The 72,089-nt window shown below is 39.3% G+C and overlaps 1 protein-coding gene and 1 long non-coding RNA gene across 2 annotated transcripts; both read left to right on the top strand.

Annotated features, from left to right (window-relative positions):
• Positions 1 to 17,955: 17,955 nt before the first annotated feature.
• On the top strand, positions 17,956 to 21,852 carry KPRP (keratinocyte proline rich protein). The gene is made up of 2 exons (XM_066362477.1): positions 17,956 to 18,074; positions 19,552 to 21,852. The coding sequence occupies exon 2, from the start codon at positions 19,580 to 19,582 to the stop codon at positions 21,125 to 21,127; it is 1,548 nt and encodes a 515-aa protein (XP_066218574.1). The 5' UTR covers positions 17,956 to 18,074; positions 19,552 to 19,579; the 3' UTR covers positions 21,128 to 21,852.
• A 15,592-nt stretch (positions 21,853 to 37,444) lies between these two features.
• Positions 37,445 to 39,053, top strand: LOC136393491 (uncharacterized). The gene is made up of 3 exons (XR_010749095.1): positions 37,445 to 37,477; positions 38,566 to 38,903; positions 38,940 to 39,053. It is a non-coding gene; the product is annotated as an uncharacterized lncRNA (long non-coding RNA).
• Positions 39,054 to 72,089: the final 33,036 nt, after the last annotated feature.

Here is a 72,089-nt window from a genome sequence, read left to right as displayed (position 1 = left end):
AGCAAAGTACTAGTTTTCTACATTGGGAAGATTAAGAAGGTCATTCTGGATTTTTTAAACCTTATATGCTCCCTTGATGGCCAATTAATTTGTGAGGTAGAGATGTTTTGAAAAATATCGAAGTGTTGCTTGTCAGTCCTAATGGTTTAGTCAGTACTCAGATGCTTGATCAGGGATTTTTGCCCACGAAGGGTCTAGGGAAAGAACAGTGAGGAATTCTCACCCCCATAGAAGTGGCACCCAATACCAGAAGGTGTGGATTAGGATATCAAAATTTAGCATAAGGGCCTTGGTAGCTCCTGCTACCTCAATAATGCATTGTGCAGACCCAATTACTTGGAAATCATATAATACTGTATGGGTAGACCAATGGCCCCTTTCTCAGGAGAAATTTAGGGCAGCTGCTCAATTGGTACAAGAGCAGCTACAGCTTGGGCACATTAAACCATCTAATAGCCCATGAAATACACTTCCATATTTTGATCTTGTTGCCTCCTGGATTATCAAGGGGCATAGGCAACCCTTACACTTATAGGTTTTGAGCCTCAAAATTATTGTTGCTTTTTTCAAAGGATCAACAATGGCTCTGGGAAACTTCCACTGAATGGCAAATCACTCTTGCAAATCAATGGACAACTCTATACTGAAACTGTCAACTTAAAATCAGCTCAAAGTCTAGAATTACATGCCATTATCATGGCTTTGCAGCATTTGCCATATTCCCCCTTTAATCTATATACAGACAGCAAATCTTTACTTATGGTGTTTCCACTATAAAGACTGCTGTCTTAGGGACAAATGCTGATGAACTATTTCAGCAGTTCCTCCTTCTTCAAAGACTTGTATGTCAACATAGAGCTCCATGTTTCATAGGACATACTTGAGCTCACTCCATGCTCCCTGGAGCTTTACCACAAGGGAATGCCCCCTCTTTTTTTTTTCTTTATTCTTTTTTTTTTTTTTTGTATTTTTCTGAAGTTGGAAATGGGGAGGCAGTCAGACAGACTCCCGCATGCGCCCGACTAGGATCCACCCAGCACGCCTACCAGGGGTAATGCTCTGCCCATCTGGGGTGTTGCTCTGTTGCAACCAGAGCCATTCTAGCACCTGTGGCAGAGGCCACGGGGCCATCCTTAGTGCCCGGGGTGGCTCTGCTCTGGTGGAGCCTTGGCAGCAGAAGGGGAAGAGAGAGACAGAGAGGAAGGAGAGGGGGAGGGGTGGAGAGGCAGATGGGCGCTTCTTTTGTGTGCTCTGGCCAGGAATCGAACCCGGGAATCCTGCACACCAGGCCGATGTTCTACCACTGAGTCAACAGGCCAGGGCCTAGGAATGCCTTTGTTGATCAAGCTACCCAAAAGAAAATTATTTGGAGCAACCATGGCAGATAGAGCAATTCCATCTCATACTATTCATCACCAGAATGCTGTATCCTGGTGTAAACAGTTCCAACTTTCTCGGGAAGCAGCATGGCAGATTGGGAAATTCTGTCCTAGGGGTCCTATACTACAATCTGCCCCTTCATTTGGAGTTAACCCTCAAGGACCCCTACCAGGACAACTTTGGCAAATGGATGTTACTCATATACCTTCATTTGGCAAACAGTCCTAGGTCCACGTTACAGTGGATACATATTCTGGATTTATAGTAACCTCTGTCAGAACAGGAGAGGCTGCTAAGCATGTCATAGCTCATTGTCTGTATGCATTGTTCTATTATTGGATTTCCTAAACTGGCTAAACTGAAAAGCCTCCTGCATATGGAGCAAAAGCATTCACTGTATTTTGTCATGCTTACAATCATTAAAGTTAAGGTATTATTAAAGTGTACCCAGCAAATATTTTAAGGCCAATTTAAAAAAATAATTTAAAAGGGGGTAGTCATATCCTGGAACTCCTACGGGTCTACCATATCATGCTTTTTACTTAAAAAAATTTAAATTTCTTTTGAATGCTGATGAACATGAGACGCCAAATCTTTTTCGCCTGCAAACTACTACCTTCTTTATTTGTTCCAGCTAATAACGCTGTTTTGTCTTTTTCCAAATAGCTCCAGATATATGGAAAAGATTTATATAGGCAGATGGGGATCCTCAAACCCCTCAGCGAGATCTTCTGAGCATGGCTTTTAAGATACCTAGAGGCAGAAAAAGCCCCATAGAATCAGGTGAACTACCAGCTTTTAGCATACACCCTTAAAGGCTCCAATGCCACAAAGGGGTCTCATAGGATGCCATCTGGGTCCTGCTTCAATAGTGGAAAGGAAGGTCATTGAGCTAAAGCCTGCCAGGCTTACATGCCTCTGCTGTGAGGAAACAGGGACATTGGAAGGTAGGCTTCCCCCTCGCTTCTCTAAGGGAGGGTTCAGTCTCTTCCAGCCCTGCTCCAGCCACCTATGACCTAACCTTGCCCAGAGTGCTGGGGTTTGCCACTGAAGGCTGAAGGGGCCCAGGGCCGTCTGCCCCATCTACGACACTGTGGACGAGCCTAGGGTATTTCTTCCAAGAAGCAGGTAAACTGATCTCATTTGCACAAGGGCCACTTAACTATGTCTTGCCTGAATAGTCAGGTTTTTTATTCTTCCCTCGAAGATCTCTGTTGTGGGTGTTGATAGTCCTATTTTCACTGCTTTGTTTAATATATAGTGTTTCCTTTTTTCCTCTTACCTCAATGCCCCACTCATATTTCAGGCTGGGACCTACTCCTAATTTAGAGCTCTCTTTCCCCCTTTTGCCAACTTCTATTATGAACCTACCTTTGCCACCCAGCTTAGTGTATCCCACGGTTCTCTTTACCAAGCCACAGTCACAGAGCTCCAGGGAAAAGCACCCTGGTCTCATCTCTCCAGGCAGAGGAGAACAGAAGTGCCATATCCACACATGCTGCAGATGGCTTTTCCAGTCTACCTGAATCATTACCAGCTAGAAGCAGAGATCATTGGGACTTAGATGTGAGCTGCAAAGTATAGAATTGTGACAACAATTCCAGTGCCATGCGGACTTTTCCTGGAGGTAAACTTTTCCTGGACAACTCCTAACAGACTGAATTGGGGTTGGGTTGCATTTTTTAGGGATCTGGGATGGTGTTGGGGCCAACTTGGACTTGGTGAACATGTTAAGGACACTACTCTTTTATGGATTCTTGCTGTATTGGCCAAGAGTTTGCTTAAAGGCTTTAATCACTGTAAAAAAAAATAGAAGACTAGATAAAGAAGATGTGGCACATATACACCATGGTATACTATTCAGCCATAAGAAATGATGACATCGGATCACTTACAACAAAATGGTGGGATCTTGATAACATTATACAGAGTAAAATAAGTAAATCAGAAAGAAATCAAGAACTGCAGGATTCCATACATTGGTGGGACATAAAAATGAGTCTAAGAGACATGGACTAAGACATGGGCTAAGTCTAAGAGTGTGGTGGTTACGGGGGACGGGGGGAGGGATGGAGGGAGGGGGAGAGGGGTACAAAGAAAAATAGATAGAAGGTGACGGAGGACAATCTCTGTATGGGTGATGAGTATGCAACAGAACTGAATGACAAGATAACCTGGACATGTTTTCTTTGAATATATGTACCCTGATTTATTGATGTCACCCCATTAAAATAAAAATTTATTTATAAAAAAAATATATATATATAAAGAGGACTGTAAATTTAAAGAATAAAATGGTAATAAATAAGTACCTATCAAAAATAACCTTAAATGTAAATAGATTAAATATTCCAATCAAAAGACATAGGATAACGGCATGGATAAAAAAATATAGGACTCATACATATGCTGTTTATAAGAGAGCCACCTCAGAACAAAAGATACACATAGACTGAAAGTCAGGGGATGGAAAAAATATTTCATAAAAATATAAATGAAAAAAACAACAACTGGGGTAGCAATATTTATATCTGACAAAATAGTCTTTAAAACAAAGGCTATATGGTAAGGGATAAAGAAGGTCACTACCTAATGATAAGGAAGCAATCCATCAGGAGGATATAACCATTGTAAATATTTATGCATCTAATATAGGAGCACCTAAATATATAAAGCAGAGATTGATGGACATAAAGGGCAAGATCAACAGCAATCCTATAATAGTAGGAGATTTTAATACCCCACTAACATCAATGGATAGATCCTCCAGACAGAAAATTAACAAAGAAATGGTGGCCTTAAATGACACACTAGATCAACTGGATTTAATGGATACCCTCAGAACTTTTTACCCCAAAATAGCATAACATACATTCTTTTTAAGTGCTCATGGTACATTCTCTAGGATAGACCACATGTTAGGACACAAAACAAGTCTCAATAAATTTAAGAAAACTGAAATCATATTAAGCATCTTCTCTGATCACAATGGCATGAAACTAGAAATCCACTACAATAGAAAAACTGAAAAACATTCTAACATTTAAAGGCTAAATAGCATGTTATTAAACAACAAATGGGTTAACAATGAGATCAAGGAAGAAATAAAAGATGTCCTTAAAACAAATGAAAATGAACATACAACAACTCAAAATTTATGGGACACAGCAAAAGCAGTCCTGAGAGGGAGGTTCATAGCATTACAGGTATACTTTAAGAAGCTAGAAAAACCTCAAATAAACAACTTAACCCTGCATCTAAAAGAACTAGGAAAAGAACAAATAAAGCCCAGAGGAAGTATAGGGAAGAAAATAAAAATCAGAGCAGAAATACATGACATAGAGGACTAAAAAACAATACAAAAGATCAATGAAACCAAGAACTGGGTCTTTGAAAAGATACACAAAATAATGAACCTTTAACCAGACTCACCAAGAAAAAAAGAGAGAGGACTTAAATAAATAAAATTAGAAATAAACGTGAAAAAGCAACAACTGACACAGCAGAAATACAAAGGATTGTAAGAAAATACTATGAAGATCTGTATGCCATAAAACTGGACAACCTAGGTGAAGTGGATAAATTCCTAGAAACATACAATCTTCCAAAACTCAATCTGGAAGAATCAGAAAACCTAAACAGACCAATTAAAACAATTAAAATGGAAACAGTTATTTAAAAATTCCCAGCAAATAAAAGTCCTGGACCAGATGGCTTCACAGGTAAAGTCTTGGACCAAATATTCAAAGAAGAACTAACACTTACCTTTCTGAAACTATTTCAAAAAATTCAAGAGGAGGAAAAACTTCCAAGCTGCTCTTATGAGGCAGGAATTATCCTCATTCCAAAGCCAGGTAAAGACACTATAAAAAAAGAAAACTAGGCCCTGGCCGGTTGGCTCAGCGGTAGAGCGTCGGCCTGGTGTGCGGGAGACCCAGGTTCGATTCCCGGCCAGGGCACATAGGAGAAGCGCCCATTTGCTTCTCCACCTCCCCTTCCTCTCTGTCTCTCTCTTCCCCTCCCGCAGCCAAGGCTCCATTGGAGCAAAGATGGCCCGGGCGCTGGGGATGGCTCCTTGGCCGCTGCCCCAGGTGCTAGAGTGGCTCTGGTCGCGGCAGAGTGACGCCCCGGAGGGGCAGAGCATCGCCCCCTGGTGGGCAGAGTGTCGCCCCTGATGGGCGTGCCGGGTGGATCCCGGTCGGGCGCATGCGGGAGTCTGTCTGACTGTCTTTCCCCGTTTCCAGCTTCAGAAAAATACAAAAAAAAAAAAAAAAGAAAGAAAAAAGAAAGGAAAACTATAGGCCAATATCCCTGATGAACATAGATGAAACCAGATCCAGCAATACATAAAAAAAATAATCATAATCAGGATCAAGTGGGATTTATTTTGTGGAGGCAAGGCTGGTACAATATTTGCAAATCAATAAATGTGATTCATCACATAAATAAAAAGAAAGATAAAAAATCACATGATAATATTAATAGATGCAGAAAAAGCATTTCATAAAATCCAGCACCTTTTTATGATAAAAACTCTCAGCAAAGTGGAAATACAGAGAACATGCCTCAACATAATAAAGGCCATTTATGACAAACTAATAGCCAACATCATACTCAGTGGGAAATAATTAAAAGCAATCCCCTTAAGATCAGGAACAAGAGTCAGGGGTGCCACCTTTCACCATTCTTATTGAACATAGTTCTGGAAGTCCTAGCCACAGCAATCAGACAAGAAGAAATAGAAGTCATCCAAATTGGAAAAGACCAAGTAAAACTATCATTATTTGCTGATGATATGACACTGTACATAGAAAACACTAAAGTCTCAGTAAAAAAACTACTAGACCTGATAAATAAATTTGGTAAGGTGGCAGGATATAAAATTAATATTCTGAAATCAGTGGCATTTTTATACACCAACAATAAATTGTCTGAAAGAGAAAACAAGGAAACAATCCCCTTCACTATTGCAACAACAACAAAAAAATAAAGTACCTATGAGTAAATTTAACCAAGGAGGTAAAAGACTTGTACTTGGAAAATTATAAGATATTGAAAAAAGAAATCAAGGAAGATACAAACAAGTGGAAGCATATACCCTGCTCATGGATAGGAAGGATAAACATCATTAAAATGTCTATATTATCCAAAGCAATCTATAAATTCAATGCAGTTCCTATTAAAATACCAATGACATACTTCAAAAATATAGAACAAATATTCCAAAAATTTATATGGAACCCAAAAGGAACACAAATAGCCTCAGCAATTTTGAAAATAAAGAATAAAGTGGGAGGTATCACACTTCCTGCTATCAAGTTATACTTCAAGGCCATTGTACTCAAAACAGTTTTGTACTGGCATAAAAACAGGCCAGTACAAACAGAGAACCCAGAAATAAACCCACACCTTTATAGTCAATTGATATTTGAAAAAGGAAGTAAGAGTATACAATGGAGTAAAGACAGTCTCTTTAATAAATTGTGTTGGGAAAATTGGACAGCTACCTGCAAAAAGATAAAACTAGACCACCAACTTACATCATGCACAAAAATAAACTCAAAATGGATAAAAAGACTTAAACGTAAGCAGCAAAACCATAAACTCTTGGGAGAAAACATAGGCAGTAAACTCCTCGATATCTCTCATAGCAATATGAGAGATTTGTCAATTTATCTCCATGGGCAAGTGAAATAAAGGACAAAATAAACAAATGGGACAATGTGAAATTAAAAAGCTTTTGCACAGCAAAAGACATCATCAACAAAATAAAAAGACAACCCACACAACGGGAGAATATATTCACCAATATGTCTGATAAGGGGTTAATAACCAAAATTCATAAAGAACTTCTAAAACTCAACACCAGGAAAGTAAACAATCCAATTAAAAAATGGTCAAGAACTGAATAGACACTTCTCCAAGGAGGACATACAGATAGCTAATAGGTATGTAAAAAATGTTCAACATCATTAATCATTGGAAAATGCAAATTAAAACCACAATAAAATACCACCTCACACCTGTCAGAATGACACTCATTAACAAATCAACAGACAATAAGTGCTGGCAAGAGTCTGGAGAAAAAGGAACCTTCCTGCACTGCTGGTGGAGAACTGTATGGGGTTTACTCAAAATATTAAAAATGGAACTGCCTTTAACCTAGCTATCTCACATTTATAAATATATCCTAAGAACACCAAATCACTGATTCAAAAGAAGATACGCACTCCCATGTTTATTGCAGCATTGTTTACAAACTATAGAAATGATCTCAGAAAGTACAGTCTTGCAGCATTGTTTACAATAACCAAAATCTGGAAACAGCCCAAGTATCTGTCAGTGGACAAGTGGATTAAAAGCTGTGGTACAGCCTGACCTGTGGTGGTGTAGTGGATCAAGCGTCGACCTGGAATGCTGAGGTCGCAGGTTCAAAACCCTGAGCTTGCCTGGTCAAGGCACATATGGGAGTTGATGCTTCCTGCTCCTCCCCCTTTCTCTCTCTCTCTCTCTCTCTCTCTCTCTCTCTGTCTCTATTCACTAAAATGAATAAATAAGTAAAAATATATTTTTTAAAAAGCTATGGTACATATTTATATATACAATAGAATACTATGGAGCCATGAAAAAAGAAGAAAATCTTACCTTTTGTAATGGCATAGGTGGACCTGGAGATTATTATGCTAAATGAAACAAGCCAGGCAGAGAAAAACAAATATCATACGATCCCATTTATATGTGTAATCTAATGAACAATGTGAACAGAGGAATGGAATAGCGGCAGAGGTGGGGTCACAGGGAGTAGAGGGACAGCAGTCAGAGGGAAGGAGGATGAGGGGATGGGATGGGATTCGAGGAGGTGAAGGGATTAGTGATATATTTATATATACATAACACAGATATAGATAACAGGACAGCAAATCCCAGAGGGAAGGGGGGAGGGTGTTAGGGGAAGGGGGCCAAAGGGGGTATGATGGGGGACATGGAGGTAAGGGGTGAGTGTGTTATACTGAGTATGACACTTGAATTCATGTTAATGCAATATATTTTATATTAAAATTAATAAAAAATTTTATAAACCAAAAAATATAAAAACAAACAAACAAAAAGAATGTTAGTGGACAGAAAGTGATATGTCATGGGAGTTTTGACTTTCCCTTTTAAAAACCTTTTGATTGAATTTATTGGGGAGATATTGGTTAATAAAATTATACAGTTTTCAGATGCACAATTCTACAATACATTATCTGTATATTGCACTGTGTACTCACCACCCTAAGTCAAATCTCCCTCCATTACCATCTTTCTCCCCCTCTATCCTCGTTCAAGTCCCCCAACCCTTTCCCCCCCTGCAATCCCCATGTGTCTATAACTTTTTTTTCTTTGCTTAATCCTTTCACCTTTTTCATCCATCTCCTTAATCCACAGCTGTCAGAGGGGATGTGGGTTGTGGGATCTGCCTTTTCTTAATGACTAATCATGTTGATCCTCTTTTGAACATTTGGAAAAATGTCTATTTGGATGCATTGTCTATTTTTAAATTGTGATGTCTTTTTATTATTGAGTTGTAATTATTCTTTATATATTAGATACAAGTCCCTTTTTAGATATGATTTGCAAATACATTTTTCCAATCTGTGGGTCATCTTTATACTTTCTTAATGGTACCATTTGCAGCACAGAAGTTTTTAATTTGTATGAAGCCAATTTATCTATTTTTTTCTTTTATTGCTTGAGTTTTTTGTGTTGTTTTTAAGAAGCCATTGCCTAATCCAACACAGTAATGTTTACTCCTTTTTTTTTCTCCTAAGAGTCTTATAGATTTAGCTCTTAAATTTATGTCCTGATCTATTTGAAAAAAACTGTTTTAATCTTTATCCATATTTTATGAACAATCTAAAAAGTCATATTGTACACATTTACCTTCTCATCTTTCTATATACATATCTAATGCTAACACTGTCTATTGTCATAGCTTTATATCTACTTATCTATTTCTTTCACTGTTCTTCTTCAATCTATAGTTCTATCTCTATTTTTCTAATTTTTTCTCTTTTTTTTAAATTTAATTTAGAAAATAAAATTTAACAGGGTGACATTGATCAATAAGAGTACATAGGTTTCAGGTAAACATTTCTATAGCATTTGAACTGTTGATTATGTTGTATACCTATCACCCAAAGTCAAATCACTTTCAGTCACTGTAATTTTGTCCCTCTTTATTGCGTTCCCCCCCCACCTTCCCCACATTCCCTCCTCGTGGTAACCACTTCACTTTTATCTATGTCCATGAGTCTCAGTTTATATCCTACCAATGTGTGAAATCATATTGTTCTTAGCTTTTTCTGATTTATTTCACTCAGTATAATGTTCTAAAGCAGTAGTCCCCAACCCCCGGGCTGCAGACCAGTACCGGTTCGTGGGCCATTTGGTACTGGTCTGCAGAGAAAGAATAAATAACTTACATTATTTCTGTTTTATTTATATTTAAGTCTGAATGATGTTTTATTTTTTAAAAATGACCAGATTCCTTCTGTTACATCCATCTAAGACTCACTCTTGACACTTGTCTTGGTCACGTGGTACATTTATCCGTCCCACCCTAAAGGCCGGTCCATGAAAATATTTTCTGACATTAAACCAGTCCATGGCCCAGAAAAGGTTGGGGACCACTGTTTTAAAGGTCCACTTATGTTGTCGGAAATGACACTATGCCATCATTTCTTATGGTTGAGTAGTATTCCATTGCATATATGTATCACATCTTCTTTATCCAATCCTCTATTGAGAGACACTGGTTGTTTCCATGTCTTGGCCACTGTGATAATGCTGTGATGAACATGAGGCTGCCTGTGTATTTATGTAACATTTTTTTTGAGTTTTTGGAGTAAATAACCAGTAAAGGGATTGCTGGGTCATATGGTAGGTCTATTCTAATTTTATCTCTATTTATATAATTTGATCAAACATTAGGACCAGAAATAACTTCAGAATTTATCTAGTTCAACTGAGACAGATAATTTAAATGATTTACTGGAGGCCACACAGCTCTTAATCTTCTTTATGTTAATAAAAGAGATTTTTAATATGTAAATTAATATTATTAGAATAATAAATTAACCTCAAAATTAATTTAGGTAAAATATATTTTTAATAAGATCTCAAGTCTCTAAACTTTAAAATAGTTTACTTTTTAAATTCATGAAAAAGAAATAATTCAAACATAAAAGCTTAACTAATAGCTTTACTTTTAATTTAATAAGTGAATCTCATCTTTTTATCAAGTCATGTCTACCGAAGTCTTTCCTTGTGTCTTGTCAGAGAACCAACTTTTTAAATTAGCTCCTAGGGCTTATTTCTAGACTGGCTTACATAATTCATTCAATAAATATTTAAAAAGCACTTTCTAGGAAACTTGCTTTCTGCTAGACTCTGTCTTCTTCCATAAAGATGCTTATCATCTAGTGAAGAAATCACACACATCAGTAGAGAAGTACAGTATTTGTAGATCCTATCAAAGATTACTGGAGACCCAAAGGTTATCATTTTACGTGAGATAGTGTTGTGAGTAGAGCCATGTAAGACTGATAGAGACAATGGTATTTGAGCTAAATATTTAGCTCAATATTAATATGGGAGATATTAGTAGATGTTTGGCATGCATGGGGAATAGAGGTGGGTGGGAAGAAAGCACAGGAAAAAGTATTCTAAGCAAAGAAAAGAATTCTAAAAAAAGGCAGTGACATGAAACACCAAACTACATTGAGAGCAATTGTGAGAGTTAGAATAAAGCTGAAGACTTCTCAGTAACCAAAACCAATTAGTATTTGATGTATCTTTGACAATGAATCCCCTTTACTGTGCTCTGGGATATTGATAAACCAGTGATACTGTATTGGTAACATTCTATAAGGCTGAGGATCTGATTAAGCAGGACTTTCCATTTGCTACTGTGATGATTGAGGGTTTATTATGATTAAAAATGTAGTTGGTGCCCCGGCCAGTTAGCTCAATCTGTTAAGAGCATCATTCCAAAACAACAAGGTTGTGGGTTTGATCCCCAGTCAGGTCATACACGGGAAGCAGCCAATGAATGTACAACTGAGTGAAAAAACAAATCAATTGTTTCCCTTCCCCCTCTCTTCTCTTTCCCTTCCTCTCTCTTTCTCTCTGAAACAATACATCAGAAGAAATTAAGCCCTGGCTGGATAATTCAGTTGGTTGGAGCGTTGTCCTGGAGCGTAGAGGTTGCCAGTTGCATTTCCTGGTCTGACCAGGCACATACAGGAGTAACTCCATGTTCCTGTCTCTCTCCCTCTGCTCCCACTTCTCTCTAAAAAAATAAATGGTAGTTGGTTTAGTTCTGCACTTAACTTACCCATTATTGTGTGATAGTGTGAGTGTTGCAAGATAAGTAGCCTTTTATAAATCCCAGATTCTCTGTACAACTGAGTACAACTTGCCTAGCCTAGTTTTTATCCTCTCAATGAAGACATACATATATTTCTATTTAACTAAGGCAATATTAAAAAATTTACAGAATGTCTAAAAGAGCCTGACCAGTGGTGGCACAGTGGATAGAGCATCGACTTAAGATGCTGAGGTCCCAAGTTCAAAACCCCAAGGTTGCCAGCTTGAGTGCAGGCTCACCAGCTTGAGCGTGGGGCCACTGGCTTGAGAGTGGAATCATCAACATGGTCCCATGGGTGCTAGCTGGAGCACAAAGGTTGCTGGCTTGAGTAAGGGGTCACTGGTTTGGCCCAAGCCCCCAATTTAAGGCACATATGAAAAGCAATTAATGAACAACTTAATCGATACACCTACAAATTGATGTGTCTTATCTCTTTCTTCCTGCCTGTCTCTATTGCTGTCTGTCTCTGTCCCTCTTGTTAAAAAAATGTCTAAAAGACTTAAAATAGCTCTATTTTCTGTCATTGGGTGCTCTGCTTAGAGTGAACATTTCTTTGTTCTCCCTGACAATGCCTTTAGGTGTCCTTGTTTCTTCATCTATTAAACAACCACTTGATGACAATCTGTGATACTATTTCATGACATTAACTACAAGCACTTAGTTGACACATAGGTACTCTATGGTTTAAATATGCATCAGGTCAACTGAAGCTAGGTTTAGGGAGAAACACCCAATGGTATCCTGTGCCAAAGGAAAACCTGGACTACTTCAATTCTTGAAGGTTGAGGTCACAAGACACTAAGGATTTATATGAAAAGATTGAAAAATAATTCAGATAACAAATATCACCTCCATTTCCGAATGAGTTTCAGTACCTCCAGCTATTATGGTAATGGGATGGGGACTAAAATGAAAAGTGTAAATGGTACAAAGATTGTAAAATGACTGGAAGGGAGAGAAATCTTACTGAATCTGTTAAAAAGATACATCTTTGCAAACGGGGTTAAATGTCAATGTTCCAGCTCTCAGGATTAAGTCATCACTAAGACACCAATAAATTCTTTTAAGGTTCAGCAAGCCAGGGCCCCAAAGGTTCACAGCTCCTGAGAATGTTCTCAGAGTAAAATAAAATGTAGAATGCATCTCTATATATATGTAACTCAAGGTAACTTTATCTCATATTTGCTTCTCAAGGCCTTTCTCTAGATACCTTGGCTGTGAGTCCTGGTTTTGCTATTTCCAAGCTTGTGACCTATAACAAATTACTTCCTCTTTGAACTTCTGTATTCCTAGTTATAAAATAATGATAATAATTTGTACCCTACAGGACTATTTTAAAGATTAAGTAAGTTAACATGTGTCAAAATCTTAGCCAAGTGGCAATTATATAGCAAGCACTCAAGTGACAATTATAAAGCAAGTGCTCAATGAATTACCTCTAGATTTATGTGCTTTCAAGCTGCCTTCATCTCTTTTTTATTAATACATTTGTATGCACTGTTCTCCCTGCACTTCTATGTCTTTTTCACATGACCCATTCCACTCCCAATTTGTACCATTTACCCTTCTGTATTTTTTTAAAAATCTATAACTTGTATCTATCTTATATTCCATATTTTAAGTATATCTACCTCTATTTTTATAATTATTATAGATAAGTATATATTCAGCTCTCTTTTGATATCTTCATATCACCTTTGTAAATCACTACATTATCCCATATATCTAGATTTATATCATTATATTTCTAACCATTTATATTTCACTTTGCATTGTTATTTCTAATAGCCCATTTATCTAATAGCCTCTACATCTTTCCCTAAGATTAATGACTTTTAGCATAACATTTATATCTGTTTATTTATCAGCCTACCTACCTACCTACCTACCTATCTAGCTATCATCCTCTATCTCTTTTGTTACTTATTGTAACTTTTAATACGGTCTTTATATTATCATGTAATAAGTTATTAAATTTCAGTAGATAATGAAAGAAATCAAGTTATAAAATGTATAATATATACATATGCTAGATTTATATGTATACATGAGTGTGCATGGGTGTGTACATGTTCACATGCATAAAAATTAAATTATTTCATCAACAAGGTGAAATGAAAATTATGCACTGGGACTCTGGGACCATACCTATTTCTGGAATACAAAGATGTATACACTATAACTTCTTTTGCTGGAAGGACTCTTAGCTTGTGTAGAAGACTGGAGTGTAAATAATCAGAGAACACATGATAACTCTGATGATGGGGTGTGTCTAAAGTGCTGCCAGAGCATAGATTGAGTCACGTCTTTGGGGAGTCAGGGAACATTACAAAAGAAATGACATTGGAGTTGTTTCAAATGATGAGCAATAGTCCATACATAAAGAAGGGGAAACAACATTTGCAAAGATCTGCCAAAGAGAATATCAAGACACGCAGGGAGAATGAAAACTACTATATATGGCTTCACTTGATGAGTGGGGTGTCAAAGATCGGGACCATTGTTTTTTCTTAAAGATCAGTTTTATGGCTACTTTGAAAGTTACATGGAAGAAGGCCAGTCCATACAGGATATCATGAAGACTTGAAATACAGCAGGGGCATTTGGTATGAAAATAGAGGATTTAGCTGACAGCAATTATGAAGTAAAATAAAAAGTGTCTGGGATTATATGGTGGGGTAAGGAAGAAAAAGGATCAAGGGTGACTTACAGGTTTGTAGATTTAAAAAATGATATGGATAAACTTAGGAGGAGGAGATTTCTTTTTTTTTTTTTTCTTTTTCTTTTTTTCATTTTTCTGAAGCTGGAAACAGGGAGAGACAGTCAGACAGACTCCCGCATGCGCCCAACCGGGATCCACCCGGCACGCTCACCAGGGGCGACGCTCTGCCCACCAGGGGGCAATGCTCTGCCCATCCTGGGCGTTGCCATATTGCGACCAGAGCCACTCTAGCGCCTGAGGCAGAGGCCACAGAGCCATCCTCAGTGCCCGGGCCATCTTTGCTCCAATGGAGCCTTGGCTGCGGGAGGTGAAGAGAGAGACAGAGAGGAAAGTGCGACTGAGGGGTGGAGAAGCAAATGGGCGCTTCTCCTGTGTGCCCTGGCCGGGAATCGAACCCGGGTCCTCTGCACGCTAGGCCGATGCTCTACCGCTGAGCCAAGCGGCCAGGGCCAGGAGGAGGAGATTTCTAAAGGGAGATAATGAGTTATTTTTGTCCACCTTGAGTTGGTTAAATCAAAAAGCAAAAAGTCTAAAAACATATATAGGCTTAAATATTAAAGGATCATACTGGAACTTATCCAAAACAACAGTTTAGTTTGAGGACAGCTCCAAATAAGAAATGCCCTTTGAAAGACTTTTAAACCTCACTGAAGAAACAAAAGAATGTGCTATATCTACCCCTGCCTTTAGACAATCTCAGTACTAACTCCCTCTTTAACCAATGGCAATTCTGTCTGTCTTTAATTCTAGGACCTTTCACATCAAAGAAGGAAGAATGTCAGGAATTAGATACTTTATTGGCTTGACAACTCGGCTCTAAAATCATATTGTTGAAAACTTGAACATCTAGACTCATTGTCATTGAAAATTTATCTCCCCCCCCCCCCTTGTCCCACTTCTCTTTGTGAGAAGCAAGAAGCAGGAAGTAACAATGGTTGTAGTGCTTTTTGATTTTTGGATTAAACAATATCAACTCATTCTCTAGTGGTTTAAGATGTTTGAAACAAATGCATTTCTGTCATCCTTCCACTCATCTATCCATTCATCAATCAACAGAATCATATTAACTCAGGAACCTAGAGATACCAAGATGAATAAGATAGAGATTTTTCCTTCAAGAAGTACACATTCTATCAAGAGATGAGTGGGAGAGATACAGCCATGAAGATTAAGTAATTCACATTTTTGTGGGGTCAACTGGTCTGTACTCCCAGCTTCCCTGGTTCACTGCTTTTATGAATACTCTAGGGCTATCCAAGTTTGGAGCATCTTGGCAAATTGTATGATCAGAGAAATATTTCTCTGTTGTAGTGGAAAGAGTCCTCGTCTGGGACTAGAGCTACTTGGGACCTGGCAGCTTTAGGTCACCATATAGGTTTGTCTCTCTCTGGGTTTCAAAATCCTCATCTTGAGAATGACAGAATGGGACCAGATAATTCCTGGTGGTTCCTTGTTGCTCTGAAATTCTGAAAGTCTTTGGTCCTATTCAAGTTTGGAATGGTATATGGACACCCTTTTGTAGTGAGTGATGGGATACAAAAATGTAGACTTTGAAGTCAGGTTGATCTAGACAGAGACTTCCTCATGGGAGGGATTTCACATAAATAATTAGGTCCCAAAGCACTCTCATACCCATTATCTGATTTTATCTTCATTAGAACCTGTCTAATTAAATGCTAAGTGCTTTAGATTAGTTATCTCATTGAATTCAGACAATAATTCTATGATTTTTCTAATTCTCCTTCTTTCTTTCTCTTCTTTTTTTTCCTTTTCTACTTTCTCTTCCTCCTCTTTATTTTTCTTTTTTCCTATTTTTTAAGTAAGGAATCTAAGGCTCATGGAGGTTAAGTTGCTTTCACACCTTTATCAAGCACTGGAGCTCAAATTCAACCTCAAGCCTCTCTAAATCTAATTCTCTGCTCACAAGCTTGGTCAGAACCTTAAATGCTTATAGGGGCTGGATAGTACCATAAACAAGTGAAACTATCCAGGTGGAAGGATTATTTCACTTTCTTTTTAATCTCACCAAAGAAAAATAAGAACACAAGTAAAATAATATAAGGAAACTTACCTTTTGGATTGTATTGTGAATATAGTAAGAAAAAAGACAGAGAATTACAGAACATAAAAGTGTATGACCTATCTAAGAGGGGCAGGTATTATTCAGGTGGAAGTCAAGTAGGCTCAACTATATCAGATCTTTTTATTTTTAGGAGAAAACTTGATGGCTGCAATCTTAAACAAAAATCTCTCTGTTTCTAAATGTTAATGATTACTTATAAAATTATGTAAGCAGCAATGATTTAGGCAAAACATAAGAAGATATCCCACCTTGACTGTATCTGGTTCACAAAATGCCCGTTTATTATTTCTGTCCTGCACTGTGCAGCTCTCTTGAAGACTAATCCGTAGCATTAACTGTGCACCTGCTGTGAAGCAATCGGATGTTCAGCCAGGACTAGGATACTGCAGGCAGCCATCAATCCAGCTGTGTCTGCTGCTTGGTCAGCAGTTACCCTGAATGAATGTCAAATGCTCTTTTATTTATATTTCTTCTTTTCCAAGTGAGAGGAGGGGAGATAGAGAAGCAGATTCCTGCAATGTTCCCTGACCAAGATCCACTCGGCACCCCCCATCTGGGGCTGATGCTCTGCCCATCTAGGTCCATGCTCACAACTGAACTATTTTTAACACCTGAGGCAGAGGCTCCACAGAGCCATCCTCAACACCTGGAGCCAATGCACTCAAATCAATCAGGCCATGGCTGTGGGAGAAGAAGAGAAATAGAGAGAGAGAGAGAGGAGAGAGAGGGGTGGAGAAATAGATGGTCATGTCTTCTGTGTACCATGACTGGGATTTGAACCCAGGACATCCACATGCCAGTCCAGTGCTCTACCACTGAGCTAACTGGCTAGGGCTTAAATAGCATTTTTGACTGAATGCTTATGCATAAAATAGTGGCCTTAATCCTCACAATAACTCATCAAAGAAGACTTAATCATCTCCATTTTAAAGATAAGTAAATTAATACTAAAGTCAGTTATAAAGGAATGCAGCTAGCTATGAGCAGCCAACCTGGGATGTTAGACTCAACTCTGACCCAATGTTGTGTTCATTTTGTACCTTTGGGGTGATTTTAACTGCTTCCAGTTAGAGAGCTCTCCTTCTTTTATATCCATCTGGTGAGACTATCAGACAAAGAAGAAGGCATGGGCCTGGAATCCTTGTTCAAGAAAAAAGACACCTTTTCCCCCTCAATATCCCCACCACCAGCTCTTCTAAGGATGGAGAAGAAACAGACGGTGAAACAGAAGGAAGAAAACCAGAACCTACTCCACGGTCCAGAAGCTTCAACACTGAGGTGAGACACTCCCACACTCTGGAGGTGACTGCAAGGACAGGCACACAGGGAGGAGACCAGCTGCTGGAATGCCAACCTGGGTGATGAGCCAGGCAGATGCCAACCAATTGTCTCATGGTCTAAGTCAAACCCGGAGCCCTTATATAGAGACAGCCGTCTGTCCAGATGCCTCAGCCTGCATGACTGCTTGCTCTGAGACGGTAAGTCTAGGGACTGGGTCCTGGGATCAGGGAGGAGATGATGTTTCGGGGGGCTCAGACCCTCAGGGGTGAGACATAATGAGGGGAGAAGCTGGAAGCAGAGGAAGAGTGGTACATCAACTCAAGCACAAAAGTCTGCTGGACTTTTAGGGGACACAAGAAGAATATCCGTGGAGTTTACGTGAAGAAATGGGGTGCTGAACTCAGTGTGTTTGTCTTCAGGAATCCTGGCCTCACCCTCAGGTTCCATTTGTTCTCTTCAGGACCTCTCTCCCTGGAAAAGATACATTAGTATTTTCTATCCTGTGAGCAGAGTTGGGTGTAAGAGGGTGGTCTTCCCTAAGGGCACATGTATTTAGATATTTTCTATAAATAGAGAATGGAAATCTTTGCCCTTTGTGAGAAGTATTTTCAGTATTTCAGGAGCTTATTGAGAAGAGTTTTGTTGGGGGAGCTGATTGTTGAACTGGCCTCCCTGCTGAGCTGGTCACTAGGCAGCCTGTATGTGAACAGGTAGATTGGGGAGTATGGAGGGGACTTCCCTCTGTTTCTTCTGGGATGAATGCTTATGGTTGTAGTGTTGGACAGTGTGCCTGCATCCTTCATGTCATGTTTGTAATGTTCCTGACTTGTGGGCTTTAAGTGTGGCTGAATGTCCGTCTTGTAATTAGGAACCTGGCACTTTGTGGGTTACTGTCTCTTAAGTAACTACTCCTCCTCTCAGAGGGGCTGAAGAAAGAAACTTTCTGAAGCTTGCAGGTGATTAAGGATGGCAATTCTCCCAGGCAAGTTGTTGTGTTGGTCTTGAGCCTTTCCAAGTCTGGTGTTTTGTATGTGCATGTTTTGCATATGCTCATGAAGGCCTATTTAAACAAATTCACCTAAAAAGCTTTGAATACAGAGAAAGAAACATTTTTGAAACAAACATTTTATGTTAGGTTTGAGCTACCCAATAAATAATTGGAGTCTTTACTTTTCATTGGATGCTTTGAGTGCAGATGGTGCCTGAGTGCTTGTTTTAATATATATATTTTTTTCCATGTTTGGAAAATGTGTGTGAGGAAATTCAAGCTCTTGGGAGGCTGGAGTCCCCACTTTGGACTACAGACTTAAGAGCACAGGTTACCTCTACCTTTGTGGGGCACCCTCCCACCACTTAGGGCCCCAGGAGGTGATGGGAATCCTCTTGTTGTCAGCCCCTTCTTTGGGGGATGTTGGTATGCCCACGCTCCAGGGACAAAGCCTGGACACCTGCAACCCTGTTGTGCCCTTGAGCTATCTCAGATCAGAACTTCAGTCAGGTCGTTTGGCAGATCGAAGGCAGGTTTATAAACAATAGTGACTAATCTTGGGTCATATAACTCAGTAAGTATTCCTGAGTGAAGATCGAGGGTGAGGGAGGCAGGGTATCTTCTTCTTGGTCCTGGCCCCTCCTCCCCAACTCTCACCCTATTAAAGCTGGTCTTTCTATCCTCAGGTCCTGCTCACAGGTCTGCATCGGAACCATGTGTGACCAGCAGCGGATTCAGTACTGCATGCCACTCCCCCAGTGCTGTGTGAAGGGTTCCTCCTTCTGCCCCTCCCCATCCCCCTGTCCCGGGAGCCAGGTGGTGGTTCAAGCCCCTTGTGGGATGCAACTTGTGGAGTGCCCCGCACCAAGCCCCGTTCAAGTTTCCCAGGTGAAATGCCAGGCTCCCTGCAAGTCTAAGACCACGCAGGTGAAGTGCCAGGCTCCATGCCAATCCCAGACCACGCAGGTGAACTGCCAGGCTCCATGCCAGTCTGAGGTTTGCTACATGCAGTGTGAAGCCCCAGGCCCTGTTCAGACCTGTTATGTAGCATGTGCTCCGGTTTGTTACACAGAAACTTGCTATGTGGAGTGCCCAGCCCAAACCTACGTGCCCTATCCAGCTCCCCAGCCTGTCCAGACTTACTTAGCGTGTCCCCCAGCATACCAGTCTCAGGGAAGATTCTCCACCCAGTGCCGATATGAGGGCTCCTTCAACGGCTGTGCTCCCCAGCGTCAGTCCCGGGCTTCATTCCGCACTTATGCACCCCAATGCCAGACCCAGGGCTCTTACGGGAGCTACCCCACACAGCGTCGCTCTCAGAGCACCAGCCGATGCCTCCCTCCTCGCCAGCTGCAGCCTTCTTCCCGCAGCTGCTTCCCGCCACAACACTCCGAGCCCTACTATGGCAGCTGCGCCCCATCAAGATGTCCTTCGGGTTCCTACAACTACTGCACCCCACCCCGCTGCTCCGAGCCCATCTATAACAGTGACTGTTCTCGGGGTCCCACTTCAAGATATGGACCCAAGTACCGTGTAGAGATTTCCTCGCCCTGCTGCCCTAAGCAGGTTCCCCCCCAGAGGCGTCCTGTTCAGATTCCTCCCATCAGACGCCGCTATGAAAGTTGTCCTCCACGACCCTCCTGGGGTGCCTCCTGCCCGGATCTGAGACCACGTGTAGAGCCATATCCACTCCCAAACTGCTGTCCACCCCGGAGTTTTGACCAATGTCCAGAGCCATCACTGCTGCCACGTCCACGACCTGCCCCCCGTCCATGCTCACGCCCAGAACCATGTGCAAGCCCAGAGCGCCGCCCGTGCCCTCTACCGAGGAGACTTTCCGAACCCTGCATGTGTCCAGAGCCAAGTTCAGCCCCACGTCCTGCCCCACATCCAGCCCCACGACCTCACCCAGAGTTTCCAGAGCCACAGCCACAGTTCAGTGAGTGCACAGAACCTCGTCCAGAGCCAATTCGTCGTCCAGCACCCTGCCAAAGCCCAGAGCCCTATGTGCAGCCTCGTCGCTGTCCCAGCCCGTGCTCAAACCCAAATCCCATTCCAGACCCAGGAGACCTAGGTTTTCATGAGTCCCGGCCATGCCACCTAGACAGGGAGCCCCCCAGCTCTGGTTATAACCAGAGTGGAGGGAGTGGTGCTAGCTATGGACCTAGTGATGTATTTCCAGAGCCACAGCGTCTGGGTGGTTATAAAGACCAAGGAGGCACCTCTTTTGGAGCGAAAGGTGGGCCCTCTGCCTATTTTTAAAGTAAGCACAGCTGAAACATTCCTGCCTCCTGCCCTGAAAAGGTTGCTCCTCCTTTCCCAGCAGTCACAATTTCTGTGTTCTTGTCTGCAATGCTCCAAAGCCAGTCAGGGGCTCCTGCTGCAGAGGTTATGTCCAAGCTCCTTTGCATGTCATCACAGGATACACAACTGGGGCTCAGACACCTCTGCAGCCTCACATCTGACTCCTCTGCTATATGTATCCTTAGTTCTAGACAAACCAGTCTCACCACCAGGGCACATCTTGGGTGTTCCCCAGAACATACCTTAGATATCCCTGTCGCCAAGCTTCTGTTCATCTCCCGTCCCCCCATTCCTGGGCAACTTCTCTGTTACTTCCAACATCTGAAATCTAACCAACTTTCAAGGCCTCTTCCTTGGGGACTCTTCTACTTGTTTCTGCCCACAGAAGCCTGCGCTGACTTCCTAGAACTCACTGTGTCATCCATACCATCCCTTTGGCAAATGCCTTGCAACATCTCTAGAACTATTTTACTTTTCAGGTGTGTCTGTGTTACCTGCCCAACTAGGTTGTAAACTCCCATTTGAGTGAAGTCAATATTCCTAAAGTCCCTTGCTTCTCCTGAGGCAGGCAGCTCCCAGCAAGACTTGTGGATGAGCATTTGGGCCATGATCTGTCCTGATTCACAATCCCCGAGACCAGGACAAGAGGAGGCCATGTAACAATAAATATGATGCTGCCCTCGGATCCTGAGTCTTATGTAATGCCTGTTTATTACTTCTTCTTGACTCTCTGGGATGAGCTTTTTATTTCGTTATTATTTTTCCTTTTTTTTTATTTTTTATTTTATTTTATTTTTTTTCATTTTTCTGAAGCTGGAAACAGGGAGAGACAGTCAGACAGACTCCCGCATGCGCCCGACCGGGATCCACCCGGCATGCCCACCAGGGGCGATGCTCTGCCCACCAGGGGGCGATGCTCTGCCCATCCTGGGCGTCGCCATGTTGCGACCAGAGCCACTCTAGCGCCTGGGGCAGAGGCCACAGAGCCATCCCCAGCGCCCGGGCCATCTTTGCTCCAATGGAGCCTTGGCTGCGGGAGGGGAAGAGAGAGACAGAGAGGGAAAGCGCGGCGGAGGGGTGGAGAAGCAAATGGGCGCTTCTCCTGTGTGCCCTGGCCGGGAATCGAACCCGGATCCTCCGCACGCTAGGCCGACGCTCTACCGCTGAGCCAACCGGCCAGGGCCTTTTTTCCTTTTTTTTTTTTGTATTTTTTTTGAAGCTGGAAATGGGGAGGCAGTCAGACAGACTCCCGCATGCGCCCAACCGGGATCCACCCAGCATGCCCACCAGGGGGTGATGCTCTGCCCATCCAGGGCATCACTCTGTTGCGACCAGAGCCACTCTAGCACCTGAGGCAGAGGCCATGGAGCCATCCCCAGCACCCAGGCCATCTTTGCTCCAATGGAGCCTTGGCTGCGGGAGGGGAAGAGGGAGACAGAGAGGAAGGAAAGGGGGAGGGGTGGAGAAGCAGATGGGCACTTCTCCTGTGTGCTCTGGCAGGGAATCGAACCCGGGACTTTTGCATGCCAGGCCAACGCTCTACCACTGAGCCAACCGGCCAGGGCTATTATTTTTCTTCTTGAATTTGTGGTTCCCATGGCTGAACTTTCCTTAGACTAGACCAAGTGGGCTACTTCGTGGGTTTTTAGTGCAGTGTCCCTGTTCCCTACTGGGAAAAAGAGACTAAAAAGGCACAAGAAATGAAGGATCAGGGAAGACAACTCTTCCTCTTCAGTTTAGGGGTAAAGATCTTTAGGCCTGTGTTTGGCAGGTCACCAGCTCTGGGACTGTAGTCACTGCTGGATGACATCTGTGGAGTTAGGGGAGGATAGAAGAGAAGGGATGCCTCACTGGCTCCTGGGATACTATGCACGGGATACACTCTTCTTTCTTTCATAATAAACTATTTGCACTTTTTTAAGGGGATATACTATAAAAGGGAGCATTGAGGCTGATGCATTCCTCTGTTGCTCCCAAATCCTATTAGCATGCTGGTTTTGGCAGCAGCATTAAGGCAGGGCTTGGAAGGGCAGGAGAGCCAGGTGTCTCTTCCTTCCACTCCCTGGAGATGAGATGAGTGCTGGCTGGGGAACAGCGTTCCTGAGGTGAGCCCTTCTCCCAGAAAGAGAGAGCCCTGAGGCTGCCAGGATACCAATGAGGCAGCTCTGGCCTGGACCCGGAAGCTCTGGTCTACTGCTCTCTGCCTCAAGGGTCACAACCCCAGAGGGCCTCACAGCCCAGCAACATAGCTGGGCACCACAGACCCAGGGTCTGGCTCTGAATATATCCTTCCCTCACCCAGGTACCTAGCCCTGCAATATCAGTAGTGGGGAACCAAAGAGACCACCTGGTAAAACTCTCTGTTATATAAAGAAAAACTAAGCTCTTCATGAGAAATCTATTTATTCATTGACAGTAGTCACTGTGAAGGAAATGTTTAACTCAGGTTCTTTTCTTCAACTGGTTTTCCAACCCCCTTCATTCAGATTCCTCTGACGGGGAATAGAGTGAGAAATAACTAACTTGTTTACCAATCCCCCAGCCCCCTTCATCCGTTCATCCGACCATTCCTCAACCCCCCTACCTAGTTAATGGTATCCCCATCTCTCCCTTCCACCTTGGTGCGGCCATTTAAACTAGCCAATTGGGAAAAAAATAAGATTGTACAGTCAACACTCCAGCCAATGGAGCAAGACCCAGCATCCTAGGACCTGTGTTAGGGATAAAAACAGAATTTTCCCTCTGCCCGTGGGCTTGCTGGCTGGCTTTCGATAGCAGCAGCATGCCCTTCTGCAGAAGTTATTAAAGTTACCTTGCTGAGGTATTTTGTCTCCATGAGTCTTACTTAATTTCATCTCTAAAAACTGCTCGTTTGCTAAGAAGACACTGGTGAAAGGGACAGACAGAACCCTTGTTTGCTGTCAGAAAGCTTGCAGCCTAACACAAGTGCTCAAAGTGTGGTATCTGGACCAATGGTATCGGCAGCACCTAGGGCCTCGTGAGAAATACAAGTGCATTGCCCCAGCCAGACCTACTGACACAGGGACTTGGGGAGTGAGACTCAGAAAGCTGTTTTAACCTGACCTCCAAGCATTTCTGATGTTTGCTTGTAACCAGTTTAGTAAAATACCTTAAATAGGTAGAATATGAAATATAGAATATACAGTTGACTCTTGAACAACATGGAAGTTAATGGTGCTGACCCATGTGTACTTGAAATCTGCATATAACTTTTGACTCACCCTAACATTTAGTTATTAATAGCCTACTATTGACTAGAAGTCTTACCAATAACATAAACAGTCGATTAGCATGTATTCTGTATATTATTTGTATTATATACTGTATTCTTACAGTAAAGTAAGCTAGAGAAAACACCATTCAGAAAATTTTAAGGAAGAGATACATTTACAGTATTGAAAAACATTCACACAGAAGTGGACCTCTGCAGTTCAAAACAATGTTGTTCAAGGGTAAACTACATAAATAAATAAGTAAATACACACACACACACACACACACACACACACAAAATCTCCTCCAGTGTTCACAACAGCCCATCACACAGGCATTACTATCTCACCATTCTTCACAGTTGGACACCTAAGCACGCAGGAGATATGTGACTTGCCAAAAGCGTACAGCCAAACTCGAATCCAAGCCTGCACTCTGTTCTTCACACAGTGCCTTTCATCTTGGTTGCAGTTGCTCTTCTTCCAGAGAGCTTCCTGTTCCAACCCAGTCATCTTTCCAACACAATTTTGGAGTCATCTCATTTATTGAACGAGTTATTTTTACCAGTCCCTCATCTGCCTTCTTTCTTAGAATCCAGGCTGCTCTGGGACTGTATCTGCTCTGTGGTACATGGCAGTCCAAAGTGACTCCATGGGACATTGCTAGGTTTCCATTGCCCAGGCCCCTGGGTGGGAGAACAGGATGAAGACAGGCTTGGAAACCCCAGATTCTCATTAGATCTCTCCTGTTCTCTCCAATACACTCCTGGACAAAGACCCCTAAGCAGTCCATCCTCAAGGCACAGAAGAAACAGTCTTAGCTGAGAGAGGGACATTCACACCTAAGAATCCACACCTTGCCTACCCCCAAGGCAGGACACAGGCTCTATATTGTAATGATCCCATGACTGCACTGTCTACCCTCTGAGGACAGACTCTGGTCTTAAGAATAACTAGGCCTGGAAAGGGGTTGAGTGATGGGAGAATGGAGGGGCCTCTGGGTGAGCCAGGCTGGGACTGAGCCAGTGAACCATGAATGGCCTGGTGCTCCTTCACTGGCCAGGGCTGCCAGAGCCAACCTCAGTGCCATCTCTGAGGCCACTAGAGCTCAGGACACATGGCACTTGTCTCTCCTGGGGCTAGTCTGGACTGGTCTCAGAGGTCCTTTACTTCCTCTGGTCGGATGCCCAGCTTTGAGCCCCCAGGCAGGCCCACTGTGAAGGGTTTGTAGCAGTTAGAGGAAATGGGTACCCACGAGTGTGTGTCTGCATGTCCTTTGTGGGCTTTGCATGTTTCTTTGTGTCTGCCATTTCTGTCTGTATGCTTTAAAAACTTTGGAGTTTTAAAATGCATTTGACAATAGGAACTGTGAACTCAGTATGTTTAGGATATCCTCTCCTTCAACAAGGGCTTCAGGTGACCCCTCCCAGCTTTCCCTCCCAATCTTCACCCTTTGCTGATGACCAGCCTTCAGCTCTCTGCCTTTTCCTTCTATGACAGGGGCCGGGAACCTTTTGGGCTGAGAGAGCCATGAATGCCACATATTTTAAAATGTAATTCCATGAGAGCCATACAATATGTTTAACACTAAATACAAGTAAATGTGTGCATTTTATGTAAGACCAACACTTTTAACAATAAGTCTCTGAATTCTTTTTAATAACATTGTTATGCTGTTGCTAACCAATGATGAATAAAGTACTTCTTACCATTAATGCGACTTCTGGTGCTGCATGGTTTTGCTGATGGCTTTGTAGTCTGGTTGATAGGTGGGAGGTTAAGCTTCATGCAGGCATTGAGACTTCCATTTGTTAAACGTGATTGTAGGTTGGTCTTAATGTTCTTTAGATGTGAGAAAGACTGCGCACTGCATACATAGAACCAAACATTGTCAGTACAGAAATTTACTGTATGCTGCAATGTGTGGTATGTGACAAGAAATGCGTTCCAAGTTTTGACAATCAGCTGGTCCTTGGGTTGAAGTTTTTTCATTTCTCCCCACTTGTGTTTTCTCACCAACTCTGCTTGCTGTTGTGCAAGTCTTTCCAAATCTTTATTCAGTGACTTGAACTTATTCACCCACATGTCTGAGGCCTTCAGGTCAGCAGCTTGTAGCTCAAAATCTCTGATGGAGACACTGGGGATATAACTCAGGCCAGCACTGTCCACTGCACATTCATGTGGATGGGTGATGAACTTAAAAAGATGAGTACACTCACAAAATTCTCAAAAGCATGCTTTGAATGACTGCAGGAGATTAAATGTGAAGCCTACTAGCTGCTGGAGATCAAGATGTTGAGCAGGGTCACTTGCTGTGCATGCATCTTTAAACTCTCCCAGTTTTTCAAAGTGTAGTAAACGACCTGTTTCAATGTTGGTGATGAAGAGTTCCAGCTTGTTTTCAAATGCAAACACTGCTTGTTGAAGGGATAAGACTGTATTTCCAACACCTTGCATTTTCACATTGAGCTGGTTCAGATGTCTAGTCATGTCTATAAGATAGTAGAACTTCAGGAGCCACTCAGTGTTAGCTAACTCAGGATGCTCAACATTTTTCATTTCAAGAAAAGTCCAATTTCACTCAGACAAGCCACAAAACGGCTGAGCACCTTTCCTCTTGACAACCAACGCATATTGCTGTGCAGAAGCAGACCAGGACAATTATTCCCAACTTTATCCAGCAGTGTTTTAAACTGACTATCATTTAAAACTCGGGCAACAGTAAAGTTGACCACCCAAATGACCAGCAACATCACCTACCAAGCTGCTTGCCACACATCTGAGCACAAAACGCCTCCCGATGTAGGATGCAGTGAAAACTTAGGATGGGTTTCTTTTCATGTTCACAAAGAAGCACTACGAATCCTCTGTTTTCCCCCACCATGCATGGAGCACCATCAGTACACACACACCGAAATAAGTTTATCCATCTGTAGCTTTTTTTCTTTAGCAAACTCAGTGAAAGACTTGAACAAATCCTCCCCTCTGTTGTCTCTTTCATAGGCAAAACAGCAAGACTTTCCTCACGTAGTGTGTCACCAACAGTGTACCTTGCAATCACACTGAACTGGGATAAATAGCTTACATCTGTTGACTCATCCAAAGCGAGAGAAAAGAATGGTGCTGCATTTATGTCCTTCACTTTTGTTGCCTCAATTTGATTTGCCATCATGATGGTACGATCGTGAAAAGTTCTTGATGACAAAGGCATGTCTTTTATTTGTTTGATTATCTTGTCTTTATCTGAAAAGTCATCAAAAACTTCATTGGCAACATCAAGCATGAATGTTTTGGCATACTCCCCATCTGTGAATGGCTTTCCACAATTGCTAAAGCACCAGCAAAGCTAGCCAAATTCCAGTCACATTGTTGGGTCCAAATACAGAGATGCTGCTGACTAGCTTGCACTCTGCACAGTAGCTCTTAACATGCTTTCTTCCTGCTGTCCCCCACTGGATATTTTGATGCAAATGTAGTATGGCATGTTTCAAAGTGCCTCTTTATATTTGACCATTTCATTGATGCAATTTTATTGTTGCATAATTAGACACACTGCAGAAATTGTTCTCTCCACAACGGTGAATTCCTCTGTCCATTCCTGCTGAAAAGTATGATATTCCTCATCTTTTTTTCTTTTAGCCATCTTCTTCATCAAAAGGGTTTCTCCAATTAGCTAGCTGATTATTTGATTAAAAGGAGGGAAGTTTACTTTCTGACCTCACAACAACCCATGTATGTTAAGCATTATTCAACAAAAATTTGATGTTGTCCCAGAGGACAGCTGTGATGGGCTCCAGCCACTCGCAACCATGAACATGAGCGGTAGGAAATGAATAGATTGTAATATATGAGAATGTTTTATATTTTTAACGTTATTATTTTTTTATTAAAGATTTGTCTGTGAGCCAGATGCAGCCATCAAAAGAGCCACATCTGGCTTGCGATCCATAGGTTCCCTACCCCTGTTCTATGTCAATCATTTGAACAAAAATTAGAGTCCTTGAGACCAGGGATGAGGATTCAAAATCAGATTTTTAAAACAGATCATTTATAAAGTTCTTTAAAGATGCACGAAGATCTGTGAAAGAGATTCCCTTTTGAATCTCACAATAATCTGAGGCAACACACATGTTGCATGGTGTTGTTTTCATTTCACAGTTTGACATACTATTGCCAGAAATGCCAACACATTGTCTAAGTCACAGACATGAGGCAGAGGTGGCCAGACTCTTATGCCTGACCTCTCAGCATGCTGCCTATAAGGAGGGCTTGGCTTCCAGGGATGAGGGGCCAAGTCCAATTGAATGGAAGAGAGATTGGGATCATGCCCAATCTTCCAACCTTCAAATCCTATTTATATCTCTCTGCTTTCTCTATTTTTTTCCTCTTCCTCAACCTCCCTCCCTGAAATTGGCATCCTCACTGTAGAAAGAGTTAATTGCTCTAGATGTTCTCAGAGGTTCCTTCCAGATGAGGTGGCCTAGCCATAATTCCTCTTGGTTGTGGGCACTAAGCTAGGGTAAAATGACCTGGGAACCCACTTAAAGACACAGAATCCCAGAAGTCATCCCAGACCTATTGAATTTAGATTTCCACAGAGAAAAATCAAGGACCCATCTGAAAATTATTCTGATCAGCTGGAGACAGAAAGCATTGCTATAGTGAATAGCCAAGTGCATGAACCTGCTCAAAATTTACAGGAAAGTTTACAGTTGTTCACAGTGGCCACAGCATTAGTAGGTTGTAGTGATAAGATGGAGCTGATTGTTAGCTATTTTTGTGGGAGGTTGTGTGGAATTACCTTGTGTATATAGTGAAATTTTTGTCTCTTTCATCTAGAGCAGGGGTCCCCAAACTTTTTACACAGGGGGCCAGTTCACTGTCCCTCAGACTGTTGGAGAGCCACCACATACAGTGCTCCTCTCACTGACCACTAATGAAAGAGGTGCCCCTTCTGGAAGTGCAGCGGGGGGGAGGATAAATGGCCTCAGGGGGCCACATGTGGCCCACAGGCCATAGTTTGGGGACACCTTATCTAGAGGCACCTGAAGAACAAAGAGTCTCTTCTTTTTTCTCAGTTAAATTCCCAACCTCACTGCCACAAAAAGTACCTAGAATAAAGCTCTCATGCATGGCTGAGGGAGAGGTGTTGTCTGGTATATGTTGCAGATACTTTTACTGGGAGATGGTAGGCCTAGTTTTGGTATATCTCTCCTTTATCTAAGCGAGGCCATTTATCCGGCCCCTGCTGCACTTTCGGAAGGGGCACCTCTTTCATTGGTGGAAAGTGAGAGTACTGTATGTGGTGGTGCCGCAAAGTGTGGCGTCGCTCACATACAGTACTACTTCCGGTGACGTGGGAGGCATGCGTCATGGCTCTGGAAGTGCATCACATCACTTGTTATAGCTAGCAGTGATAAATATGGAACCGGACATTGACCATCTCATTAGCCAAAAGCAGGCCCATAGTTCCCATTGAAATACTGGTCAGTTTGTTGATTTAAATTTACTTGTTCTTTATTTTAAATATTGTATTTGTTCCCATTTTGTTTTTTTACTTTAAAATAAGATATGTGCAGTGTGCATAGAGATTTGTTCATAGTTTTTTTTTTATAGTCTGGCCCTCCAACAGTCTGAGGGACAGTGAACTGGCCCTCTGTGTAAAAAGTTTGGGGACCCCTGATCTAAGCATTACCCAAACATTAAGAGGAAAAAATTCTGCATCCCATAGTTTGTCCTACAGACTGGGATTGTCTTGATGAATAAGCAAATAGAAATGTCATGCACAAGGGACTAGCTCAGCTGTTTACAATGGAATAGATATGTAGCTAGAAGTAATCACAAGACAGGCAGTGCACATGTAGAAGCTTTATTGGCATATAGAGGAATAGTCAGGTGATGACCAAGACTTTGAATAATACTTTAGCATACTCCTAATTTCAGGCATGCTTGGGCATCCCAGAGGATTTACATGCCTGTGGCCTGAAACTACTTAGGAAGACAGGGTGATGCATGATGACCCATGTGCTTTTCCATCACCAAAGACCATCAAACTTGTTCCTACAGAAAGTGAAGCTTCCTGACCTAGAAGCCTAATAGAAGTATCTAGAACCCAAGGAATAACCCAAACTGTGCCAAAACCAAACATCATGTTCCTCACCACATCTTGTCAGAGGAGCCCTGAGCTGGATTAATAATACCTTCCCTCTGTTCTCTAGTGTTATATCTGTCAGGAAGAAAACCACTTATAGACTTATATTAATACATTCATTCATTTGGCAAATATTTATCAAGACCTGGCAATCTGTCAGGAACTGAGTGTGCTTGGTCCTGAAAATACAGTAGTGAGCGAGGCCAGCACTGTGTTGCTTACATAAAGTGTGAGCCACAGTGGAATTTGTGAGAGTGTCCATATGGGAGGCACAGGGTGCCGTGGAAGCCCAACCGTGAGTGGGTCAGGTGCTTACAAAGTCAACTACAATCAAATATATGAAGAATAAGTGGGAGTTTTCCAATGAATGGAGGAAAGAGGATAGTGTTCCTGGCAGAGATAACAGCAGGTATATTGTCAACATAACAGACATAATGCCAGATAGCCCTGGGCAGAGTATTTCTTCTTACTCAACCATCCTTCCTGGTTCCTAACACTTGTATGGTCCCAGGACTCCATCCTTTCCTGCTCTAATGAACTTTCTTGTCAACATCTTTAAGGAAGACTTGATAAGAAACTGACCTAAATTTCAGGTGACTTTAAGTTACAGGAAGAACTATGAACAGATATCTGATTCAACATGGGTTAGAATAATGAACATATTCTGACAAGATAAAACGTAATTAAGATAAATGTGAAGTTCTGAATTTAAGTTAAAAGATCAACTGTACATGTAGAAGGTGAGTGGATGTACATATAGCCACGCATATGGAGAAAGCTTAGTTGATTAAAATGGTTCAAGAGTGAGATAGTCTGTGGCCAATGTTGATGAACTCTTGTTCTAAACAAGCATGATAGTTTTTCTCTGCTTGGCCCAGACAGTGTACAGCCAGGCAGCGTGTTCAGCTCAGGTCAAATGGGAGTGAGGCTGGAGGATGATGATCTACTGTGTGCCAGTCACCACATGAGACATGAATCCTACATTCTCACGAAGTTAACTAATTTGTCTGGCCAAATATCTAAGACCTGCTAATGCTAGAATCCAAACCCAGGCTTATTTTGCTCCAAAACTTGGTTTATGTCCCTGTGGACGGAAGAGTAATGTTGTGTTTTCAAAGGAGTAGCTTGTTGCTCCCTGGCATTATGTGAAAGTTTTCTTTCAGAAAAGGTAAAACTCAAGAGCTTAAATCCAATGAATGGAAACCACAAGAGGAAGATGCTGGCTAGAAATAAAGAAAATAATTTAGTACAACTCTTTGAAAATAGAATGTACTGTTTATTCATACATTCAACAAATATGTTTTCAAACATTAATCCATTTTTAATACATACTAGACACTATTCTGGATGCTTGGGATATCTCCGTGAACAGAACAAAGACCCCTGTTTTCATGGAAGTGATGTTCTAGCAGAGGAGAAGAATGATATATTTTTAGAAATTATAACATTTAAATATAAATAAGACAATAAGAACAAATACAGTCATAGGGATGATGGTGGCAGGCATCTCAGACAGCATAGAAAGGGGAGGGGACTGAGCTTGGTGTGTGAGACAAGAGTCTCAGGAGAGTGTGGAAACTTCCACCTGAATGCACTAGAAAGGACATAGGAGAGGCATCATGAGGTGTGAGTTTGACTCCAGTTCTACTACTTATTAATTTAGGCAATTTTTCTGACACCTTATTCCATCATCTATAAAATGTGGCTAACCAAAAAATATAGTTGAACCTTGAACAACAGGGGTTTGGATTGCCTGGGTTCACTTATATGCAGTTTTTCAATAATGTAAATGTATTATCTCTTTCTTATGATTTTCTTAATAATGTTTTCTTTTCTTCAGCTTACTTTAATATAAGGATACTATATCATCCGTATAAAATACAAAATATATTAATAAACTGTTTATGCTATTGGTGAGGCTTTCAGTTAACGGTTAGTTACTAATAGTTAAACTTTGGGGGCATCAAAAGTTATATGTGGATTTCTGACCACGTGAGGGGTCTATACCTCTAACCTCTGTGTTGTTCAAGAATCAAGTACATACACAGTGGGTCACATTGAAGATTAAATTAGGTAAGTTATTTAAAGACATTTTGTATATTATAAAACTCTTAAAGCATATTTGCTTTTGGCAATGATGTCTTCACCCCTAAGGGGAGAGGTAGAGAAAGAGATACTAATTGGCGCTGGGGAAATGGCCATTTGATGAGCAGATTGGGCCACCGAGGCAAGTCAACTCAAGGCCCAGGAAGAGGCCGAATGAGTGGAAAGAAGCACAAATAGGAATAAATGAGGCCATCTGGGGCAAATCAGGGACGTTTTAAGAAGGAGGAATTGGAGGAGTAAAGGGACAAGGAGTGGCACACAGGCAATGGATGGGGTGATCGTGGGAGAAATGGCTCAGGCAAAAAGTTGGATCCAGAGGGATTATAAGATTTGAGGAACAGAAAGCTCAGATACATTGGGTTCAAGGATAGTGAGGTGTGCAGCTATCACAAACGGTCATCGGTATGGATGCCACCCAGCCAGTTTGCCATTGGCATGGCTCCTTGGGTCAGCTAGAGGGAGAGGAAGTACCAGGGAGGGGTTATCAGTCAATCAGAAATACCTTTTGGGCTTGAGTTGGGTTTGGCCCTTAGTCATTGCAAGACCTTCTGACTTGACCGAGCCTGGATAAAAGGGCTGGATTGAGCAATCATTTAATTAAGCAGTTTATTCCACAGCATCTCATCAGCATTCCTCAGAGGGTTGTTTGATTTGACCAGAAATGCAGAAGCTGTTTCCAGTGAGTATACAAGTCTTAATCCTCCTGCAGGAGAGCAAGGTTCCTCCCTCTCAGCAACAATGACATTTTGGGCTGGATGATTCTTTGTTCTGGAAGTGCTGTTCTGTGCAGGATAGGGTGTTAAGTAGTATCCCAGGCCTATCCCACTAGATGACAGTGTCAAACACAACCCCCTTTCTCTTAGGTGTGAAGATCAAACCTGTCTTCAAATAGTCAAATGCTCCCTCTTGGGTGGGGAGTGGGGTGCTGCACCCACTCACCCTCCCTCATTGACAGCACTAAGTTAGAGGAAAGATGCTCAGGCCTTGCCCTCAGGACACTCCCCATCCACCAGAGATTCTCATCCTTGAGCAGTGAAGGCACTCTAGGATGCAATGCAGGAGCACATGTAAACTCAAGCAAAGAATTCCAGCTTTAAGGATCCATGGAAACTTTTTATTTTGCCCTTGAGGGAAATGAGTGCCGATTTTGGAAGGGTAGATTATCTTGGCTGTTATGACTATTATGACTAATAGATGGTCTATGGCTTAATTATTATAATTGGCAAACTTACCCAATAGCTCAGAATACTCCCTTTCTAACTCTTCACAGGAATGCCAGTAGCAACCTGAATAAAATATAAGCAGGAATTTCCATTGTCTTGAAAAATTATAACATAGGACATTTTAACACAAAGAGAGATCAGTTAATAGGTTTTATAGGTAAAGGCAGTTTTGGGAAGGGGCGAATTCCCCCCCGACTCTTCTTTTGTTCTGATGACTGGACCAATAATAGAAGTGACACAAGACTGTATACCAGGAAGAAAACCAACTGAATACATGTGCACAGGAGAATCACCATATAACGCTCAGGTCATAAAATAAGAAATGATTGAACCAGGAAACTTTGTTAAATGTTTTAGACAAAGAAACAATAAATTTGTGAAAAATTGACAAGACAAAGAAAGGTAGTACTGGTTTAGAAAGAAATCTAAGCAAGGTTTGGGTATTTGTTAGTGAGGAGTTGAAACAAAGTAGTAAAATGGAAAAGAGGCAGTAAGACTTGATTAGACTCTCGGGCTCTGAGTTGTTTATCTCTAGCATATGGGAGTGTCCTCTGGGTGTAGGGAGGACACTTTTCACAGGGGAGATTTATTTTCTGCATTCCAGGATAGAAGGGAGGGTCAAGGTACACTTCTGGCACTGGCTTCTGGTTAATTATTTTAATTCAAACTAATCAATATGCCATTGTGAGATATTTGGGAACAGGTTGTCTTGGGCCCAATAGGAAAAGAGAAAGAAATACACAACGATCCTAGGAGGGCCTTTAATGCCCACACTTCTGTTCTCTGGGTCCCCCACTGAATAGAATTGAATAGTTGAGAATAATTAAAGGAAATACACCACATAGGAATGCATTATGAATTAAGTTGAATGGTATGATTGAGTTGGGAAAATCTTGGGATGTCAATTAAAAATGGGGAGGACCTGAGGCTTGCTCAACTTTGTGAATATAGGCAGACTGGTATAGCGGGCTCTCTTAGCTAAAGCACTAATTATTAGAGAAAGTTGATATTACTGAAAAATTTTATATTTCTCTGTTCTGCAAGTAATCCAAGGATATAAACAAGAGATCATAATCTCTCATCTGAAACCCTTGATGCAAGATGAGATTTAGAACTTTTTTAAAAAGGAAGACAGTATAGTGAATAGAATTTCTTAGCAACAATACAGGTTTACTTCAGAGGAGGCCATGTCCAACCTCAACACCAAGGAATTCAAACCAAGGAGTCTACCACATCTGGTGTGCAGTCTGGTTCCCCACACCCATGGCTCAGGACTCCTACCCCTTGGGGAAGCCATTAATATGTCTGCAACAGAACATATAAATATCCACAGTAAGGTGAAGAGACCTCACTGTCAGTTCAGAGTTGTTTTGTTGTTGTTGTTTTTTAACCACCAAATGAGTGTCCTTAACAAACAGACAAGAAACTCAGTTTTAAGGTGCTTGGATTGGGAGACTGTGAATAAGGGATTGCAGGTCTGTAATGACATCATTAGCAGTGATGGTATTGTCTCATCCTATTCCTTCCTGCTGTTGTCCTACATCTCAGGGACTGCCACATAGTCCCCTGTCATATTAGGATCCAACATTAATGTAATTATTCTGACCTTGCTAAAATTACAAACATAAAAGTAACAATAATAAAATCAAACTAAGGTCTTCGGTGGATTTCTGGTGAACATTCAATTAAACCAGGGACAGCTCCTAGCAAGAGTCTCCCCAGTCTGATCCAGTCTTGCTCTCAGCCTCATCCTGAGCCTTCCTCCCCAGTCCATCACACATGCCTTAACTTCTAGTCAGGTTGGATCACTCACTGGTCACAAAAGACCACCTGTATTCCCCTGCCCCACACAGATCCCCACCTATACTGCTTCTTCCCCAATGATGTTCTTCTCCCTCCACCCTGCTATCACCACAGATCAAAGTCTCTCTGCCTTTTGAAGACTATCTTCTAGCAGACCTGTCTGACAAATCTTTCTTGGACAGGCTTCCTTAGAGTTCTCTCTTGTTCATTTATTTTCCAAGACAAATTTGTACCCTCTCTGTGGATATATTGTACCACTAATTGATTTTCTTTTTATTTATCCTGTTTAGGATTTATTACTTTTTTGGTTCTAGAGGTTGATGGTTTTCATAAAATTTGAAAATAATTTGACCAAGATTTTAAGGTACATTTAATCCTTCATTCTATTCATTTTCTCCTTTGGGAGTCCAAATACATGAGTGTTAGACTGTTTTCTATTGAATAATTTTAGATTATCTGTTTATTTTATTAAATATTTTTCCCTTTCTTTAGTTCAGTTTAAATAATTTCTTCAAGTTCAAGTTCACCAATCTGTTCTTCTATAGTTTACTACCTGCTAAGACAATCAATAAATTTTTTGACATATTTAAATTTGAACATATTTATTTTTTTCAAATATTGTGATTTTTGTTTATAGAATTTCAATTTGGTTCTTTTTGAACATGGGAAACATGGAAAATTTATATTGCAATGATGCAACAAATTTATATTTGAATATTCAATATGTCTGTTCTTAAGAATTCTAATGACACCATTTAAAGCTACTCTTTAAGAACACCTTTTTGAATGTTTCTTCTCTTAACCCTTCCCATTTTTATTTCATCTCACCCCTTCAGATTTGCTCCAGAAGACTGTTAGTTTTTGGCAATATTTAGGGTAATATTTCTATCTTTAGTCTTCTTTTCCTGCATTTATTCTGGATCTAAAGTCAAACTCATTGATATATATATAGGAAGGAAATATGGCATTTAGTTTGAACAAGATCCACCTACTTTAAAAAAAAATCCCACTTAAAACATCCCACTATTTAAAATCCATGTCAGCACCTATTTTTCTGTCATCTATCTATCTATCTATCTATCTAGCTATCTATCTATCTATCTATCTATCTATCTATCTATCTATCTATTATCTCCTAAATGTCACCAAGTGTTGCATATTATCTTACCTACTTCCCTTTTGCCATCGTAATTTGTAGATCCTAAAACGAAGACATTTTTATCATCAGTATTTAAAAGACCAGAGCACTGAGATTCAAAGATGTTGAATACTTTGTTGAGATCTCCAGCGCTTTTCTTTGAAACCACTATGGTACACACACACACACACACACACACACACACACACACACACAAACACAAACACACAAACACACACATTTTAAACATATAAATTTTCACACCAAGCCATCTAGATTCAAAGGTCCAGATGGAAAATTAATATCTAGGGTGGCAGGAAAAAAGGTCTTGAGTAACCAGGCTCCATAAGTGTGAATGAAGAGCCATCTTTGATAGAAAAGAAAGCAACAGAGGGATGATGACATACATCTCCACCCACCACAAGCCCCCCTTTTAAGCAGGTACTTTTTTAGCCAGGAGTTGCTGCCTTGAGCCCCATGGAGTGGCCCATCATCACATGTCACAAGACCATGTGGGTGGCAGGAAGCAGTCCTCTCATGCCCAGGCCCTGTCTCACCTCCTCGGGCAGGCCGGCATAAAAGGGCCTTGGGGACAGAGCACCTCCATCACTCCCTCCTGAGGTGGTGACGGACCCTGTGCTGCTTGTGCACCTGGTAAGTGTCCACTGAAAATGGAGCAGGGCCTTCCACAGTAGAATGCTCAGACCAGGGCAGGAGGGCAGGTGGGCAGAACCTTGGGGGTTGGAGTTGTTGGCAAGAATGAGGGCCAAGAAAATCTGAAGGAGAGGGCAAGGGTGTGATGGGTGAGAGAGACCACGAGTTACCGGGATGATTTGTGTGGCTGCTGTTAGAGGTTTAGAGAAACCAAATTGTTTTCAGTTGCAGGGTATGTTTCTCCGGCATTAGGGAATAAAAATACTCATTGCTAGATTGTGCCAGGGTGGGGTTGTTTAGTGGGAATATAATTTTGGAAATACAGCCATATCTATTTGTGGAAAGAATATGCTGAGGGCATTAGTACTTAACAGGCAGAACCAGGGACACCTGTGGAGCTATCTAGACTCCAAGAAGATTCATAGTGGAGGATGGGTGTACACTGGAGTTGAGAAGCCCTGTGACATGCCTGGGGAGCAGGCCTGGGGAGCAGGACAATAAAGGACAGAGTGTTGGATTGGTATCCGGGGAACCTGGAAAGTGAACTGTGACATGCTAATGAGTAGATTGGGCCAGTGAATTCATGCTTTTTGGTTTTACTTTCTTCATTCATAAATTGAGTTGATTGGGAGAAATTGACTCCAAGGCACTTTGCAGTTACAATTTTCTATATTCTGCCAAACCAAACCATATCAGAAATCCTTCCCAGAGAGAATAAGTTTGCTTTTTCCTTAAAGAGGCTTTCTGCTCTAAAATAATCCTACATTGGACATGCTCAAGAGTCTTGGTGAGGTTGTAGAATGAATGCTGACTCAGAGCAAATTTATTGCCTGGTCTTCTCTCTGGCACTTAAGAAATGTTAAAGGGCATCAACTTTCATTATATATTTGGAGATTATATTGTTTAAAAACCTTCCAAATGAGGTTTGAGGCACATGGTAAACTAGTAAGGGTGATATAAATGTCAGAGATGGTTTAGCTATGTCTGATCTCACAACTGTCAAACAAGAGAGACTAGAATGATGCTGCAAGGGCAGGGGACATGGGTGGCCTGTGTGTGGGGCTGACTCTCTGACTGACTCTCCTCAGCTCCTGAACACCCGCCTGCCCACTCCTCAAGATGTCCTGCCAGCAGAACCAGCAGCAGTGCCAGCCCCCGCCCAAGTGCCCGCCCAAGTGCCCCACCCCAAAATGCCCCCCTAAGTGTCCCCCCAAGTGCCCGCCAGTCTCTTCCTGCTGCAGTGTCAGCTCTGGGGGCTGCTGTGGCCACAGCTCCGGGGGTGGTGGCTGCTGTGGCCACAGCTCTGGGGGTGGTGGCTGCTGCCGGAGCCACCACAGGCACCGCAGGTCTTTCCGCCTCAGACACCGAAGCTCTGAGTGCTGCCCCCAGCCCTCGGGGGGCTCCAGCTGCTGCGGAGGGGGCTCCAGCTGCTGTGGAGGGGGCAGTGGTCAGTCCTCTGGAGGCTGCTGCGGAGGGGGCAGTGGTCAGTCCTCTGGAGGCTGCTGCGGAGGGGGCTCCAGCTGCTGCGGAGGGGACAGTGGTCAGTCCTCTGGAGGCTGCTGTTGAAGTGGACCCTCAGCCGAAAAAAGCAGAATAAGAGGCACTAAAGGTGAAAGATCATCTTCATTGGGCTTGCTTGTGTTGCTGAGATATTTTAAGTGAAGACTTCAAATTCTAGGTCGATGCTTTATCCACTGTGCCACCACAGGTCAGGCTTGAAGACTTCAAATTCTATTCAAAAGATTCTTCGGACTTGAAATCTAGCAATCTTGTCCTCTCCTAAAAACCTCACCTTTGGCCTCTGATTCCATCTCTGTAGCCTGCCTTGGGAATCAAGATAGCAATTCTTATGCCATTCCCCAAGTTATTTCCTTGACATGTCCCTTCCTGAAATGAACCAATAAAACGAACTGCTCCCCATCTTGTTCTAGACTGCTCTATCTTACTTGTAAATGTGCTGGGGAGGGTGAACATATCTGGTCTCATCTCTGTCTCTCTTTGTCACCTGGTCCTGAACCAGCATTGCTTGCTTTCAAGACTCCCCGAGTCCTCATGAACACAATTCCTTCAACTCCTGGTCTTCGTTAGTGCTAAAACCAGTCCCGCTGTCACTGAAGGCCAGGAACTGGAAACTATGTTATTTAGTTTAACATACGGAACAGTATCTAAAGAATTGCGAATTTGGGGTTAGAGAACTGAAAAAGCAAGTCAGGGTTGATATGTGTTCATGAAGGTTGGAACTGCAGCTACTACCACCCCTACGAATGGGAGAGAAGGACAGAGATGCTGGAATTATTCAAACTTAGAAACTTGAAGGAGGGATTCTATGAAATTGAAACTCAGGCCTCTGGGGGGATCTCTATTCAGTGAAGCAGGGGTCCTAGAGCTCAGATGAGGGGTCTGGGTAGCTGGGACCCAGGCTTCTGAGGAAGAGCACCTGGGGGCGGGTGTTCTCGGACCTCTAAGGGGGTACACGGCTGGCTCTGTGAGAGTTGGAAACATTGCACTTGGCACCCACTGATGTTACTGGAAAGAACGGCCACTGCTGGGGCAAGGTGGTAAGGTTGGGTGACCTGGAGAGATGCAGGAGGCAAACAAGAAGCAGACAGCATGGAGCAGGGCTCTTGCCCCTCTGCCTATCCTTCAGTCTTCCTAGCTCTCTCTGTTGTCAGAGACTACAGGAAGCGAGCTGGCCAAGAAGGAATGTGGTTTTCAGAGCCCTGACCCTAACATCATAAAGCCAGACATTAAAGACAGGGCTTAAAGGTGAATGACAAAAACCTAATAATCAGTACGGAGAAGCATGTGAGGGGCATATCGTCCTACTCAGCCATAACTCTTCCCCTACCTGATAGACTTGCTCTCTCCCTCTTCTCCCAAACATTTTTACTATGCTTCTCTTCATCCCAAACTATAAAATAACCCTCTGTAACTCATATTTCAAAAATGTTAACTGACATATTACAAACAAAACCTTAATTGTCACAAATAGAATACAAATAGAATCACAATTACACACACACACACACACATACACAATGTTCATTAAAGGTGTTAGGAGTTAGGAAACAATGTCGAGCTCTTGGAGAGACACACCACCTCTGTGCTCCTGGCTGTCCCGGTGATGTGACTGAGAGTTCTGATCCCAGGTGGATGTAAGTCCGCCTCCACTGTGCCAGGGTGCTTCTCTAACGCTGCCTCTACTTTCACAACACTTCAACACTTCAGTTCCTCAGCAACAAAATTCTCAGGTCATCATCTCTCCTTTTAACATAACTTCTAGTGTCTTTTTCTCTTGGGAGTGCCCAAGATACATTTTCTTTTCTTCCATCTGACTTGAAATTCCCATGAATTATAATCTCTGTAATACTAAGTGTCTTCATGTCAGGATCACGAATACTCAAGGTCAGAGGCAGTATTTTAGGCCTCAGGGGAAAGATTTCCTAAGTTCAGGAGATGTGGATATCACACCATTTTCTGGGGGCTTTCTGGGGGCTTCCTCTCTATGCTTTTGGGTTCCCTCAGGCAGGAGAAACTGTGTTCCAACTTAGAAGCCACTCCTCCTAGGAAGGTGGGAAACTCACAATACTCCCTCTAGAACAGTGGTTCTCAACCTTTCTAATGCCATGAATGACCCTGCAATACAGTTCCTCATGTTGCGGTGACCCCAAACCAAAAAATAATTTTGGTGGCTACTTCATAACTGTAATTTTGCTAGTTATGATTCAGAATGTAAATACCTGATATGCATTATGTATTTTCCGATGGCTTTAGGCGACCCCGCCGGAATCGCAACCCACAGGTTGAGAACCGCTGCTCTAGAAGAAAGTGCATTCTCTCTCCCTCTTTCTTGTTCTTTTTAAGTTCCAAGGACCAGTGACACTTAAATCAGAATTGATAGATGCTTTAATGCTAAAAGCTCTTTTAAAACAAGCCCTAGTCAGGTAGCTCCTTGGTTAGAGCATTGTCCCTAAATGCCAAGGTTTCAGAATCAATCCCTAGTAAGGCACATACAAGAGTCAACCAATAAAAAACCATGAAAAAGTGGAACAAAAAATTGTTTCTCTCTCTGTAAAATCAATCAATAAAAAATTTAAAAACAAGGAAACAAATTCTCTGCAAGGTCTCTGTGAATCTTTCTTTTTCCTATCTCTCTGATGAGTCCAGAGACCAGTGTCCCGCAGTAGTGGCTGCCTCCCATGTGTGGGGACCCTCCTGCTCATATACAATTCTCCATAATTCCTACTCAGTTTGAGGCCGAGATCTCTACATTGTCCAACAGCATGAGAGGATCCAGAATGCCTTCTGTGACTACCCTCCTCCCCCCTTTAGCAGTCAGACCAGTGGTGGAGAGCTTCAGCCGCCTTCACGTCCTGGACCAGTCCCTTCAGCTGACTCGGTGGCCCCCTGAAAATCACCGCATGCCCTGTCATTGTTCTGTATTCTGATGACTGGGTAATACAAGACTGTCAGTAATGCAGCAATTCCAATATTTCAGGTACTAAGTTAGCACATTGCTCACTTTATGCTCTTCTATGAGCAGGTCCAGTTTTAGCCTCATTTTACAAGATCAGAAATCGAGACCCAGAGAGGTTAACTGCATTTTTCAAAACACTTGCCACAGTTGGTCTATCCCCACCACTCCTCCCTGCTGTTCAGTGTCACGGCACCAAGGGTCTGCACGTAGACTCCTGGGGTGGTGTTTGCTGGCACTTATCTTATAGAATTGAAAAAAAAAACACCAATACATTATATTCTATAATGAAATGAGTTTCATATAGAGTAAAAAGTTAACATATTCTATAATAAAATGAGTATTAGGTAAATTAAAGAGCTAAAATTTTAAATTGTATCACAAAGTAGAGCTCATAATGGAAACATAGTTTATGTATAAAAGAAACAGAACAAGTCTGACCTGTGGTAGCACAGTGGATAAAGCGTCGACCTGGAAATGCTGAGGTTGCCGGTTCGAAACCCTGGGCTTGCCTGGTCAAGGCACATAATATGGGAGTTGATGCTTCCAGCTCCTCCCCCGTCTCTCTCTCTGTCTCCTCTCTCTCTCTCTCTCTCTCTCTCTCTCTCTCTCTCCCTCTCCTCTCTAAAATGAATAAAATAAAAAAAAAGAAACAGAACAAATATTAAAGGGAAATTTTGATAGAACTGATCCCATCAAAATAAAGTTCAAAATAATATAAACAAAACAAAAATAGAAATCCAAAATCATATAAACAAAACAAATTAGAAAGTCAACACAGCATATGTGAAATAATAAATACTTATTAAGTACTTACTATATGGCAAGTATTTATATAGAGAGTTGAAATACATTAGTGAATAAACCAAAAAAAAATCTTTGCTCTTATAAACTTGATTTAATTGAGATTTTTGAATGATTACTATTTCAGAAGATTCATATAATAAAATATACAATATACATGTATATATAAAAATATTATGTTAAAAATTTTAATCAAAATTTATTATATTTTAAGTAAAATTAAGTTTTTATTTAAATAATTTAATTAAAACATTTTAAATTGTTTTTTTTATTATTATTAAGTGAGAAGCAGGGAGTCAGGAAAGCAGAGAGACAAACTCCTGCATGTACCCAACCAGGATCCAACTGGTAAGCCCCTTATATATGCTCTGCCCATCTGGGGTCACTGCTCCACTGCTCGGGAACCAAACTATTTTAACACCTGAGGTGAGGCCATGCAGCTATCCTCAGCACCCAGGGAAAACTTGCTCAAACCATTTGAGTCATGGTTGTAAGAGGGGAATAGAGAGAGAGAGAAAGGAGAGGGGGAGGGGTGGAGAAGCATATGGTCGCTTCTCCTGTGTGCCCTGATAGGGAATCGATCCTGGGACTTCCACATGCTGGGCCGACACTCTACCCCCAGAGCCAAAAATATTTTCAATTAAAATATTTTAATTTAAATTAAACAACGTAAATTTTTGGGGGAATCTAATGAACAAAATGAACTAACAAGCTAAATAAAGACAGACTCAGAGATAGAGAGTAGGCTAACAGCTGTCAGTGTGGTTGGGGGGACTGGGTGACTTAGGTGGAGGGATTGAGCAAATAAGGAAATAAAAAGAAAAACAACTCATGGACATGGACAACAGTGTGGTGATTCCTGGGGTCAGGAGGTAGTGGAGGTGGATAAAGGGGGGATAAATAGAGATGGACAGAGACTTGACTTGGGTCAGAGTACAAATGATGTGTTATGGAATTGTGCACTTAAAACCTTTAGAATTTTGTTAGCCAATGTCACATCAATAAATTCAATAAAAGGGAAAAATAAATAAATTTATTATGAAAAATTGATATTTAAAGAGCATAAGTATTTATTGATGAATAATTTCTTGCCCATCACACAAAGACATAAAACATTTCATACATTTGATGCCTGTCTCCTTCTTCCCATCAGAGCTAATCAATATCCTGATTTTGAGGTTAAACATTCTGATGTATTATTTAAACTTCTATTATATTACATTGTAATTTACCTTTAAACATGTAGTATTGTTTACATATTTTCAACTTAATATTACATTCTTGATGCACTCTTATGTAAACTTGCTTTCTATCACAGAATCATTTGTGAGACATTTATGTTAGTCAGTGTAGATTAGCTTTTTTTCTCCCTGCTGTATTGTATTCTACTGTACAACTACACTACCATTATTTCAGCAGTTTCTTATTAATAAGTATTTATGTTGTTTCTAATTATTTTGCAATTCTAAAATTCCATTATTCAACATTCTCTACATATTTTCTCTGTGTAGGGCAGTCTCTCTAGGATATATTACCTAGGAATTGCACGACTGAATTGTAGAAATACTTACTTTCAACCTTATAATATCTTGTCACGTGGATCTCCCTCCATTAGGTAAAGAGTTCCTGTTGTTTCAGATCCTGGAAACACTTTGTGATATCAGATGTTTAGATGATTGTCCAATGAAGAGTGTAAAATAGAACTCCACTGTGTTATCTGTTTTCCTGATTATAAGTGGTTTTGAGCATCTATTTACATGTTTATTGAACAATGATTTTCTCTCTTGTCAATTACTCTCTCCTTAGAGATATTTTTTATTTAATTTTTTTGTGTGCTTTGTTATTGACTGGCAGTTCTTTAGCTATCCCACCTGCTAATCCTTAGAAAGATGTTGCCACTATCTTCCCCCAGTGCTGGCTTTTTACATCTTTTAATGTTTTATTTAATAAATAAAAATGTATAGTTTTAATATAGCCAGATTAAAGAATGTTTTGCTTTATAATTTATGGTTTTTATAGTGTATTTAAGAATTTTTATCAGTATTTATTTAGAGTATTTTCCTACATTTCTTTATATTTTATGGAAACTTTTACTTATATAATATATTTATATGAATTTTATTTTCACAGTATAAATAACCATCTGGTCATGATAAGAGTCACTATTTTCTAATAATCTATGCTACCACTTTTGTCATCTGGCAAGTTTGCCTATTTGCATGTTTCTAAAAAGTAGACCCACAATTCTGTTCCATTGCTCAGGTCATGGAGATTATCCACTGTCTGTAAGATTTTCCGTTATCAAACATTACTGTCCCTATATAATCAGTCATGTTACTCCCCATGTTCATTATTTTGCATAAGTTTTAGAATAAGCTTGTCACATTTCACAAAGCCAAGACAAAACAAAATGTGCTGTTGGAGTTTCTACTGGCATTGTAAAAAAAATGCATTTAATACCGGGGGGGGGGGGAGTGAGAATTTTCATCTTAATGATACTTACTTTTACTTTCCATATCCATAAACATATTCTATAACTATCTATTTACTTAAACCTTTTCAGAGACCTAAAGATGGCAGCGGAGTAGGCAGACACACAGACTCCCAGCTCACACCACTGAACTGGATTATAAAATAATTTATGAACAATCAGTGTGAAAAACAAAATCTGGACTACAAGAACAGCTTTCAAAAATCAAGGAGCAAAGAAGAAGTCACAATAAACCTGGTAGGGAGTGCCTGAATTTCCCCTGCTTACTGGAACAGAGGGGGGGGGGCGGCGAGGCTGGGCTCTCAACTCCAAAGATAAAGAGCAGTAAATATTGCTCACAGCCACTTACCTGGTGACCAGGGAACAAGGAGTGTTGAAAGGGCCCGCTTGTCTTCCAAAAAGAAAGGAGAAAGAGAGAGACAGATGGTGAGGGGGAGAGGAATATAGGTGGTGACATAAAAAGCTGACTCATTCAGTGCTGGAGGTGGCCATAACTGGGGGAGGGGCTGATCCTTCCACAAAGCAAAATACAAAAGTATTTCCAGGTCACAGAGATACAGACATCTCTCCAGCTCCAAGCAGCTCAACAAGACATAGCTGAAAACAAGAAGTGGGGAGGAGGGGCAGTAACTCAGATCTCCATGGAGATCTGAGATACACCTCCCCCTACTGAAGCTGAGAAAGCAACCCGCCCCCAGAGGGATTAACTGGCAGAAGAGGATTTCAAAGCCTCAGGTCACACCCACTGCATTCCTGGATACAGTTTCAAATAAGCCCCCTGCTGAGATCAGCAAACAAGACAATCACCTGTTAAGAAAACAAACAAATCAAGACTCCAAAGCAGCCCAAATCCTAAAGTGGATTACAAATAATAGCTGAAGCCAGCCCAAGAAGACTTAGAAACAACAAAAGTAAAAACTAGAGACAGACAACACCAAGCCTAGACTCAACCAGCTCTACAAAGAAAACACCCAGATACCCAGGCATAATGAGAAAACAAAGAAGTGCAATCCAAATGAAACCACAAGAGAGACCTTCAGGAGATGAACTGAGTGATATGGAAATAATCAAACTTCCGGATGCAGAGTTTAAAATAATGATTGTAAGGATGCTTAGGGAACTTAGAACAACAATGGATGGTCATCATGAACACCTAAATAAAGAAATAGCAAGTATAAAGAAGGATATTGAAATATTAAAAAAGAATCAGTCGGAGATGACAAATACAATATCAGAAATGAAGACCACAATGGAAGGAATTAAAAACAGGATGGATACAGCTGAGGATTGAATCAGCAGGTTGGAGGACAACTGGAATGAAGGCATGAAAGCAGAGAAGAAAAGAGAAAAGAGACTCAAAAAGTCAGAGGAAACTCTTAGAGAGCTCTGTGACAACATGAAGAGAAATAACATCCGCATCATCAGGGTTCCTGAAGAAGAAGAAAAAGAACAAGGGATAGAGACTTTGTTCAATCATATCATAGCTGAAAACTTCCCTAAATTAATGCAAGAGAAACTCTCACAAGTCCAAGAAGCACAGAGGACTCCATTAAAGAGAAACCCAAAGAAACCTACACCAAGCCACATCATAATTAAAATACCAAAGCTAAGCGATAAAGAGAAAATATTAAAAGTTGCTAAGAGAAAAAAAAAGCTATCACCTACAAAGGAGCCCCCATAAGGATGACATCCGACTTCTCAACAGAAACACTTGAGGCCAGAAGGGAATGGCAAGAAATATTCAAAGTAATGCAGAACAAGAACCTACAACCAAGACTACTTTATCCAGCAAGGCTATCATTTAAAATTGAAGGAGAAATAAAAAGTTTCCCAGACAAAAAAAAAAACTCAAGGAATTCATTACAACCAAACCAATGCTGCAGGAAATGTTAAGGGGCATGGTGTAAACAGATCAAAGTGGGAAAAAAATATAGCAAAAGAGGAATACAGCTTTAAAGAATAAAATGGCAATAAGCAACTACATATCAATAATGACCTTAAATGTAAATGGATTAAATGATCCAATCAAAAGACATAGGGTAGCTGCATGGATAAGAAAACAGGACCCGTACATATGCTGTCTACAAGAGACACACCTTAAAACAAAAGATGCACATAGGTTGAAGGTAAAAGAATGGAAAAAAACATTTCATGCAAATGGAAATGAAAAAAAAGCTGGGGTAGCAATACTTATATCAGACAGAATGGACTTTAAAACAAAGAACATTGTAAGAGATAAAGAAGGCCACTACATAATGATAAAGGGAGCAATCCAAAAGGAAGATATAACTATTATAAATATCTACGCACCTAATATAGGAGCACCTAAATATATAAAGCAGACTTTGATGGATATAAAGAGCGAGATCAACAGCAACACTATAATAGTAGGGGATTTTAATACCCCACTAACATCACTAGATAGATCCTCAAGAAAGAAAATTAACAAAGAAACAGCAGACTTAAAGGACACAGTAGATCAACTCGATTTAATAGATATCTACAGAACCTTTCACCCTAAAACAGCAGAATATACATTCTTTTCAAATGCTCATTGTACATTCTCTAAGATAGACCACATGTTAGGGCACAAAAGTGGTCTCAACAAATTTAAGAAGATTGAAATCATATCAAACACTTTCTCTGATCACAATGGCATGAAACTAGTAATCAACCACAACAGAAAAGCTCAAAAATTCTCAAACACATGGAAACTAAATAGCAGGTTGTTAAATAATGAATGGATTAAGAATGAGATCAAAGAAGAAATAAAAAAATTCCTAGAAACGAATGATAACGAGCATACAACAACTCAAAATTTATGGGACACAACAAAAGCAGTACTGAGAGGGAAGTTCATAGCACTACAGGCACACTTGAAGAAGCTAGAAAAATCTCAAATAAACAAATTAACCCTGCATCTAAAAGAACTAGAAAAAGAACAGCAAGTAAAGCCTAAATGTAGTAGAAGGAAGGAAATAATAAAGATCAGAGCAGAAATAAATGACATAGAGACTAAAGAAACAATACAGAGGATCGATGAAACTAGGAGCTGGTTTTTTGAAAAGGTAAACAAGATTGATGAACCTTTAACTAGACTCACCAAGAAAAAAAGAGAGAGGACTCAAATAAATAAAATTAGAAATGAGAGGGGAGAAATAACAACTGACACAACAGAAATGCAAAGAATTGTAAGAAAATACAATGAAGAACTCTATGCCAAAAAACTAGACAACTTAGATGAAATGGACAAATTCCTTGAAACATACAATCTTCCAAAAATCAGTCTGGAAGAATAAGAAAACCTAAACAGACCAATTACAACAAATGAGATCAAAACAGTTATCAAAAAACTCCCAACAAAGAAAAGTCCTGGGCCAGATGGCTTCACAAGTGAATTCTACAAACTATTCAAAGAAGAACTAACTCCTATCCTTCTCAAGCTATTTCAAAAAATTCAAGAGGACGGAAGACTTCCCAGCTCATTTTATGAGGCGAGCATAATTCTGATTCCAAAACCAGGCAAAGACAACACAAAGAAAGAAAATTATAGGCCAATATCCCTGATGAATATAGATGCTAAAATCCTCAACAAATTATTAGCAAACCGGATCCAACAATATATGGAAAATATCATACACCATAATCAAATGGGATTTATTCTGGGGAGGCAAGGCTGGTACAATATTTGCAAATCTATCAATGTTATTCATCACATAAACAAAAGGAAGGAGAAAAAGCACATGATAATTTCAATAGATGCAGAAAAAGCATTTGATAAAAGCCAGCACCCATTCATGATCAAAACTCTCAGCAAAGTTGGAATACAGGGAACATACCTCAACATGATAAAAGCCATCTATGAGAAACCCACAGCCAACATCATACTCAATGGGCAAGAATTAAAAGCAATCCCCTTAAGATCAAGAACAAGGCAGGGGTGCCCCCTTTCACCGCTCTTATTCAACATAGTCCTGGAAGTCCTAGCCACAGCAATCAGACAAGAAGAAGAAATACAAGGCATTTAAGCTGGAAAAGAAGAAGTAAAGTTATCATTATTTGCAGATGATATGATATTGTATATAGAAAATCCTAAAGTCTCAGTCAAAAAACTACTGGACCTGATAAGTTAATTCAGCAAGGTGGCAGGATATAAAATCAATACTCAAAAATCAGAGGCATTTTTATACACCAACAATGAACAATCAGAAAGAGAAATTAAGGAAACAATCCCCTTCACTATTGCAGCCAAAAAAATAAAGTACCTAGGAGTACATTTAACTAAGGAGACTAAAGACTTGTACTCGGAAAATTATAAAACACTGATAAAAGAAATCAAGGAAGATACAAACATGTGGAAGCATATACCATGCTCATGGTTAAGAAGAATAAACATCATTAAAATGTCTATATTACCCAAAGTAATTTATAAATTCAATGCAATACCAATTAAAATACCAGTGACATACTTTAAAGATATAGATCACATATTCCAAAAATTTGTATGGAAGCAAAAGAGAACACGAATAGCCTCAGCAATCTTAAAAAAGAAGAATAAAAGGGAGGTATCACACTTCCTGATATCAAGTTATACTACAAGGCCATTGTACTCAAAACAGCCTGGTACTGGCATAAGAACAGGCATATAGATCAATGGAACAGAACAGAGAACCCAGAAATAAACCCACAGCTCTATGGACAACTGATATTTGACAAAGGAGGTAAGAAAATACAATGGAGTAAAGACAGCCTCTTCAACGAATGGTGTTGGGAAAATTGGACAACAACCTGCAAAAAAATGAAACTAGACCACCAACTTACACCATTCACAAAAATAAACTCAAAATGGATAAAAGACTTAAATGTAAGGCATGAAACCATAAGCATCTTAGAAGAAAACATAGGCAGTAAGCTCTCTGACATCTCTCGCAGCGATATATTTGCTGATTTATCTCCACGGGTAAGTGAAATAAAAGACAGGATAAACAAATGGGACTATATCAAATTAAAAAGCTTTTGCATGGCCAAAGACAATAAGAACAGAATAAAAAGACAAACTACACAATGGGAGAACATATTTGACAGTATGTCTGATAAGGGGTTAATAACCAAAATTTATAAAGAACTTGTAAATCTCAACACCAGAAAGACAAACAATCCAATCATAAAATGGGAAAAAGAAATGAATAGACACTTCTCCAAAGATGACATACAGATGGCCAATAGGTATATGAAAAAATGCTCAACATCACTAATCATTAGAGAAACGCAAATTAAAACCACAATGATATATCACCTCACACCGGTTAGAATGGCGCTTATCAACAAAACAACACAGAAGAAGTGCTGGCGAGAATATGGAGAAAAGGGAACCCTCCTGCATTGCTGGTGGGAATGCAGACTGGTGCAGCCTCTGTGGCAAACAGTATGGAGATTCCTCAAAAAATTGAAAATCGAACTGCCTTTTGACCCAGCCATCCCACTTTTAGGAATATACCCCAAGGACACCATAGAAGGGTTCCAGAAGGAGAAATGCACCCCGATGTTTATCGCAGCATTGTTCACAATAGCGAAGATCTGGAAACAGCCCAAGTGTCCATCAGAGGACGAGTGGATTAAAAAGCTATGGTACATATATACTATGGAATACTACTCAGCCATAAGAAATGATGACATCAGATCATTTACAATAACATGGATGGACCTTGATAACATTATAGGGAGTGAAATAAGTAAATTAGAGAAAACTAAGAACTATATGAACCAATGCATAGATGGGACATAAAAATGAGACTTAGAGACATGGACAAGAATGTGATGGTAACAGGGCATGGGGTGGAGGGGTGGGGAAGGGGCGAGGAAGGTGAGGAAGGGAGTGGGGGGAGGGTAGGGGCACAAAGAAAACCAGATAGAAGGTGATGGAGGATAATTTGACTTTGAGTGAGGGGTATGCAGCATAATCAAAGGTCAAAATAATCTGGAGATGTTTTCTTGGAATATATGTACCCTGATTTATCAATGTCACTGCATTAAAATTAATAAAAATAAGATTTTAAAAAATAAATAAATAAAAAATAAAATAAAATATCTTTCAATAAAGTTTTAACATTTTAGACACAAATGCCTTGTTCATTTTAAAATATGCATTATATAACATGTATTTTGCTGTTTTTAAATAGCAGCTTTAAGTTTCTTTTATTTTTTAACTACTTTTTTAAAAGAAATATAAGAATATTGATCTTGTATCTGAAAACTTGCTGTACCATTATTATTTGTAATTAGCTCCAGAGAACATCCTCATACATATATTCTTTCCTATCATTCCCCTATCTCTGTAGGCTAAATTCCTAGATGTTCAAATGCTATAAAGGAGTATGCTCATTTTACATTTTAATTTACTTGCACATCATAAAGTATGTATTGAATAAGTGAATCATAGTATTGTCACACCACATAATAATTATGCCAATTTATTTTCAAACAAATAAAGAATAAGTGATCAATTCCATATGTTCAATCTTTACCAATCTAATTTGTCTGTATAAGATAAATGGACACTGTAGCATAAAAAGACAAGGCATCTATTTTTTATTTTTCATTCTTTTATAAATAGTAAAATTGAAAATATTTTGTCATTTATATTTCTTGTCTGGTGTGTGTATTGCCTGTCCATGTTCTTTGTCTATCCTTTTTTTTAATAATATGCTTGCATATTTTCTATTAACTTGTAAAAGCCTTTTTTCTATATGTCTGGTAAATGTGTTATAATTTACTCTAACTGGTTGCTTTATTTCTGTCTTCATTTATAATGCTATTTTTGATATACATTTTTAACTTTTAACATATGTATTTATCAATTATTTCTTTTATATTTCACTTTCCTTCTTTTAATTCAAAATAACTTTTCTCAATGAATTCAAAATAATAAATAATTTTTATAATATTTTAAAGTGTGCTTTTACAAACAATTTATAATACAAAGTCAAGGTTTTGAAAGGGAAAGAAACAAACTAAACATCAATAGTATAATAAGGTTCTGTCTCTAGAAGGGTTTTTAAGATGCTAGGAACAGTGAAATTCACAGTTTTCATGATTTCCCACGGGTCTCAACAGTTTTCCCTCATACCCTGATAGTAACAGAGAACATGGGAGACAGATGCCTTTGATGAGTAAGTGACCTCAGAAAACCAGTCCCTTGTCATTAAACATTTTTTCTATTAAACGTTACCAAATTAATTATAATCTAATAACCAAGGCTTAGAAAGGAGTCCTCATGGCATTACAACCATGCAATTTATCACCTATCTCTAAGTCACATTAATTGATGGTTAGGCGTTGCCTTGCCTGGAGGCTGAGGCATGACCTGATGGCATCTGAGCCCCATCAGCCTAGGAATCCATGAGCTGGTCTTCTGAGTCTACTACCTGTGTGAGCCAGGGAATCAATATTCTGACCACTTCTTCCATAACTAAGCTCATTGGAACAACCTGAGAACCAGCATCATATCTGAGCAATATAGAGGCAGATCCCTGTAAAATGATCTGGCCAGAACTTATCACTGTGCATGTTTTAATGCAAACTCTTATCTGATTGCTAAATAACATGGAAAAGCTATTTGCAAACTCTTAGGTGCTATGAAATGTTGGTGACATGACTATATGCATATCTGTAATATAGATTTAATGAAAGAATACAAGACTCTTGCTCCCAAAAAGTATTCAAGATTCAGAGACATACAACACAAAGTAATACAAAGATGAAGGAAGAAGCTGATCAAAGAGCAAAGAAATAAAAAGAGAGCAAAGAAAATCCTGTAGAAACAGAACAGGTCCACATTGCATAGATATTTGAATGCTGGGACAAGAAGCTTAGATTTTGTCTTGAATCAGTGGAGACCCTTGAGAAGACTTCATTTAATGGCACCATGACTATATAAATCATTCAAACAGAAACACAGTTGAGATAAAAAAGAAGGTTTATGATAATCTATGTTGGGCCAAAACATAATTCAAAACTGTCCCTGGCAAATGTAAATGTACAGTCACCATATTAAATAATCACAAGTAATTATTTTTAGAAGAATTCTAATATATATATATATGAGGTAGAAGTAAAAACCAGAAAGGTGGAAAACAGAAACAGACAACAAAAATACCTACACACACACACACATGCAATTACTATAAAATATGTGTGTATATGTTTATATAAACATGCACACATGTGGTTTATATTATTTGCACATCCAAAAACATATTTATATCTTGCAACTATATGTTAACTGACCTCACTCTTCCCCCTTATGACTTACTAATTTATTATGTTGTTGTAGGCTCTAGGAAATTTTATATTCTGCCTATTTCTTTTTGCCACTGACAGAACAGAAAGGCTTTTTTTTTTAACATGGCTCTCATGGCTTCAATGTGCTTTCTTTTAATTAGTTAATTAGTTTACTTTTGGAAAATCTCACTGTGGTGTTTGTTGTACACGAACTTGAACCAGATGTGAACTCCTGTCCTAGCCCTTCATCTACTGAAAGTATAGAAGTAGACAAACTGTTCAAGCAGAGAAAACAATAATAAAAATCTAAGGACACTTTGTTCATTAGATTCCACATATAAGATTTAAAGAGCCACCAGAAGACCACTGCCTTCTCCCCAGTTTCCCCAGCCCTCGTGTCTGGAATCCCACGTGTGGACCTCTCGCTTTCCGTCCACGTGGCTCTAGCTTGATCTAATTAATTGGCACAATGCAGAGCTCTCCTACTTCTCACCACAAACTCCTTTCCTGGCTGTATTTTTATGGTCAAATACATCAAGATGTTTCACAGAACAAAAGGGCTTCCAGTAGAAGAATAAAGTAAATACTTTGAAGAGAAAACAAAACAAAACAAAAACCCAAATTCAAATTTACCCTCTTTTGAAAAACATTATGATTTAAAAATGATAACTACTTTTTTGCCATTTTTTAAATACAGATGCATCATTACTGAGGGTCCACCATATTGTAAGTTTTCCGTCAGGCTATTTCTCATTTACTGACTGGCACGATATTTCTGTTAGATTTTTTTTAATCACTAATCACATTTTTATGATAGAGAAAACAAGCAAATGAACAAAATTAAAAATAAATTAAGTGACTTTTGCAAGGACACAGAGCCACCATGTGGCAGAACCAGAATGGCTTCCTAGGTCAGTCTGTCTTCAGCCTCCCAGGGGCAATGGGATACAGCAGGGCCCGTGCATGTTTGATAAAAGTCCAAAGAGTAAATATTTTAGGCTTTGGGAGCCATAGGGTCTCTGTCCCAACTATTCAACACTGCCTTTGCAGTGTAAACATAGCCATAGATAATAAAGAAATGAGTATAGATGAGGTTCCAAATAAAACTTGATGAACACTGAAATTTAAATTTAACATAATTTTAGGTGTTATAAAATATTATTCTTTTGATTTTTCTTCCCACACATATAAGCATATAAAACCGTCCATAGCCTGTGGGCTATACAAAAGAGACAGTGGGCATATTTGGGTTGCAGATCATTTTGAAAACCTCTGGTAGCCTCGTGGAGTGATCTAGACTTGAATATAAGAGAATAAATGTGAAGCCATTTTTGAATTATAGTCCAAAACAGGCTTCCAAGAGCCAATGAGTTTATATCAGCGGGAAGAAGGAAAGAAGGGCATTGGAGTCCAAGGTCGAAAACCAGAAGCTAGAGCCCTTCTATGCTGGCACTTCCCAAGGAGATGAGGTGGACATCAAGTAAACTTCCCCAACCCCGTGATCCTTGTGTCTAAGCAGCCCTCCTTATTCCTACTTGGAGGTGGGTACCCTAATCCCCATGGAGGGAGGCAGGGAGGAGCTGCCAGTCATCGCCTGTCACAGGAAAATGTGGGTGGCAGGAGGCGGTCTTCTCATGGCCAGGCCCTGTGTCACCTGCTGGAGCAGAACTCAAGGCTAGGATAAAAGGGCCTTGGGGTCAGAGCACTGCATCACTCCTTCCCAAGGTGGTGACAGACACTGTCTGCTTCTGTACCTGGTAAGTGTCCACTGGGAACAGAGCAGGGCTTTCTACAGAGGGATGCTTGGACAAGAGCAGGAGGGCAGGTGGGCAGGGCCTTGGGCATCGCAGGCCACTGTGTCAGAGAAAGAGGGTCAGGAAGACTCGGGAAATATGCAGGGAGGTATCTGGCACCATCTGGGGACATAAGGAGAAAAGTAGATAGCAGTGCTTTTGGGATCCAGAGAAAATTAGCTAGTGGGCCTCTCAGACTGAAGCACAGAGCACTATGCTCCACTCTGACAGGTGTCAGGACAGAACTCCCCTTTGAGAGAGCCCTATCCTCACCTGTAAAGGAGGAACGAGGGCTCTGGAAGGGACCTCGGTCTCCTTGGGCTTATTAAACCCATATATCCATGGCTCTGGGAATGTGTTACAAGCTTCCCATGTTGACTGGGACACAGCAAGCCTGAGAATCACCAGGCCACCCCATCAGCTTGAGGAAGTGGAGAGCAGAGACCTGAGCTCTGGTTTGAGATCAGGGTACCGAGTTCAAGTCCCAGTTCTGCAATAATTGAGAGGTTTACCAGTCTCTTTCTTAATAGCATGAACTTACTGAGGTGGGTAATCTCTAAGATTCTTTGCAATTCTGACCTTATAAAGTCATCATGAAATTTATGACAAGAGGAAATGATTATTATAATTATCTTTGAAGAAATTATATTCCCTTAAAATGGCCTACAAACTCCAGATTTGAAAGGTGTAGCTAGAATCAATTCTATTTCGACTTACAAAATGTGTTTTGTAATATTGTTAGGTCTTAATTGACTATTTTACACAATAAATAAAAGTTCTTGTTTGGCTTACGAAGATATTCTGAGGCTATGAAGAGATGATTCAAGAGTATGGGAAAACTACTAAAAGCAGTTAAACCACTGGAGATTATAAGTGATGTTAACAGAGTAAGAAGGGACATGGGTGGCCTGTGTGTGGGGCTGACTCTCTGTCGGACTCTCCTCAGCTCCTGAACGCCCGCCTGCCCCGAGATGTCCTGCCAGCAGAACCAGCAGCAGTGCCAGCCCCCTCCCAAGTGCCCGCCCAAGTGCACACCCAAGTGCCCTCCCAAGTGCCCTACCCCGAAATGCCCCCCTAAGTGTCCCCCCAAGTGCCCGCCAGTCTCTTCCTGCTGCAGTGTCAGCTCTGGGGGCTGCTGTGGCCATAGCTCTGGGGGTGGTGGCTGCTGTGGCCACAGCTCTGGAGGTGGTGGCTGCTGCCTGAGCCACCACAGGCACCGCAGGTCTTTCCGCCTCAGACACCGAAGCTCTGAGTGCTGCCCCCAGCCCTCGGGGGGCTCCAGCTGCTGCGGAGGGGGCAGTGGTCAGTCTTCTGGAGGCTGCTGCGGAGGGGGCTCCAGCTGCTGTGGAGGGGGCAGTGGACAGTCCTCTGGAGGCTGCTGCTAAAGTGGATCCTGGCCTTGTCTATCCCCCTGAGCTCCCTGAATGGCAGCAAGGACCCAACAACACTTGAGCTCTGGTTAGAAGATCCCTTTACCATGGTAACCAGAAGCCCCAAACCTCTGTCTAAAATCCAGTTACTGACCTTCCTCCTCATATCTGTGGCTACCTTGAGAATCCCAAAGCACATATCCAAGTTCCTTTGTAACTTATGTTATGTATCCTGCTGCATGAATTGAAAAAATAAATACAGAATCTGCTCACTAACTTGGCATAGACTGATTAAATTTCCTATTTTTGTCACCACTGTTCTGTTCTTTTCTTCTGGTGGTGACTGTGAAAGCTTCAGGGGACAGAGAACAAGGTTAAGGATCAGAAGAGAAAAGTTTGTATTTTTGTATGGTGTATTTTTTCTTTATTTTTTTTTTTTTTTATCTTTTAACCAAAGTCCCGAAACAGCACTTTGCTCCTTTAAATTCTGGTTCCCCTCAGACATCTAACTCTGTCCCGCAGGCATGGCCGGAGACAGAGACTCTGTCCCGCAGGCATGGCCGGAGACAGAGACTCTGTCCCGCAAGCATGGCTGGAGACAGACATCATCCTCCTCTTCACCTCTCTTCTCCTCACTCCCTATTTCACACCCTTCTCCTCATCAACGCTCACCTGACTCTTTCTTCAATTTCAATAGATATGTATGTGTTCACATGTGCACACACAGACACACACCTATACATATATGAACAAATCATAGTTTAAATTTTAAAATTACTTTAATTGCTGTATAAGTTATATGCAATAAAATTCACTAATTTTCAATATGCAATTCAATGAATTTTGTCAAATATATGCAATCATATAACTACAAATGCAATCAACACCTTAAGAATGTGTTTGGCAGTTATAATTATTTGGAGAAAATTCTAAGAATAACACAAAATCCACAATACAGAGAGGAAAATGAGGCTATGTGTAATCTATGTCATTAAATGCAGGAAATTAAATTCCAAATAGTAGAAAGCACCATTAAAATAATGAAAGGATACAAAATTAACTTGGGGAGAAATTATTCTAAGCTTTCCTTCTAAAATCAAGTACAAGGCAAGGATGTCCCTTCTCACCACTCCTTGTCAATATGCTACTGGAAGTTCTAGCTAATACAATAACACAAGAAAAGTAAATTAAGGGTATACAGACTAGGAAGGAGGAAATAAACTGCTTTTGTTCACAGATGAGATAATCATCTATGTAAAAAAATCTAAAAGAATTCATACACACACAAAAAATCCACTAGTACTAATAAGGAATTATAGCAAGGTACAGGGTACAAGTTTAATATGCAAGAGTTAATTGCTTTTCTATATATCAACAAAAAACAAGTAAAATTTGAAATTAAAAATACAATACCATTTATAATAGCACCCACCTAAGTTAAATACTTAGGTACAAATTTAATAAAATATGAATAATATATATAAAAGAAAACTTGTAAACCTCTGATTAACAAAATCTAAGAACTATATAAATGGAGTGACATTACATGTTTGTGGGTAGAAAGACTCAATATTGTCAAGATATCAGTTTTTGCAAACTTGATCTCTGCTCACAAAAATTAGGGGATCAGGAAACGTTCAAATACTCCAGTACTTTCAGCCCTTTGTATAGTGCATTTTCACCAGTGAAATAAAAGTTGATTTTGCATCTTATTTGCATAATCAAAAAACTTTCTTTGACTTGTCATTTGCTTTTCTGATGTTCTTATTTAATAAAAAAGTCAAATTATTCTTTTTTATTACTTCATATTTATTTTGAAATATCCCCTAAGTTTAGTGAGCAGTATATATACTCAATGCAATCCTAATTAAAATCCCAGCAAGATATTGTGTGGGTATCAAAAACTGATTGTAAAGTTTATATGGAGGGCAAAGACCCAAAACAGCCAACACAATATTGAAGGTGAAGAAGAAGATTGTAAGATGAACAAACACTATCTTTGTAATAAAGACAGTTTATTATTGGCAAAAAAATTAAAAAAAAAGAAAAAGAAAGAGAAAGGAAAACCAGACAGATCAGTGGAACAGAATGGAGATCCCAGAAATATATCCGTATAAATAGTCAAGTAATCTTTGACAAGAGAACAAAAGTAATACAATAGAACAAAGATAGTCTTTTCAACAATGTTGTTAGAAAAACTAAACATTTACATGCAAAATATGAATCTAGACCCAGATTATATACCCTCCGCAAAAAAAAAACAAAAACTCAAAATGAATCACAGACCTAAATGTAAAACTAAGAATTATAACATAACAGAAAACTTAGATGACCTTGAGTATGGTCATGACTTTTTAAGTACAACATCAAAGGCATGCTACATGAAAAAGATAATTGATAAGCTATACTTCATTAAATTAAAATTTTTGCTTTCTGAAAGACAATAATAAAAAATGTTAAAACAAGTCATGCACTAGGAGAAAATACTTTCAAAAGACTCATATGATGAATTATTATCCAAAATATACAAAGAACTTTGATAACTCTACAATAATAAAATAAACAACCTGATTAGAAAATGGACAAAAGGCCTTAAAAGATACTTCATCATTGAATATATACAGATGACAAATAAACATATAAAAAGATATTTCACATGATAAGTCATCAGGGTAATGCAAATTAAAACAACAATGATATACCACTACACATCTATTAAAATGTCCAAAATCTGGTACGCTGACAACAGCAAATGTTAGCAAGGATGTGGAGCTATGGGAACTCTCATTTAATCTGGTGGAAATGCAAAATGACACAGCCACTTTGTAAGACAGTTCAGGAACTTCTTACAAAACTAAATGTACTTTTATCATATGATCCAGCGATCACAGTTCTTGGCATTCACCCAAAAGCCTTGAAAATGTATGCCTATACAAAAACCTGCTTACAGATGTTTAGCATAGCTTTGTTCGTAATTGTGAAAACTTGAAAGCAACCAAAATATCCTTCAAGAGATGTATAGATAAATGAACTGTGGTGTATCCAGATAACGGAATATTATTTAGCACTATGTAAAAATGAACTATCAAGCCATAAAAAAAACCTATGTAGGTTGCAACAACAGCATATTACTAAATGAAAAAAATCATTTTCTTTTATTTAGGTTACATACTATATGATTTTAACTATTTGACTGACATTCTGGGAAAAGCAAAACCACAGAGACAGTTAAGAGCTCAGTGGTTGCCAGGGGTTGTTGGGGTGGGTAGGTATGAATAGGAAAGGAGGAATGAATAGGTAGAGCCAGAGAATTTTTAAGGCACTGAAAATACTCTGTATGATCTATTATGATGGATATATGTCATTATACATTTGTCCAAACCTATAGGATATACATCAAGAATGAACTCTAATATAAACTGTGGACTTCAGACAATAATGACGTGTCAGAGTAGGTTCCTCCCCAAAAATAAAAGTCCAGGGCCAGACAGCTATACTAGTGAATTCTATCAAACATTCAAAAAAGATTTGGGTTCTATTCTACTCATAGTCTTCCAAAAAATTAAAGAAGTAATACTTCCAAACACATTTTATGAGGCCAACATAACCCTCATACCAAAACCTGGCAAGAACAACACACACAAAAAAAATTACAGACCAATATCTCTATGAATACAGATACTAAAATCCTAAACAAAATACTAGCAAATTGAATAAAACAACACATTAAAACAATAATTCATCATGATCAAGTGGGATTCATCCCAGAATCACAAGATGGTTTAACATACATAAAAATTTAACATAATACACCATATCAACAAAACCATATATTCCTATCAATAGATGCAGAAAAGGCATTCAATAAAATGAAACATCATTTTATGTTTAAAACACTAAACAAAATGTGTATAGAAGGAAAATAATTTAACATAATAAAGGCCGTTTATGACAAACCATCAGCTAACATCATATTAAATGGCAAAAAACTGAAAACTTTTTCTCTAAAATCAAGAACAAGTAAAGATTGTCCACTCTCTCCACTCTTATTCAATGTAGTGCTGGAAATCCTAGCCAGAGCAATCAGACTAGAGAAAGAAATAAACGGCATTCATATATGGAAAGAATAAGTAAAGATTTCACTTTTTGCAGATGATATGAACCTGTACTTTGAAAACCCCAAAGACTGCACAAAAAAGACTATTAGAAATGATAATTCAATACAGTAAGGTCGCAGGATACAAAATTAATATACAGAAGTTTATTGCCTTCTTATATGCCAACAATTAAACTTCAGAAAATGAACTTTAAAAAATGCCTTTTACAGATGCAACAACAACAAAAAATACCTAAGAATAAACATAACAAAGAATATAAAGAACCTATATAATGAAAACTACAAAGCATTGTTAAGGAAAATCAAAAAAGATACAATGAAATGAAAAAATATTTTTTGTTCTTGGATAGGAAGATTAAAATGACCATATTTCCCAAATCAATATACAAATTTAATGCAATTTCCATCAAAATTCCAATGTCATTTTTTAAAGAAATGGAACAAAAAAATCATCAGGTTTATATGGAACTATAAAAATCCCCAAATAGTCAAAGCAATCCTAAGGAAAAAGAATGCAGCTGGGGGCATTACAATACCTAACTTCAAATTATATTACAAAGCCACAATAATCAAAACAGTATTGTATTTGTAGTAAAACAGACACTCAGACCAATGAAACAGAATAGAGAGCCCAGAAATAAAACCACATATATATGGTTAAATCATATTTGATAAAGGAGCTAAAAACACACAATGGAGAACAGAAAGCCTCTTCAATAAATGGTGCTGGGAAAACTGGAAAGCCATGTGCAAAAGAATGAAATTTGACTACGGTTTGTCTCCTTGTACCAAAATTAATTCAAACTGGATCAAAGACCTAAATAAAGACCTGAAACAATAAATTACATAGAATAAAACAAAAGTACTGAAGTCATGGACCTTGACCATAGAGAACATTTTATGAATTTGACACCAAAGGCAAGGGAAGTGAAGGCAAAGATAAATTAATGAGACCATATCAGACTAAGAAGCTCTTGCACAGCAAAAGAAACTGACAACAAAACAGACAGCCAACTTAATAGGAGATAATATTTTCAAACAATAGCTCAGATAAGGAGCTAATATCCTAAATATATAAAGAATGCACAAAACTCAACAACAAACAAACAAACAATTTAATAAAAAAATGGGAAGAAGACATGCACAGACACTTCTCCCAACAAGAAATACAAATGGCCAACAGATATATGAAAAGATGCTCATCTTCCTAGCTATTAGAGAAATGCAAATTAAAACTACAATGAGATACCACCTCACACCTGTTAGATTAATTATTATCAACAAGACAGGTAGTAACAAGTGTTGGAGAGGCTGTGGAGAAAAAGGAACCCTCATCCACTGTTGGTGGGAATGTAAAGTAGTACAACCATTATGGAAGAAAGCATGGTGGTTTCTCAAAAAATTAAGACTAGAACTACCGTATGACCCAGCAATTCCTCTGCTGTTTATCTACCCCAAAAACTAAAAAACATTGGTGTGTAAAGATACATGCAACCCCAGGTGTATCACAGCATTGTTCACAGTGGCCAAGATATGGTAACAACCAAAAAACCTTTCAATAGAAGATTGGATAAAGAAGAAGTGGGACATATTATATATACAATGGAATACTACTCAGCCATAAGAAATGATAACATAGGACATTAACGACAACATGGATGGACCTCAATAACATTATACTGAGTGAAATAAGTAAATCAGAAAAAACTATGAACTGTATAATTCCATACATAGGTGGGATACAAAATTGAGACATATGGACATGGATAAGGGTGCAATTGTTACCAGGGGGTGGGGAAGAAAGGAGAAGGAAGAGTAGGGGTAGGGAGGGGCATAATGAAAACCAAATAGAAGGTTATGGAGGACAATTTGACTTTGGGTGATGGATATACAACATAATCAAATGTCAAAATGGTTTGGAGATATTTTCTCTGAATCTGTGTACTCTAATTAATAAATGTCACCCCATTAAAATTAATTGCCTAAATTAAATTAATATAAAAATATTTTTAATTTTTACTAAATTAGATTGAATAATTAGATTGGCAAAACAATTCTACCTCACTAATAGAGAAGAAATATAACTCAGTTCTTAGGATAAAGCTTTTAGATTCATAACACATTGTCATGGATTAAAAAACACAAAAAATGTTGATGGGATTATGATGATGGTCACTTAGGCTCTGTTATTGGGAATGAAAAGCAGCATAATAATTATGGTGATTTATTCATTCATTTATTCAACAAATATTTATCAACAAATAATCATTCATGCAACAAAATTCATAATATGAAAAGAATATATATTTTTTTAATTTTTAAATTTTATTTTAAAATTTACCTTTAAGAGGATGACATTGATCAAAAAGAGTACATAAATTTCAGGTGAACATTCTATAGCATTTAAACTGTTGATTATGTTGTATACACATCACCCAAAGTCAAATCATTTTCCATCGCCTAATAATTGTCCCTCTCTACACCCTCCCCTCCTCCCTCCCCCCTCTCCATTCACTCAAGTTCCCTTCCCACTCCCCTACGTTAACGTTCCCTCTGATAACTACTTCACTTTTATTTATGTCCATAAGTCTCAGTTTTATATTCTACCTATGTGGGATATAACTGTGTAAAATCATACAGTTTTTGGTTTTCTGATTTACTTATTTTACTCATTATAATGTTCTCAAGGTCAATCCAGGTTTTCATAAATGTCACTATGTCATTATTTCTTGTGGCTGAGTAGTAGTCCATTGTATATATGTACCACATCTGCTTTACCCAATCCTCTATTGAGGGACACTTTGATTGTTTTCATGTCTTGGCCACTGAGAATAATACTGCGATGAACATGGGGGTGCATGTGTCTTTACATACTAATGTTTTCTAGTTTTGGGGGTAGATACCCAGTAGAGGGATTGCTGGGTCATATGGTAATTCTATTCTTAATTTTTTGAGGAACCATCATACTTTTTTCTATAATGGTTGTACTAGTTTGCATTCCCACCAGCAGTGAATAAGGGTTCCTTTTCCTACAGCCTCTTCAACACTTGTTATTACCTGTCATGTTGATAATAGCCAATCTAACAGGAGTGAGTTGAAATCTCATTGTAGTTTTAATTTGCATTTCTCTAATCGCTAGTGAAGATGAACATCTTTTCATAGATCTGTTGGCCATTTGTATGTCCTCTTAGGAGAAGTGTCTGTTCAGGCCCTCTTACCATTTTTAAATTGGATTGTTTGCTTGCTTGTTGCTGAACTTTGTGAGTTCTGTATATATTTTGGATCTTAACCCCTTATCAGAGTTGTTTTTTGCAAATATCATCTGCCATTTAGTTGGTTACCTATTTGTTCTGTTGTCAGTTTTTTTTTTTGTTTGTTTTTTTGCTGGGCAAAGGATTTTTAGTTTGATATAGTACTATTCATTTATTTTTGCCTTTACTTCCCTTGCCTTTGGGATCAAATTTATAAATTGTTTTTTATGGCCACGGTCCATGACTTTAGTACCTATGTTTTCTTTTATGTAATTTATTGTTTTAGGATTTGTATTTAGGTCTTTGATTCATTTTGAATTAATTTTTGTGCAAGGGGACAAATTTAGTCAAATTTCATTCTTTTGCATGTGGTTTTTAAATTTTTCCAGCACCATTTACTGAAGAGGCTTTTTTTTCCCTCCATTGTTTGTTTTTGGCTTCTTTGTGGAGAAAATTTGACCATATATATGTGGTTTTATTTCTGGGCTCTCAATTCTGTTCCTGTTGCTTGCATGTTTTCCTGTCAATATCATGCAGTTTTGACTATTCTGGCTCTATAGTATAATTTGAAGTCAGGTAGTTGATACTTCTGGCTTCATCTTTTTCCCTCAGGATTGCTGTTTGGGGATTTTTATGGTTCCATACAAACATGATCATTTTTTATTCTATTTACTTAAAAAATGACATTGGGATTTTGATGAAAATTGCATTAAATTTGTATGTTGCTTTGGGTAATTTTAACTATGGTATGTTGATTCTTCTGATTCATGAACATGAAATAGTTTTTCATTTCATTGTATCTTTTTCAATTTTTTTCAATAATGTTTTGTAGTTTTCAGTACATAGGTCCTTCACATTCTTTGTTAAGTTTATTTCTAGGTACTTTATTTTGTTGTTGTAATTGTAAAAGAAATTGTTTGTTTGTTTTTTAGTTCATTTTCTGAAGTTTCATCATTGGCATAGAGAAAAGCTGTAGACTTTTGTATATTGATTTTGTATTCTGTGACTTGACTGTATTGGTTTATTGTTTCTAATAGTTTATGATGGAATTTGGGGGGTTTTCTATATACAGGATCATGTTGTCTACAAAAAGTGGTACTTTACATCTTCTTTCCTGTTATGAATGATTTTTTTTCTCTTTCCTGATTGTTCTGGATAAAACTTTCAGAACTATGTTAAATAATAGTAGAAGTGTAGGCAGCCTTGTCTTGCTCCTGATTATAGAGCAAAAGACTTCATTTGTTTTTAGACTTCAATTTTTTTAACCATTAAGTATGATATTAGCTGATGGTTTGTCATATATGGTCTTTATTATGTTGAGGTGCTTTCTTTTTATTCTGATTTTATTGAGTGTTTTAAACATATAGGAATGTTGTATCTTATCGAATGCCTTTTCTGCATCTATTTATAGGACCATGTGGTTTTTGTTCTTTGTTTTGTTAATGTGGTGTATTATGTTGATCAGTTTCTGTATGTTGAACCATCCTTGTGCTCCTGGAATGAATCCCACTTGATCATGATGTATTGTTTTTTTTAATGTGTTGTTGTATTCATTTTGCTAGTATTTTGTTTAGAATATTTGCATCTGTATTCATTAGAGATATTGGCCTGTAGTTTTCTTTTTTTGTGTTGTTTTTGCAAGGTTTTGATATAAGGAATATTTCAGCCTCATAAAATGTGTTGGGGAGTATTGCTCCTTCCTGTATTTTTTGGAGGACTTTGAGAAAGATAGTTATCAAATCTTTGAATGTTTGGTAGAATTCATTACTGTAACCATCTGGTTCTGAACTTTTGTTGGGAGGAGGTTTTGGATAGTTGTTTCTATTTCCTCCCTGCTTATAGGTCTATTTAGGTTTTCCACTTTGTGGCTCAGTCTAGGAAGATTGCATAGTTCTAGGTATTTATGCATTTCCTTTAGGTTGTTGAATTTGGGGCATATAATCTTTCATAATATTCTACTATGATCTTTTGTATATCTATGATATCTGTGGTAATTTCTCCTCTTTCATTTTAGATTTTGTTTATATGAGTCCTTTCTTTTTTTTCCTTAGTGAGTGTAGTGGTTTGTCAATTTTATTAATCTTTTCAAAAAACAAGCTCTTTGTTATATTAATTTTTTCTACAGTGGTTTTTTTCCCTCTATTTCATTAAGCTCTACTCTCATTTCTACTATTTTCTTTCTTCTGCTGACTTTGAGTTGGCTTTGTTCTTCTTTTCCTACTTCTTTAAAGTGTGATGTTAGGTTGTTTACTTGGGATCACTCTTGTTTCTTGATATAAGCCTGTAATGATATAAACTTTCCTCTTATAACTGCTTTTGCTGCATCCCAGAAATTTTGAAATGTTGTGTTGTCATTTTTATTTGTCTGTATCTTTTGATTTCTGCTTTTGTTTCTTCTTTGAATCAGTCATTTTTTAGAAGTATGTTGTTTAATTTTCATGTTTTTGTGGGTTTCTTTGTTTTCTTTTTACAGTTGAATTCTACTTTTAAAGCCTTATAATCAGAAAGTAGGTTTGGTATAATTTCAACCTTCCTAAATTTGTTGATGTTAGTTTTGTGGCCCAACATATAGTCTATCTTTGAGAATGCTCCATGCACACTGGAGAAGAATGTATAATCTGACATTTTGGGATGAAATGTCCTATAAACGTATATCATGTCTATTTGGGCCAGAGTGTTGTTTTAGGTCTATATTTCTTTATTGATTTTCTGTTTGGATTATCTATCTAAACTTTCAATAGTCTGTTAAAAATCTCCAAGCATGATTGTGTTTTTGTCTGCTTCTATTTTAGATTGGTTAGTAGATGACATATATTTTGGTGCTCCCTGGTTTGATGCATATATATGATGAAGTTTTATGTCTTCTTGATATAAGGTTCCCTTTATCATTATGAAATGTCCATCTTTGTCTCTGGTTACCTCTGTTGTCTTGAAGTCAGCATTGTCAGATATGAGTATGGGTATACTTGCTTTTCTTTGGGTGTCATTTTCTTGGAGAATCATTTGCCAACCTTTCACTTTGAATCGACTTTTGTCCTTGCAGCTTAGATATGTCTCTTCAAGGCAGCATATGTTTGGGTTGTTTTTTGATCCAATCTTCTGCTCTGTGCCTCTTTATTGATGAGTTTAGTCCATTTACATTTAGGATAATTATTGATACTTGGAGATTTCCGATAGCCACTTTATGTTTTGTTTTCTGGTAGCTCTGTGTCTTGTTTGGTTCTTCTCTTTTTTGTTTCTGTCATATTTTGTTTGGGCGTATTTTATACTACTTTTCCCTGTTTTTCCTTTTTAAAGCTGTGCATTTCAGTAGTGGCTTTTTCATGGGTGGTTACCAGTAGGTTAAGAAAAAATGTTCATATGTACAAGAGTTCTTTGTCTTATGAGTGTTTCTGAACTCCATTCTCCTTTGCTACTGCAGATCTTTATCCTCCCCCCTTTATGTTATTGTTGTTACAGATTATCCTTGTTTTATTGTAATCTTGTTGTAGATTTTACTTGTAGTTTTAATTTGTTTTGTTCTTTGTGTCTGTTTGAATAATCTCCCTGATTATTTCCTGAAGTGGGGGTTTTCTAGTGATAAATTCCCTCAGCTTCTGTATGTCTATAAAATTTTTATTTATCCTTTATATTTGAAGAATAATTTTGATAGATATAGTATTCTTGGTTGATAATTTTTCTCTTTTAGTACTTTAAATGTTTGGTTCCACTTTCTTTCGGTTTGTAAAGTTTCTGCTGAGAAGTCTGACAATAACTTAATTTTTTTATATGTTATGGTCTTCTTTCCCCTAGCTGCCTTGAGGATTCTTTCTTTATCATTGATTTTTGACAACTTTATTACAATGTGCCTTGAAGTAGGTCTGTTTGGGTTGCAGTAACTAAGGGTTCTGTTTGTTTCTTAGATTCAAGGCTCTAACTCTTTCTATAAGCCTAGAAAGTTCTCATCAATTATTTGTTTAAATAGAATCTCCATTCCCTTCTTTCTCTTTTCTTCTTTTAATATACCCTCTATCTGGCTTGTTCTACTAGCTAAACTTGCTACCTCAGCCTTTAATTCATGTATTAAGTTCTTCATTTATGTTTTTAAAGTTTCAGTCTCCTTGGTGAGGTATTTGTTTTGATCATTAATTTATTTTCTGAGCTCATTAAGTTGCCAACTGTGTCTTCTCATATCTCACCGAGTATTTTCAGAACTTAGATTTTGAATTCTCTATAATTTAATTCCAAGGTTTCCATGTGATTGAGATTTTTTTCTGGAGAATTTTTATTATCTTTATGAACTACGTTTCTGTCTGTGTAGCCATGGTATTAAATTTTTTTTCCTTGATGGCATTTGAGAGTGGTATTGTTAGGAACCAAAAAAATAAAAATATTGAATAATTTTTAAAAACTATAAAAATATTAAAATGTAAAAAACTATGACAAGTAAAAAAGAAAAGCTACAGGAAAAATGATCTAAAGCAAAGAAAAAAACAAAAAACATCTAGAAAAATAAGAATACAAATATAAAATTTTAAAAATGGAATTAAAAAATGACAAAGAGAAAAAGGAATAAGAAGGAATAAAAGGAAAAACAAATTTTGATTTTGAGAGGTTTCTTCCAGTAGGTCTTGCTGTATTGCAACTTTTATCTCTCTGAAGTTTTTGGGCTATCCTCTGCTGAGATGTTGCTCTAGCAATGATATCAATGATGTAGATGAGGCTTCAGTAGCATTGGTGGGTAGGGCATGTTGTGAGGGCTTTGTGGCTTTGGCCTTATGGCTTCTGATTTACTGATTCAGCTTTCCTGCATTATGGCTCTAGGAATGGCAATCTCAGGTTTCTGGGCACTGCTTCCCACATCTCAACAGACCTGTGGGCCAGACATAGAGCACCTCTGTTATTTAGTCCACTTGGTGTATGGATCTTTCAAGCAAGACTGAGAGCCCACAACTGCATTATAGTTGTTCAAATTGTTGAAATTTCAAAGGGAGAGATCTGGAGTATCTTTCATGCTGACATTATTCTGATTTCATCTGTGAATTAAAATTTGATATGGGTATATCATTTTATGTAGCAATTATTTTAGCATTTATCCAAATCAGATAAAAATCCAAAAAATGAGAGTAAATGCATTGAAATGTCCACCAAAGCAATACAGAAATAAAGGGAAAGTTCAGTACAACTCTAACAACACTCAGAAAATACAACTTTAAAAGGTGCTATTAAAATAGTTACTAAATTTTCTTCTAGATTTTAAGATTATTGCTTTATTATTTGTAATTGTTTAAAGGGTTGGTAGAGGTGGAGAACACAACACAGCAATTTGCTTGGTGCTTTAGAGCACAGAAAATATCTATTGCTGTTTGAATTAATTTTGATTAGATCTCAGCAGTGTTTCCTGCCATGAGATGGTAAAGAGTGACAATGTAGGAGTTTTTGAAAAGGGAACTTACTTGCACAATCTTTCAACCCCACTTACCTGCATACAATGGACCTTGGGCCTGGAACACTTCTTACAAAGAGTTAAAGAGCCCACACAGCCTAAGCCAGGTTTATTACCTTGTGTAAAATATCATTTTTTTGTTTTGTTTTGTTTTGTTTGTTTTTGTTTTAGACTTAATGTGTGCTCTTTTGTATCTGTTTAAAGTGTATGCATCATATAGCCCCTGACCAACCTCACTATTGTATCTTTTCTCCCAGGGGAAGGACAGTGTTCCTGCATTGTTGTATGAGAGGGTTACATGCAGGCAAATTGCTGTGTCATCAGAGGGGAGAGAATGCTGACCATGAATGACAGATGCCCACTACTGAGCTGATTCTGCTTGGACTCTTCTCTATGTACGTAAAGCATCGCTCCATCCAGTGCTTAGCTGCTTTGTGTTTTCTCTGGCATCTCCAATGCCACAATACAGTGGGAAGATGTGCTTAGATTCCTCTCATGGGATTGGTATGCCTGCTCAACAATCAGAGGGAGGCAGCAGACAACTTGCCAAATAGGAAAGCTCAGAAAACCAATGTTCCAATGGACAAAATGTTTACGTTGAACTCCTAGCAAAGCCAGGAGATCTCATAGCCAAGGCCAAATTGGCATCTTCATGGTTCAACTATTTTTCTGACATATCATCTACATCAAAGTCAGGTCAATTGACAGTTTGGGAGTTGTCCTGCACAAAGGCAGAGCCATGGACCAGATGGCATCCCAACCACATCATACCAGAAATTAGGAGCAGAAAGCCATGCCCTGACCAATTCCCATTACTAAGTACATTGGAACAACCTGAGAAAATATCATACCCAAGTGAGATAGTGGAAGATCTCTGCAGGGTGATGTGGCCACCACACCTCTCTGTGCTTGTCTCTGAGTGTGGTATCCTGGGAGAGTGAATGAAGTCATAAGAAATAGCTATTTGTAAACTGTAACAACAGTGCTCATGCTAGTAATAGGATTTTAAAATCATTTAGCAAACACTCTGTGCATAGCTGTACCTCTATGAATTAATGCAGGTACAGAAATATAAGACAAGCCAAATGATAATCTCCCCTTGAGTGTCATGTCACACAAAGGATCAAAGAACAGGTGAGATCTGAGCTGCACTGTCCTGGCCCGGGCAATAGTCATGGCATGCAGTGCAGAGAGACATAATCAAAATCCAAGAAGAACTAAATCATTTTCAGAATATCTATAAAGGTGGGTGGCAAAATGCTAAAAGCAGAGACAGAACATGCATTAACACTTCACATTAGAATTTTGGCCTTTCTCCCATAGATAATGTGAAGCCACGAATAAGACTGTGTTAATTCCTTGGTATTAATTACTTATAGGAACAGGAGAGGTTTTTATTTGGATCTCATAGTGGAATAGAATCAACGAGCCTTTTTATGCTACCTTGAGCTATGCCCCAGCAGTAAAGCAGGGCCTCAGCGTGAGAGACCACTTCCTGACACCCACATGATCCTGTGACAGGTGGTGACTGGGAGTTTCCACCTGCCTCCCTCCATGAGACTCAGGCCATCCCCATCATCAATGCCTTATCCTCCTGACAACTGTCTGGCTGTCATACCTCCTTCTTAAAATTTGGCCTTTTAAATCTTCATGTCTTATGGCTCTGCTGGTCTGCTTTGAGCTAAGATCATAGAAGCTTCTATGTGGTTCACTTATTCCCAGCCACCCAGGCAGATTCAGTGTGTGTGTGTCTGTGTGTGTGTGTGTGTGTGTGTGTGAACATATGCACACATACACAAGTTTATACCATCACAGGTAAAATCCTGGATTATAAGTGATATATACCTGGGGCATAATCCAGGTCCTACTACTTATTAGCTGTGTGATTTGGTGGAAATCACCTCACTTTTCTCAGTCTTAGTTTCTTCAACTTTAAAAGAAATGATAAAAATCGCTTTCAAGAGTGCTGTGAAGGTCAATGGAATCATAGAAGGAAAATGTTGAAAAAGGTTCTGTAACACAAATGAACTGTGTATCCACTGATAATAGAAAGAGGGAGTTGATTTTGAACAATCACAGCTATTTTCTACGAGAGTTATATCTGACTTTTACATTGACCGTGTTTTTCAACTGAGCTGTTTTGAACTCTAGTAAGGAACTAGAGAGAGAATTGGCCTTGCCTTGCACAGTAGAATGAGATTTGTTTCCCGAAGCTCTTGCAGGGGAAAGAGAGTGAGCCCATGGATGAAAAAGCAGAAAGGAGAAGAGACATTGTGAGGGCCATGCCTGGGGCACAGGTGGAGGACCCTGTGGAAATGAGCCTCTGGCTCAAGCAGAGTGGAGGACCTTAGGGAACAGAAAAGCTTGGGATTTGATTGGAAACTCTAGTGTTACTGCTTTGTTCCTACATGGACACAGGGATCCTGAAGGGTTTTTTGTATTTGTATATTTTTAGATGTTAAGACTAGTGTTGATTTGGTGTGTAGCAGATGCTCCTTCCCTTTCTAAAGGGCAGCATTATTTAAAAGTGAACAATTAAATGAAGGCAAATTAGACCTAAAAGTACTTATCAGGAGAAAGTCCTCTCTCCAGAAGTATACAAAATAA

This window comes from Saccopteryx leptura, chromosome 2, assembly GCF_036850995.1.
Source record: "Saccopteryx leptura isolate mSacLep1 chromosome 2, mSacLep1_pri_phased_curated, whole genome shotgun sequence".
NCBI lineage: Eukaryota > Metazoa > Chordata > Mammalia > Chiroptera > Emballonuridae > Saccopteryx > Saccopteryx leptura.
This window is presented reverse-complemented; position numbering and strand designations above follow the sequence as displayed.

Excerpts from the sequence above, each read along its gene's own strand:
- KPRP (XM_066362477.1), top strand. The coding sequence starts at position 19,580 with ATGTGTGACCAGCAGCGGATTCAGTACTGCATGCCACTCCCCCAGTGC.